General features: G+C 34.1%; 7 protein-coding genes, 1 non-coding gene and 1 pseudogene across 8 annotated transcripts; 5 read left to right on the top strand and 4 right to left on the bottom strand.

Moving 5' to 3' along the window:
- The first annotated feature begins 2548 nt into the window (after positions 1-2548).
- Positions 2549-3493, top strand: LOC104880706 (vegetative cell wall protein gp1-like). Its single transcript, XM_010658308.3, has one exon. The coding sequence runs from the start codon at positions 2549-2551 to the stop codon at positions 3491-3493; it is 945 nt and encodes a 314-aa protein (XP_010656610.2).
- Positions 3494-7527: 4034 nt separating this feature from the next.
- Positions 7528-8097, top strand: LOC100256255 (putative calcium-binding protein CML23). The gene has a single exon (XM_002264290.5). The coding sequence runs from the start codon at positions 7596-7598 to the stop codon at positions 8016-8018; it is 423 nt and encodes a 140-aa protein (XP_002264326.1). The 5' UTR covers positions 7528-7595; the 3' UTR covers positions 8019-8097.
- A 4296-nt stretch (positions 8098-12393) lies between these two features.
- LOC100254597 (uncharacterized) lies at positions 12394-14545 on the top strand. Its single transcript, XR_009464450.1, has 3 exons — positions 12394-12473; positions 12590-12714; positions 14492-14545. It is a non-coding gene; the product is annotated as an uncharacterized LOC100254597 (transcript).
- Positions 14546-28061: 13516 nt separating this feature from the next.
- On the top strand, positions 28062-31355 carry LOC100254483 (uncharacterized protein At3g27210). Its single transcript, XM_002263103.4, has 3 exons — positions 28062-28536; positions 30328-30405; positions 30549-31355. The coding sequence occupies exons 1-3, from the start codon at positions 28368-28370 to the stop codon at positions 30974-30976; spliced, it is 675 nt and encodes a 224-aa protein (XP_002263139.1). The 5' UTR covers positions 28062-28367; the 3' UTR covers positions 30977-31355.
- Positions 31356-31585: 230 nt separating this feature from the next.
- LOC100259600 (receptor-like protein EIX2) lies at positions 31586-35551 on the bottom strand. Its single transcript, XM_019221955.2, has 3 exons — positions 34237-35551; positions 34062-34130; positions 31586-31767 (listed from the first exon to the last, which is right to left on the bottom strand). Exon 1 carries the CDS (start codon positions 35132-35134, stop codon positions 34241-34243), a length of 894 nt encoding a protein of 297 aa, XP_019077500.2. The 5' UTR covers positions 35135-35551; the 3' UTR covers positions 31586-31767; positions 34062-34130; positions 34237-34240.
- Positions 35552-35790: 239 nt separating this feature from the next.
- LOC132252538 (receptor-like protein EIX1) lies at positions 35791-37494 on the bottom strand. Its single transcript, XM_059737015.1, has one exon. The coding sequence runs from the start codon at positions 37492-37494 to the stop codon at positions 35791-35793; it is 1704 nt and encodes a 567-aa protein (XP_059592998.1).
- Positions 37495-44865: 7371 nt separating this feature from the next.
- LOC100264782 (receptor like protein 21-like) lies at positions 44866-47810 on the bottom strand (annotated as a pseudogene).
- A 3314-nt stretch (positions 47811-51124) lies between these two features.
- On the top strand, positions 51125-51992 carry LOC132253708 (uncharacterized). Its single transcript, XM_059736623.1, has 2 exons — positions 51125-51555; positions 51620-51992. Exons 1-2 carry the CDS (start codon positions 51429-51431, stop codon positions 51775-51777), a joined length of 285 nt encoding a protein of 94 aa, XP_059592606.1. The 5' UTR covers positions 51125-51428; the 3' UTR covers positions 51778-51992.
- Positions 51993-53510: 1518 nt separating this feature from the next.
- LOC100242491 (receptor-like protein 46) lies at positions 53511-55844 on the bottom strand. Its single transcript, XM_002264001.4, has one exon. It carries the CDS (start codon positions 55842-55844, stop codon positions 53511-53513), a length of 2334 nt encoding a protein of 777 aa, XP_002264037.2.
- Between the last annotated feature and the right edge of the window lie 16245 nt (positions 55845-72089).

Consider the following 72089-nt stretch of genomic DNA (forward strand, 5'->3'; position numbering starts at 1 on the left):
TCCCATGTAGTCATATTCTAGCAGCATGTCATTTTCGTTCAGTTGATTTTAGACCACTTGTTCAACACTACTACAGTACACAATCGTACTATAATACTTGGGCACCCTTGTTCCATCCCATTTTCAATGTATATGAGTGGCCTCCTTATGATGGCCCGATTATCATGCCTTCTGAGTCGATGAAACGTGCATCGAGTGGACGACCTAAATCAAGTCGTTTGCATAATGAAATGGATGTCAGAGAGGGCAAGACTTCTATTACGTGTGGGTTATGCAAACAAAGTGGCCACAATCGTCGTTCTTGTCAAAACAGTAATAGAGTTGATTAGACCTTGTGATGTGTGCATGTAATTTTCTTGGATATTGTGATGTAAGCTACTATGATACTACCTTTATTCAATTATGGGCTTTGGTTTGATTATAAATATTGATGTTATTTGTCTAATCAGGTTATTTGTATTTGGAATAATGTCCATATTATAGGGGAAACTCTGTCAAAATTTTTAAATTTTCTATTAAAAATGTTAACAAAATGCTTCATTGTATTTGTATTTCTAATTTTATTTTAAACTAGTATGACTTGTTTATTGGTCATAAATGAATTGATCTACTTAAATTTATCAAATTGATATATACTTAATATATGGAAAACTCCATAAATTTTTAAAACTTTTCCATTAAAAATATTTTTATTTAAAAACAATAAGTATTGTTTATTTATCTTCACAATTTTGTTACAGATATGGAGTATAGAGGACATAGTTCTGATCCAGATCCATTAGATACGTCTATTTTGGTTCTACAGGATAGACATAGGTCTCATTTAGTTGACTCTGGTCAGGTATGTATATGAAAACACATAATATCTCTTTAAAGAATGAAAAAAATTGCAGTTTATTATCTAAATGATTTATTTGTATTTTTACAGCTTGCTTCAGTCTTGACTTGTCGACAACATATATCTAGGTTTATGCGGGAGTGGGAGATGGATCCTCGTCTTCAACCTTATATTATTCGATCTGGATTTTATGGTGTATATCGTATTGGACACATTACACTAGATTGGGGATTGATCACTAGTCTAGTTGAGAGATGGCGTCCTGAGACACACACATTTCACTTACCTGTTGGGGAGATGACCATTACTTTACAGGATGTTGCTGTCATATTAGGTCTTCGTATTCATGGGCTTCCCATCACTGGCACATGTGATATAGATTGGTCATTGCTATGTTATGAACTTTTAGGGGTGACTCCCCCTACATCTGAGATTAGAGGATCAGCGATATCGACACGATGGCTATGTCACCAGTTCTCTCATCCACCAGTTGATTTAGATGATGCCACATTAGAGCAGTATGCACGGGCTTTCATATTAGGACTCATAGGTTCAGCGCTATTTACAGACAAGAAGGGTACTCACATACATATGTGTTATCTCCCACTTCTTAGAGACTTGACTCAGACATCTATGTATAGTTGGGGTAGTGCAGTATTAGCATACCTATATAGGGAGTTGTGTCGAGCGAGTTTGGATGGTGCCACCGATATTGCTGGATGTGTGACATTATTACAGGTATAATTAATTATTCACATTAGATTGAAATTTCTAGTTGTTTGAAGTTTATAATTTAAGTAAAATTTTAATGTTACATTTTTTTTGCAGTTATGGTCTTGGGAGAGACTCCACCTGGGTCGACCCGATTTTGGTCGACCACCAGCCCCTCCAGCAGCCCAACATTTAGAGCATGATGCAGTCGATGATTTACCAGCTGAGCATTTAGAGCAGGGATTACAGGATGAGGCATTGTTACATGAGGGTTTACCGGCTGATCCGTTAGGATGTAGGTGGAGAGTACCTTTATCATGGGCTCAAAACCCATCACGTGTGTTGACATTTTATCGAGACCAATTAGATGCACAGACCCATGACCAGGTACATATAAGATCTAATGTGCTATTGTTAACCATATAAACGTTAACTTTATTAATTTCAAATGTTGATTTTAACAGGTTTTATGGGAGCCTTACATGGGAGACTTAGTTGCCCATCTTCCGGCGATATCTCTAGCAGACCAGGAGATTTGGAGGACGATGTCACCTCTTATCTGCTTTGACATTGTCGAGTGGCATCGACCGGAGCGAGTGTTGCGACAGTTTGGCCTCCAACAAGGGATACCTCCATCTTGTTCCATAGAGCAACACCTCCATTCCGTGGATAGGCGAGGACGACATAAGTATGATTGGGAGGCATTTCATGCACAGTATATTACCTTATGGGCTAGTCGTGCGGAGCGTATTGTGACGGCACCACCTATGGTGGGTGCTATGCAGTTTCATGATCCATATATGGAGTGGTACCGACGTATTACATGACGTTTGATCACACCCCCTCTCCATAGAGATCAGATGAGGTATCATAGTACAGCAGCAGCTACTCAGTTGTTGGTAAGATTTTTTTAAATTTATAAATGGTTTATTAAATTTTAATTAATTAAAAATCATCTTCGTCTGTTTAACTTTTTTTTTTTTTTAATAGATCACTGGTATGGTTGAGATTGCTAGTCGATCTGCTGGGCCTACTTCAGGTGCGTTAGGCGACATTCATCGGATTGCTATTGATATTTTGCATGTTATTGGAGAGGACCATCGCATACATTTTGCCCGTCAGTCGCCTACATCATCATACCCATCTATGAGACCACCTATGTCAGCCACTACAGTTAGGATGCAGCCTATTCGAGGCCGAGGGAGAGATAGTAGGAGAGATGGTGGGCGAGTTGGTCGACAGCCTCGACGATCTATGCATCCACCCGAGACCATGTTAGCACCATCCACATCATCTACCCCATTTGCACCTGAGGTTTCCACACTTCCCCCTTCACCCCTACCATCACCTTCACCTAGACCTTCTCCCTTAGAGCATGTCGTATCAGATACCACTCTACCATCACCTGTATTTCCTCCCACAGACGCCACTATACCTGATGTCACTACACCAGAGACTACCCCACTATCTACTAATCTACCATCACCTCTACCTTGTCTCGAGGAGACCACTACACCACATGTCACCTCACCATCATCACTTATATTTCCTCTCCTCGAGCCCACTATATCAGATGTTATTGCACCAGCTACCACTACAGTAGATGTCATTCTTCCATCTCCTATATCACCTCTCCTAGATGCTACCATATCAGATATCACTGTACCTGAGGTCGCCCCACCATCTACCACTTTACCATCACCTACACCTCTTCCCATAGAGACTACCATGCATCATACCCTTACACATGTTACACAGTTTGATGTATGTCCACCTAGGAGACGTCGTGGTCCACGTAGACGTCGAGTCTTGCCTCCATCAGCTCCATCTCAACCTATACATACCGAGACATGGCAGATTGCACAGATAAATTCCACAGAGATGTCTCTTTATCATAGGCGTCCGCAGAGAAAGAGGAAGACCCCATCATGTGGCACTCATTGAGGACTGGTTTTTAGTTTTTGTGTTTATTTTCATTTGCATTATGTTGTTAACTTATTTATTTATTTATTATTATGAACAAATTATTATATATTTAAATGAAAATATGATCAATTTTAAACTTAAATTGAACTTATATATATATAGCAATTCGACAATTTAAAAATGTGTAACTAATTAGTTACAACAACACTATATCAATATAGAAAAAATAATGCATTAAAACTAATTTACAATCTTAACCTCCAATCAAAATAATTCTTAAAAAATTGAACATTCGCATGATTTAAAATTTGAACTTAAAAAAATTGGTTTTATGTTTAAATTTAAAGCTATGATCACCAACTACTATTTTGACTATTTAAAAAAAAAAATTAATTTGATGATGTAAATACTATCAAAAATCATAATTACCAATTACAGTTTTATGATGTAAATACCCTCATGAATAAGACACACATCACATTGAAAATTATTTTGAGAATAAAATTAATTTATGAATTTTTTGTTTTAAAGAAATCATTTTTGTCCAAAACTCCCGTTAAAACCCAATAAGGAACATTTTTCTTATTCTCAATGAATTTACAAAAATGTTCTAAAAGCATTTTCATTTATTTACCAAAACAGTTAAACTAAATGGTGAATTGATTGGAAAAACATAGGTATTTTCTTTCTACAATTCTATATTTTAAGAAGTGGAAAAACAAATTCTATTAGGTTGACATTTTAGGTTTAAAATTTTAAGCCTTTCCATTCCATTCCATTTTGATCCCATTTTGAAAGGAAAAAATTGGAGAAAATAAAATTATTTTTGTTGTATTTAAGTAATTTTCCAATTATTTACCCACTTGAAGTCATATTATGTTTTGTACAAATGCATAATTGGCTTTAATTTTTGTACAAAGTTACAAAATAATATAATATTCTTCATTATGAGGGCATAAAATATTATATTTTTAACTAATTATATTTATATTGAGTATAATGTCAAATATTTTAATAAAACTAAACCAAAATATTTTTATATCAAATTAAAGACATCAATTATTTAATTTCATATATTATTATTCTTTAAATAATGAGATCAATTAAAGTTAAATATTTTTATTAAACCACTCACATATTTTTAGTCAATCTAAAATCAAAATAATATAATATTTTTATTTAAATAAATTAAAGTTAAATAATTTTATTAAATCACTCACATATTTTTAGTCTATCTAAAATCAAAATAATATAATATTTTTATTTAAATATTTTTATATCAAATTAAAGACATCAATTATTTAATTTCATATATTATTATTCTTTAAATAATGAGATCAATTAAAGTTAAATATTTTTGTTAAACCACTCACATATTTTTAGTCAATCTAAAATCAAAATAATATAATATTTTTATTTAAATATTTTTATATCAAATTAAAGACATCAATTATTTAATTTCATATATTATTATTCTTTAAATAATGAGATCAATTAAAGTTAAATATTTTTATTAAACCACTCACATATTTTTAGTCAATCTAAAATCAAAATAATATAATATTTTTATTTAAATAAATTAAAGTTAAATAATTTTATTAAATCACTCACATATTTTTAGTCTATCTAAAATCAAAATAATATAATATTTTTATTTAAATATTTTTATATCAAATTAAAGACATCAATTATTTAATTTCATATATTATTATTCTTTAAATAATGAGATTAAAGTTAAATATTTTTATTAAACCACTCACATATTTTTAGTCAATCTAAAATCAAAATAATACAATATTTTTATTTAAATAAATTAAAGTTAAATATTTTTATTAAATCACTCACATATTTTTAGTCAATCTAAAATCAAAATAATATAATATTTTTATTTAAATAAATTAAAGTTAAATAATTTTATTAAATCACTCACATATTTTTAGTCTATCTAAAATCAAAATAATATAATATTTTTATTTAAATATTTTTATATCAAATTAAAGACATCAATTATTTAATTTCATATATTATTATTCTTTAAATAATGAGATCAATTAAAGTTAAATATTTTTGTTAAACCACTCACATATTTTTAGTCAATCTAAAATCAAAATAATATAATATTTTTATTTAAATATTTTTATATCAAATTAAAGGCATCAATTATTTAATTTCATATATTATTATTCTTTAAATAATGAGATCAATTAAAGTTAAATATTTTTGTTAAACCACTCACATATTTTTAGTCAATCTAAAATCAAAATAATATAATATTTTTATTTAAATAAATTAAAGTTAAATATTTTTATTAAATCACTCACATATTTTTAGTCTATCTAAAATCAAAATAATATAATATTTTTATTTAAATATTTTTATATCAAATTAAAGACATCAATTATTTAATTTCATATATTATTATTCTTTAAATAATGAGATCAATTAAAGTTAAATATTTTTGTTAAACCACTCACATATTTTTAGTCAATCTAAAATCAAAATAATATAATATTTTTATTTAAATATTTTTATATCAAATTAAAGACATCAATTATTTAATTTCATATATTATTATTCTTTAAATGATGAGATCAATTAAAGTTAAATATTTTTGTTAAACCACTCACATATTTTTAGTCAATCTAAAATCAAAATAATATAATATTTTTATTTAAATAAATTAAAGTTAAATATTTTTATTAAATCACTTACATATTTTTAGTCTATCTAAAATCAAAATAATATAATATTTTTATTTAAATATTTTTATATCAAATTAAAGACATCAATTATTTAATTTCATATATTATTATTCTTTAAATAATGAGATCAATTAAAGTTAAATATTTTTATTAAACCACTCACATATTTTTAGTCAATCTAAAATCAAAATAATATAATATTTTTATTTAAATAAATTAAAGTTTAATATTTTTATTAAATCACGCACATATTTTTCGTCTATCTAAAATAAAAATAATATAATATTTTTATTTAAATAAATTAAAGTTAAATATTTTAAATCAAGTAATATAATTATTTATATATATAAATTTAAAGTTGAAGCCGTAGTTGGTGACTACGGCTTTGACTTTTTTTATAACAGTCAAAGCCGTAGTCACCAACCACGGTTTTAACTTTAAAAAAGTTAAAACCGTGGTTGGTGACTACGGTTTTGAATGTTTTAAAAAATTAAAACCGTAGTTACCAACTACGGTTTTATGATGTGGCATCCTATGTGGCACAAACGCACTAGATTGGGCATTATTTTCACATTAGGTTTACTTTATGGATTTTTTTTTTAAAGTGTAGCATTTTGGGTCAAAGCTCGAGAAGTTGGATACGGTGGTGGCGTTTTGAAACCTTCGCAATTTGAAATAAGTTCTTATTTCTTAAAATATAATATTTTTCAAAAAGAATTATAATATAAATTTATAAATTATTCTCTTATTGTGGCTATACTACTTTACCATAATAATAATAATAAAAGAATCAGACATTAAAATAAGTTCTTTTTGGCATAACTAATTTCTAATGTGTTAATTATGATAAAGAAATTATTTTTTCATCTTATGTAAAAAAATATTTGATAATATATTAAAAATAAATGTAATTGGGAAAAAGTTTAGAAGTTGTGTCATTCATCCATGCTGAGGAGTAAGTGGCAGTGTGTAGAAGTAGATAGGTTGTTTGAACTTTGAAACTTGTTTTGACGTTAGCTTGTTGTTCTACAGAAGACCACTATTTTTTATTTTATTTTATTTTTTATGTTTTAATTTTGTAATTTCTCGTTTGTCGCATCATTCCCACGTCATGTCCAAGTGGTTTGAAAAAGCAAAGAAGCGGTTTTGACCGTTGTACAGTCAATAATCTAGAACATACGCATTCCGTGACGTCTCCAGCACTCGCTTCGCTTCATTCTCCAGAACTTCCTAGTAAAGTCTCGATTCTTCACTCTCAAAATCTCTATACCCGACAGCTCCATCTACTCCTTTTACGCGTCCCCACAACAGCTATATATATGCACACACAAAGTGTTCATCCTCACATCTTCAAATCTTACTACAAATTAAGTGTTATTTACATTAATTTTCATTAACATCCTTGTGTTGCCACATCCATGATTAACTGCGATGTGTATGAACGCATTTTCAAGCGCTTCGATGAAGATGGTGATGGGAAACTCTCTCCTTCGGAGCTCCGACGCTGCTTGGGGAAGATAGGGGAGGAGCTGCTGATGGAGGAGGCGCAGGAGGTGGTGGAGTCGATGGACTCGGACGGAGATGGGTTGCTGGGATTGGAAGAATTTGTGGGGTGGATGGAGAGAGAGGGTGAAGAGAGAAAGATGGAGGATTTGAGAGAGGCCTTTAGGATGTATGAGATGGAAGGGAGTGGGTGTATTACTCCAAAGAGCTTGAAGAGGATGCTGAGTAGATTGGGAGAGTCAAGAAGTGTGGAAGAGTGCAGTGTTATTATCGGACAATTTGATGTAAATGGGGATGGGGTTCTGAGCTTTGATGAGTTCAAGCTCATGTTGATTTAATCTTGTTTGATACCTTCCATGTGAAATTTGTATCCTTTTTAGGTTTATAAAGAGTGATTTGTACTAAAGATTCTTTCTACATATAAGAGGAATATGATTTTTTTCTTCTTTTTGGTCTATGACATAAAAATTTGAGTGAATTAAATTACCACTAATTTAGTTTTTAAAAATTGATAAATAAATGGATAAGCAAAAAATAAATAAATATCCTGTTATGGATAATTTTCGTAAAAAATAAAAATAAATTAATCTCTGACTATAAAAGGATAATAATAAATTTATTATTATTATTATCTTGTTGGTAAAATGAGGAGGAGAAGTTGCTAAAATTAAAAAATTAAATAATTTGAATTAAGAAATTAAAATAGGAGAATTCAAAATTCTAATTCTCAATTTTCATGTAAAAATAGAGGTGACTTATTTCAAGAAAAAGAGGGAAAAATTTTAAAAAGAAAATTTTAGGGAGAAAATCCAAAGACAACTTTGTACAAGAAAAGAGGTTTCACATCAAAAGAAAAACTTTTATCAAATCTCCTTACAAGTTCAATAAATGACAAAAGAATTGTTGTATGCATTTTTCCTCATTCAACAAGTTCATTTGGTAATAAACCACTTGTGACTCTCGATTGATCTTTAAAATTAAGAAAACATCATCGTCATTCTTCAAGTTGTGATCAAAGAGAAAAAATCGAATGGAAAAATATTATTTTATAAAGAATATTATACTTGAAATTGTACCCATAATATTTTTAATTTCAATAAATATTTTGTTTGCATTATTTTTCATTTGCTTAACTAATTTTGTAGGACATTTTGTGTATAATAACATTCATATTTATGTTTTGTACATGATTGTTGGGGACAAACTTTAAAGGATGTTTGGACCTACAATAATTTTGTTATATACGACGATGATGACAAGTTTTATTGATTAATTAAAAGATTGGGATTCTAAGAAAGAACTCAACTAACTTTGAATGGAAGTTGGTGCTTTAACGCGTAGCATTGATATGCTTAATAACTTAAATTAAGTTATTAAATTATATATTAAATTAATTTATTAAACAATTCTATATCTTTCTAATATGCCAACCAAGGGAATTAAAGCATCTTTCTCATTGATGCTAAGGAGTTAATGAAAGCGTGTAGAAGTAGTTATGGAGTTAGCATGTTATTTTGTTCATTAGTTTCCATCTGAGACCTATGATTCAATGAATCGCTTCATCTATAAAGAAAAGAAAAGACAAGGCGGCTAAGTTGAGCGCCTACAATTTCTCTTCCTGTGGGTGTTTTCTGAATGTATTATTGAATAGTCATAGAAGTGCCTTTTAACTGTAAATAAAATTACATTTGATCTCATTGCACACGCAGCAGTGACTTAACGACCTCATGTCCACGTGGATTGAAAAAGTAAAAGTCAAACGCTGTACATTTAGGGGGTTTTGACCGTTACAGACTGAAATTCCACCAAACCTTTCAAACACGCACTCCCTGACTTTCCCAACACTCGCGTTTCCTAGTCTAAGTCTTCGTTCTTCACTCTAAAAAATGACCATATCCAACAGCTCTAGTCGTTTTACGCGTCCCCACAAAAGCTATGTACGTATTATATGCTCACTCACAAAGAGTGAATCTTCACATCTTCACTTCCTATTGCGAAGAGTTATCCACATTAATTTGCACTAACATTCTTGTGTTGCGCAAGCCATGGTTAACTGCAGTGTCTTTGGATGCATTTTCAAGAAGATGGTGATGGAAAACTCTCTCATTTGGGGGTATGGCGCTGCGTGGGGACGATAGGGGGAGGAGCAGCTGCTAATGTAGGAGGCGTGATATTTGGTGGAGTTGATGGACTCGGCGCGATAGTTGGAGTCGATGGACTCGAACGGAGATGGGCTGTTGGGGTTGGACGAATTATGGATGGGGTGGATGGAGAGTGAGTGTGAATAGGGAATCACGGAGGAGTTGAAAGAGGGTTTTGGGATGTATGAGATGGAATCAAGGAAGCGTAATCCTATTACGGGTAAAGCTTTTAAGAAAATTATCTATGTGGTTCAACTCATAAACCCATAAAATCCACATGGGAGGGGGAAGGGAGGAGGGAGGGTGAAGGGTGCGAGCGAGGAAGGAGGGTGAAGAGTGTTGAATATATTGTGGAGGTAAATGTTATAAATTTAAACTTTTAAAAAAATTGATTATTAAATTCTCTCAAAGATATGAAGAGAATGCTAACAAGATTTTTAGAAGCATATGAAAGTTGAGCAACAAATTAACACTCCACCACTAGAGATTGTTGAAAGCAAATGCAAGTTGAACAACAACTCCACCAAGTGGGGATGACCATGGAGGAAATCGTGTATATCGTGTGGTCAACGCGGGTCAGACCTGCTACAGTGCCTCCATTTTCTTGGAGCTGAGGGGATTTGAACCCCAAACCAAAAGGTTTGGGGTTCAAATCCGCTTACCACCTGGGCTAAGTTGCCATTTGATACATAATATGCAACAACTATATATATACTTAAATTCATTATATAAAGAAAATATAATAATATTTTAAATAGCAAATTAATTATAATTATTTTATAATTAAATGCAAAGTCTTTTAATTAATTACCAAAAATATAAAAATTATATAATTTTCTTCATAATGTTTTTAATATCATTAATAATTAATTAAATATTAAAAAATTATATATATATCATTATTTATTTTATATTGTTTAATTAGTATGTTTGCAATATGGATGATTTAATGTTATTTTTACATTTAATTGTAATTAATTTTTATATTTTTATTGAATTAACTTAGGTTAATTTGATTATTTAATTATAAATTGATATGTTTATTTTAGATGATTATTTGTGATTTATTTTCACATTTAGAATTAAATTAAACTAGTTAACTTAGCTAAATTATTTAATTAATTTAATTAACATAAAATAGTATATTTTGAATATGAAATATGTTTATTTAATGAATTTAATGTGTACAAATTATTGATATTTAATGAAATGAAATATTTTATGTGACTGAGAACAATTACAAAATTAACATTTCTTATAGATCGACATGATGTAATTACATCTATTATCGCAAATTATATCATATATATATATCAAATTTTTCAATAAAACAACTTTAAAATGTCAATTATACTTCTAATTATATTATTATGAGGTTTTTCTTGCATTTCCATGAGTTTTTAACAATTTTAAGTCTACCGATATTTTTTTCCAGAATATCCGCCGATATATCTCTGATATATCCGATATATCCGTAAAATCGAAGTACCGATATATCCGTGATTACCGATATTTTCTTCCATGGGGATGACTAATCAACTAAGAAGGAATATAACTAATAATTTTGAAAATAGTTAGCGGCCATCATGCATTTACAATTCCTTCGATATAACAATAATTTAATAAAAAATAACAATAATTTACTAATATCTAAGTAAAATGACATTAAATGTAATATAGAAAAACAATTCAAGAAGTGACAAAAAACCATTGAAAAAATTATTCCAATTTAATAAAAATGAAAATACAACCATGTACTAGTTTTTTAATTCTGAAAACTAATGACAACATATATAAATACTTAAAATGAATTTTAGAATAAAGAACACGAAGAGATTGGAGAAATCATATTATAAGAGCTTTCCCAAAAGGTTGATGAAGGAACCTAACAAAACAACCCTTGATTTTTTTCCTTTATTTTTCCTCTTCCATAATTTTAACACCTTAAAAAAAAAAAAAATCTTAAATAAATGTTGCCTCTATTTGGGCTTGGAGACAGAAAAAGATAACAAAAAAAAGGTAAATATATTAGTTTAAGAAACTCTTCATGGACCAGTAGAACCTAGCCCAACATAGATTGGTAGATTTAAGAAGCTTGGATGAGTAAATTGATATGATTAAATGGTTTGATGTAATAGAGATGGTCTCTAAAAATAAAAATATTGATTTTTATATGGATATATCAGTAATTAAATTTTATGGATATATCAATAAATATAAATAAAAATTTTAATAAAAAAACATTGATAAAATGAAAATTGATCAAAATTTATAATTGTTAAAAAAATTAAAAGAAAATTATAAAAAATATAATAATATATATATTGAAATTATTTTAATGAAGCAATTAATATATGTATAATAAATTTATAACCTTAGGTTGACAAACTCAAGAAATGATTATATATTGAATTTGAAACACATTAATATTAAATATAATAATATATTTAATTTGGATATACAAAAGAAAGTAATAGAAATGATAATATATGTATATAAGTATATTTTTATTTAAAGTATTTATAATTTCATTTATAAATTTATTGTAAGAGGAGACTTAAAATGTATATTTCTCACGTGCTTAAAGTTGTATAAAAGGAAAGTTGGTGTAGTGGCTTCTCTCTCAAGCACCCCGGATTCAAAACTTCTTGTGTGGGCTTTTAAAATTATTTTTTTACTTTTGATTTCCCCTTTTTTTTTTTTTTTTTCATATTATTGATTTTATTTTCATTTTTGTTGTTCTCCTTTTCCATGGTCATGTGTTTTAGTCGGGAGATCACTTTGTGACGTGGCACATAACAATTGGGTGACTGTCGACCTGCATCGGGACCCGATTTCTACGATCTCTGCAAGCCCTTCGAGCCTTCGTTTCGGTTCTGCTCTTGAGTTTCGGGTATGTCTCGGTTTCCATCTCTTGTTGTTTGGTAGCAAAGAAATTCATCGGAAAATTATTCTTCAGCAGAAGCTGTGAATTGAGATTAGGGTTTTGCTTTTTTCGTGGAGGTTTTGGAATTGAGTTTTCTCGTCAAATCATAGTGGGCAACCACTGTTACTTTCAAGTTTTTGTCTTTCAGGTTTGGATGAAAGAAATGGTTTTGCTTAATTGCCCTAATGCTATTTTCACTTCCACTGAAAAATAGACACTGAAATTGTAGTGTTTGTGTGATGTGGTTTTGGCACTTACAATTCAACTTGACAGATCCTCGTTGCAATTGTTTAGGGTTTGGTTAAATATATCCTCTTTTCCCAATCTACCACATTTTGTCAAAAATAGTTGTCTTTTTCTCACTTCATCAGCTCTTGTTTTGGTTTGCGATATTAAGGCCTGTTCGGTTCTATGGCGGAAAAGGGAAACTTGAGCAGTCTTAAGCATTTTCCTTTTCTCTTCCTGAGAAAGAAACGTAAAGCTAGAGTGATTAACAATCATTTTGAACAAATAAGGAAGAAAAAAACGGAAAATGAAATGCTTGGATCTAGTTTTTCATCTTTTATGATCTAGGTTGTGTTTCCAAGGACGTTCAATTAATTCACTGAAGAATTCAAATGTAGTATATTTTGTAAGATTGAAGTCTTAATCACTGAATTTGCAGTTCCTGTTATTCTTGGTTGGGTTTGTTCAATGAAGGGGCATGCCTAGATTTGTTCAATTTAATGTGCTTGAGTTGGGAATACAGTGATTAATGATGACAATGTTCTATGAAAATAAATAAATATATGAATAGACAAATAATGGTTCTGAATCCAAAGCAAGAATTTCATGACTGTTTGTCATTTGTGGTTGTGTTTTTTGTTTTGATAAATTAAGGTTAGCCTTTTGTGAAACCTAGTATTTGTCTTTGAAAGCTTTTAAATGTAAAGAGTGGAAGTTGTTCATTTTTGGGAAATCAATCCTGTTGGATGTGGGGTTTTCCTTCGATATTAAGTAAAAGCCTGTCTTATTTTTAATGATCTTCCTTTTCTTCACCATCTCCTTCTGTTCTTTTTCCTGTTCTGGAAAGCTCTTAAAAATAAACAGTGGCTATTATTAATAAACGGTGGCTATTATTCATGGTTTGGAATTGGGTTAGTTATTTTTAATGTGGGTTTTCCTTCAATATGTATGCAAATTTCATGTTATATTTTTATTGATCTTTCTCTTCCTATGGCAACCTCTCTCTTTTCCTTTTCCTACTTTAATCTTTGTGAAGTTTTATGTTTGATCCATGCAGTGCACATTTCTTCTTAGTCATGTTTTGGGTCCATGGAAACTGAATATTATGTTATCCATGTGAACATTATATTATATATATATATATCTGCCTTACTATGTGTCTTATTTCCTCTACTATGCATGTATGGATTTAGGATGTTGGGTTATCTGCAAATACTGGGTAGTAATTGGAGTTTTGCCTTTAATTTTTTTAAAATGCAACCTGGATAGCGTGTATGAAGGTTATGTAAATTTTGTATTTTATTGATGCTTTGTCTTTTATTATATCATTTTTAATCTCACTCTGGAGATTCTGGAATCTAATAATGTGTTTGGTTTGTGAGATTCTTCTCCATCAATGGATGTAGATCAAAAATAGATAAAAAAAATTCCCATTATTTGTATCTTATTTTTTGTGAGATGATAGGTATATGGATTTGGGTGCACAGGGTGGAGCTGATAATGCTTGTTGTGTTTGTAGGATTGAAGGAAGGCAAAAACCAATAATTTTAAAGAGAACCGAGATATGGTAAAGCAAATATTAGCATTTTGAAATTTGAAGAATTTCTATTGGTTTAATTTTATATTAATAATCTCTATGGTAAATATTATTGAATTTTCAGTCGGCGCTCTTCAATTTCCATTCATTTCTAACAGTAGTGTTGTTGGGGATCTGTACCTGCACTTATTTGAAGATGCAATTTCCAGCAATCCTTGAACATAGAACTGGGTATGATCTCTCTATTAGATTAATCTGTTTCTTCGTTTTTATGTGTGTGTATGTGGTTTAAACATTGGTGGATGATTGATAAATAGTTTCAACTACGAATGTTCCCCCCCTCCCCCCCTTCTGAATATCTTGTACCTTTGACATTAAAATCTCATTGCCATCTCATTGATGTAATTAATGAAATTTAATCTATTAGTTTGGTTAAAATAGCTTGAAAAATTAGTACTTATGAACTGATTTAATACTCCATAGAAAATTACTTATAAATGCTGATGGATTGCATATTACTTGGTAATTGTACAAAAGGTGAAACCTAATTAGCTATTGTTTTTTTGGTTCCATGTTTTTATAAATGTGCACCTGGGGCTAGAGTTGTAGTGCTTGAAATCCTACTCAGTTCTGTTGTTAGGCACCCAAGTGATTCCAAACTAATGAGATTAGTTAATTAATCAATAAATTTGTTCATGATTCTACCACAGGATGAATGTTGACTTATGGACACCCTCTTTTTCTTTAGATTTAGGTCTCTTGACTGAGATAGTGTCTTCTACTTTGGACTATCCTTCATGAGTTTTCATACATTTCGAAGGATGGTGTTAATATTTAGCAAAGGTTTTAGCTGGGTGGAATACCCAAGGGTTAGTGTCTTCTACTTTTGCAGGTGGTCTAATGGCAGGTTGCTATACTCTCAAAGCTATTCCATTCTGGATATTAAGATAATCTGCAAATATTTAATTTTACTTCAACTTGTTTGAAATCAATTGTTCTTGGTCTTTTTAAGGTCATCTTTATTGATTCTTTTTTCAAGCTCACATGTGGGTGATTTTAGTCATTTCAGTTGCTGGTTAGCTTTCTTACAAGATTATTTGTTGTGGTGGTATTTCATTTTGTTGATGAGTGTATTTGATTGTGTGAATGAGCATATCATTATAAATTTTGTAGAAAGTGCAATGGGGACTAATGGCTGTATCATGTGGCAGGTTTCGGGGTTTCTTCTGGAAGGCAGCTAGAATAGGTAGGTTTTCCTTTATCATTATACTCTTAATGCCTGTGTTGTAGTGTTTTATGCATTTTCACTCTTCAGATGTAATGCTGGAAGCAACTCTTATAAGGGTGCACATAGCCCATTTGATCATGCTCATCTTGAAGATATTGAACTAGCTTAGCTTAATGATTGAGGCCTATGCCCACTAGAAGCATTCAAGTTGCTTTGTTAGACTTATTCTGGTGTTTCAAAACATTGTTTTCTGTTTGGAAAGTCTGCTCCCTGATGGTTGAATGTAAATAACTGTGGGCAATAAAAACTTACTGGGTCCATGCTCTTGGTTTCAAGCTGTGAAATTGCACCAGTGTAATGCATTTATTTCTTAATCAGTAAATTGGTCTTCTTGAAAGGGTGTGAGATATCAGGTTGCCCACTGACCTAGCATCTACACTGTATGACAGCAAAACTGTAAAAATATTTAGAAAACATCTTAATTCCTCTTGCCTGTACTGCTGGAATGTATTATAATTTGTCAGGCTGATGCTTCGTATTGTGGTTGCTGGAACAGGTGAGCGATTGAGCCCTTGGGTAGCTGTGGGATGCTTCACAATGGGTGTGTCTGTAATCTTTTTCTGAGCAAAAAACATGTTTGTGTACTCTAATGTAAGGTCTGGTCTGTCAGCAAATATCTCCCTTATTAACATTTGATGTTACTGAATGGTTTGTGTGTTGAGAGGGTGATGTTGGACTCTGTTAAAGAGTCATTACAAACTGATTTCAGAAGCTGAGCCTGCATTATCAGGCAAATTTGTTTACTGATGACACCATCTTTTATACGAGTCAATTGGTTTTTACTTTTTAGTTTCCGAAGATGTTTTATTTCAGGTGCAGACTTGTTTTACTTGTTGCATAATCTAATCAAGTTTTTCCTTTTTTTGCTAAGTGTGCCTGACCAATATGCGGGAGCCCCTTGTGAGCCACACGTTAAAACTGTCTCCAATTTTCATTTGAGGTGGTTGCACTGATACATTTGAGTCCAAGTAAAGATTCAGATGAACCCTCATCCCAGAGTATGACTTTCCTAGTCAATCTACGCATTCAGGATCCATAAAAGGTCCATCACAGATTTTGAAAATCTTACCTTAACTCTCGAGTTCATAGATGTAGATGGAAAAAGTTTTCTTAAAGTATCAGAGCAGCCTCATTTTAGCTGTTCTATGATCAAGTTTCTTTAGACATTTGGTGCCTTTAGGGTGTCTTTTCCACATTCTAAATGGAGCATCACCATAGAGAAATTGGAGAATTGATACACTATATGAGCTCCCTCATTATGCATATACTTGATATATACTTGACATCAAACAGTAGAAACTGTCAGGAGAAGGAGAAAGATATGAAATTGAAATTCGGGCATTGGGGGCCTCAAAGCAGATGGAAAGAATTTTGGGATTTAGTGGGAAAGAAGTTTCTTGAATGATCAGAGTGGCATTATTTTAGCTTTTCTGTCATAAGGTTTCTTTACCAGTTTGGTGCTAGTATGCCTGTTTTCTACTCTAATTGGACCATCACCACAGAGAATTTACAGAGTTTGCACGCAGAGTACACTTATTATACATATACCTGATATATACTTGAAAGAAGACAGTAAAACTTCAGGGAGAAGGGAAAAGACATTAAGCTGAAATTAAGGCAGTGGGGGCCTTAAAGCTGACAGGGAGACAAGCAACTACATAAATCGCAATCTTATGCTTAAATCTCCTTAATATCAAAATCTTCCCTCCACCCCATTGCAGCACGGCTAGGATTTTCTTCCTTACAGGCTTCTTCGCATCACATTCCTTGGTGACTCTCTCTGTCTTACCCTTATCTTTGTTCTCTTCATCTGTCTTACCCTTATCTTTGTTCTCTTCATCATTTTCTCCCCAGTCAAGAGGATAGCTCCTCAGGAACACCCTTCTGTTATTGTAGTCTTCATTGCGAAAACTTCTAGCTCTCATTCCATTGTCCTCCATGCTTCTGCAATCTACACTGCTACAAGAAGCTAAGAATTGCAGAACAAGGCTCTGATTTCTATAGTGTAGGAGAGTGAGAGAGGGCTTAGGTGGAGGATATTATACTAAGAGAAGGCACAAGAGTTAGAATAGACAATTTGAATATTCAAAACAATGTTATCCCTAGTATTTGTCTTTTTAGAAGTTCTGCATAAATATTCTTTTCCCCAATATGTAGGTATTGTTTAAGGAATAGTTTGAGTAATACTTTGTCATAGTGTCGTTTCTGTACTCTAAGAGGCTAGATATTTCACAGTACTGGTTGATGATTAGTGGGTTGTATTTGTTGATGATCAATACATCCTCTATGGCTTCAGGATTTTCATGTACTCTATCGATCACACAGGAATATGCCATCTAAACTTATAAGAGGAATCATCATATTCTTAACCATATACCTCTCTATACCAGTAAAAGGAGCCTTATGGAATATACGCCTCAGTTTCTCCTACAAGTACTTAGTGGAAAGTGTTGCCCTTGTGAGACCCAACAAGAAATTCTTGTGGGTGGCATGTGAATCCTGGAGTAAAAATAAGCAGATGAAAACACTCTTTACTCTTCTTTATTCTAGGTTTAGAATTTAGTAAGAGTTATTTTTCTATTCCTTAGAGCTGCTGAGGCATAGCGTTGGGGATCAACCACGTAGCCAGGTATTAGGTAGATCTGGAGGTATCAAAACTGGGTTACTGTTAAGGAAGAAAAACCATGATATAGGTCAATTCCAGCACCTTAGGACACGGAAAACAGCCAAAAATAATAACAGGAATAGAAGACAATTAATTAGAAACAGTTTGCCGTAGAGGGAGAATAGAATCATATTATCCATCAGGTTCTGTCAGTTTTGATTCTCCCGCAGAGGGACGACACCGCAAGCCACATCGAAAACGATGGCAAACACGATGAACCCAAAGAAAATTACGCCAAGTAATGCTGATTCATCAGGGTTTAGCAGTCTGATATAGCATAGGTACAAAAATTATGTCAAACTGGTGACGTTGTGTCAGGTGTTGTGCTTATGCTGCAGGATGAAGACATTTCATTATCACCTATATTCAAATTTCTAGGCAATAGGAATAACACAGAATATCAATTGGCAAGAAAGTTTTAGGTAAAAATTTGGATGCCCAGATTAATTATTGCTTGCAATCATATTACCGGGGTCCATTAATTGGAGTGTTTATACTCCTAAGCCTTTAATTGCACTTCTTCTGATTTTCATGTCCCCTCCTTTTTTCCTTCCTTATCTTTCTCACCTTTTGTTTGTCTTTGACTGCTATCTGGAGCCTCGGTGTTCACTCTTCACAAAGAGATGGGTTGACAAATTACCCAATGGTTTTAAAATTTTTGATTTTTGTAATTCAAAAGAGAGAAATTCTCAAATACAAGGCTTAAGTAGCTTGCATAGAGCTGTGACAGCTGGGTTTCACACTTATATTTATTCATATGTTTTGTAACAATCAAGTTATTCCTTTATTTATTTATTTTATTTTAATTTCAACAAAAATATTTTTTAAAAGTTGCCAGTAAATGTATATAGAGAAAGAACTTTAGATTGTATGACAATCCAGTCAAATTGTGGCCAGCTCAGTTGGATGTAAGCCATGGTTCAAAGTCGCAGTATCGGTCATTGACTCGGAGGGTCCCGAGGCGTATCGGTCTCGGTGTATCGGTTTGGTATCGGACGATACGTAAAATAAGCTAATTAGAAAATTCAAAAAATTATAAAAATATTATATAAATCATAAAAAAAATATATATAATTAAATAAACTCAAAAAATTAATAAAATAAAATTGTATTATATTTAACATTATTTAAATAGTTATAAAAGTATTTACTCAAAGTTATTTATAATAATGCTAATAAAAATAAATATATCGGTCTCGAAATCAACTATAATCAATATGATCTTTAGAGGTAAGATCTATAGACGGGGTGCATAAATAAATTTTTTTTTATCAATTTAGACTAATACATCAACATAATTATTATTTTAAGCAATTACTTAAATTATTAACCTCCTTCCGAGGTAATATTAATACATTATTCTTATATGATTCTTTAAACAAATTTTAATTTAATTTTTTTATATATAATTAATTTTAATTATATTTGATTTTTTTTATATATATTTTTATAAAAAATTATGCATGAAAATTTTATTTTTCTTAATATATTTTTGAAGAAATCATTTTTTTTTCATAAGCTTAAAACACCAAATTTTTATTTATTTATTTTTTTATACAGAAATACATGGACCAAGGCTTTTATGAATTGAACTTGGGTTGGGCCTAATCTGGTGGGCTGAACCCGTAAAAATATGTCATGGTGCTGAGCCACATAGGATCAAAGACCTATCTTCTCCTATCTTTCCTCCACTGAAAACAGAGAGTGCAATCTGCAGAGAGTGAAACCGCCATGGCCATCTCTCTCTTCTCCTATCTTGCCCTCCACCGTGGACGCTCACGACGTTGGTTCTGCCGGTGGTGCCATCAAATCCTATTTTCTTCACTGTACAAAGCTCTTCTCTGCTCCCAAACTCGGAATGAGGGTTGTTTAGCCGGCGTTCAGTCACCGTTGCGGCACCAGCAGCGCACCAAAGATGAAAAATCTTCACTCCTGATTTCTCTAAAAATGTTGATTCTTGTTGTGATGGGTTTCAGAATCTGTTGATTTTTTTTTTTTTTTTTCCGAGTCGACCGAGTTAACTCGGAATATCTGTCGAGTCATCCGAGTCCAACCGATTCAAAGCCGAGTTGAGGTATAAAATGTATCTGGTATCGGATTCGTCGCGGTCGGCGTCGAGGCGGATACGACTCGGCCGAGTCGTACCGGACTCGGCCGATATTTTGAACCCGTGTAAGCTACTCCAAGCAAAGGGCATTCCGAGTACAAAGAAAGTGGCCCTCGGTGAAAAGGTGAGAGCTCAGTCTCGAGTCAGGAGTCAGGACTGAGCCTTCATCTTCAACACTTTTCATTTGCAAAAGCCTTCTGATTACTTTTCCTTTTTCTCCTTTTACTCTTAAAATGGTCCAGAGATTGTCTAATTGTAATTGACATACCTAAAGATCAGAGTGAGATTGAGGCTTGAGACAAATAGAACAGCATATTTAGAGGGCAGCAAATAAAAGAGGAAGGAAATTATTTAGTTAAAAAAGATATTTATAATATATAGTGATTATTTAGTAATCAATTTTTTTAATTATATTATAAAGTTTGATTTTGAAGATTATTGTAACTTATCTTTTAATTGAATTTGTCGGTATTTTACTATATAATCTACTTTCATTAAAAAAAACTCATATTTTTACTAGAAATTATGAAAATCTTTTTACATCAAAGAAAAAAAATTCTCTCTTTTTTTCTATTTTTAAAAACAGAAAATAAAAACAATTTATATATATATATATATAAAATACAAAAAAATTTTGAGACTTATTTTAAAAAAATAATGAATTTTAAAAATTGTTTAAAAAATTTAGGGTCTTCAAAATACCTTATCAATATTAATAATTAATTTAAATAATAATTTAATCTTTTCATTTAGTCAACATTTTAATTACTTAACATAAAGGAAACCATTTCTAAAATTGTCAGACCTAAAAAGTAAATTGATTAAATAAAAAGATTAATTTTTTCATTTATTTTTAGGTTTTAGGAATGATTTCCATTATTTCAAGTAATTAAAATCTTTATTAAATGAAAACATTAAATTTCCATTTAAATTGATTATAAGTTGGATTGAAATTTCTACTCATAGGTTGACTTAAAATAGTCACTTAAGATCATATGCACAGCTATATACATCAGTTTGCTTGCAGAAGAAAAGAAAGTTCAGAAAAAGAAAAGGAAGAAAAAAAGGAGAGGAGATCACTGCAACAAGCAAGCTTAGTGTCACAGGCTGACCCAAATGAGCCTCCCCATGGCCTTATATAGGGCCAGGAAGCTTCTGGAGACTCCTAGAATGGGAAGAGTGTGGAAGGTTCTAGAGAAGTCTGGAGGAGTCCACACAATTCTACACTATGGTGGAAGGCACAAGAGGAGTCCGGGGCTTTCTAGAGAAGTCTAGAAGACTCTTGTATATACTTGTATATAGGCTTGTAAACTAGAATGATGTAGGACATTCTAGAATAGTCTTGAGATGTAAGGAACCCTCCAAGGTTCCAGAGAGTTCCATTGGTGCCTATAAATAGGTGAGGGCCTCATTTGGCCAAGGCACCAAGCAAGTGAGCATCCAAGCACTTGTAAAGGCTTCTTTGAGTAATAGAAAGCTTCCATTCTTTAAGGAGTTGCCTACCAAGCTTCTTAAGCTTTTGAGTCGCGAGTGTCTTAGCCGGGTGAGCTAAGTATTGGGAGCAAGGCTGACTTAGCAAGATCAAGCGTCTTGGCTTGTCTAAGTGCCGCACGAGCTTAGTGAACGACTAAGTCCGTGACAAGTGGTATCAGAGCACGGTTACGAGGTGGGCATACCAAAGGAAGCATGTCGGGCTCTAACGTGGAGGAGACTAGCGAGCAAACCCGTGGACGGGAGATAGAACGTGCTGCACGAGGCCGAGGTAGGAAGGATAAGTCTCATGACGCCTTAGCCAACATGGAGGCAAGGCTAGCCAAGGTGGAGCTAGCCATGGCGGACACCCGGGAAGGGGTGGACTTGATCGAGCAAGGCATGGAGAAGGGATTAGAGGATCTAAGGGAACAGATCCAAGACCTTCGCGAGGGAGTGCTAGGCTCACAAGTTCAGCCGGTGTCACATGAGGAGTTCATGTCCTTCCAAGACAAGGTCATGACCATGTTCGCTAGTGTGGAGTCAAGGATGGAGGCCTTGGCTGCACGCATGGATGCCCGAGACCAAGAGATCCGACAAGAGCTGGCCATCTACAAGACTGCGGTGTCAGCACGAGTCATGGCCACTCATGAGGCACCAAGGGTGGAGGTGCCCAAGCCACACACGTTCAGTGGCAAGAGGGATGCCAAGGAGCTGGATAACTTCTTGTGTCACATGGAGCGTTACTTTGAGGCAATTACACTAACGGATGAAGCCACTAAGGTACGCACCGCGACCCTCTACCTCACCGATAATGCTACTCTATGGTGGCGTCGACGGTTTGCCGACATAGAGAGAGGGACATGCACCATAGACACATGGGATGCCTTCAAGAGAGAAATCAAGAGGCAATTCTATCCCGAAGATGTGGCTTATCTAGCAAGGAAGAGTTTGAAGCGTCTCAAGCACACGGGCTCGATCCGTGAGTATGTCAAAGAATTCTCTACTCTTATGCTTGAGATACCTAACATGGCTGAGGAGGAGCTGCTGTTCAACTTCATGGACAACTTGCAAAGCTGGGCCGAGCAAGAGTTGAGGAGACGTGGTGTCCAAGACCTAGCCACGGCCATGGCAGTAGCCGAGTCCTTAGTGGATTATAGAAGGGGAGACTCCTCCAAGCCCAAGCCACCATCCAAGGGTAACCCGGCCAAAGGTGGGGGAGACAAGAGGTCGCAGGGCCACACTCCTAAGGAAGGATCGAGCAAGGGCCCTAGTGGCAAGGATGGCAAAGGCAAGGACAAGCGGAAGGAGTTCAAGCCCAGGACCAATTGCTTCTTGTGCGATGGTCCGCACTGGGCACGGGACTGCCCTAAGAGGAAGGCTTTAAATGCTATGATCGAGGAGAAGGAGCAGGAAGACGATGCTAAGATGGGATCGTTGCAGCTCCTAAATGCCCTTAAGGCCAAGCCGATGCCTAAGACGCCTCAAAGCAAAGGGCTGATGTACGTGGAGGCCCTTGTGAATGGTAAGGCCACCAAGGCCCTGGTGGACACAGGTGCCACTCACAACTTTGTCTCGGAGGATGAGGCAAAAAGGTTGGAGCTCCAAGCATCCAAAGAAGGAGGATGGCTCAAGGCAGTCAATTCAGCCGCCAAGCCATCGCAGGGAGTAGCTCGCGGGGTGACTATGCACATTGGCTCGTGGGAAGGAAGGGTCAACTTCACAGTGGCACCCATGGACGACTTCAAGATGGTGCTAGGAATGGATTTCCTACAGAAGGTCAAGGCCGTGCCACTACCTTTCCTACGCTCAATGGCCATCCTAGAGGAGGAGAAGCCGTGCATGGTCCCTACGGTCACTGAAGGTACGCTCAAGACCCCTATGCTATCTGCTATGCAAGTAAAGAAGGGGTTAAAGAGGGAAGAGGTGACCTACCTCGCCACCTTAAAGGAAGAGAAGAATGATGGGTCGGGAGAACCCATTCCTAAGGAAATCGAGGGGGTCCTTGATGAGTTCAAGGACGTGATGCCGCCCGAGTTGCCTAAGAGACTTCCTCCTAGGAGAGAGGAAGATCACAAGATTGAGTTGGAGCCAGGAGCCAAGCCCCCTGCTATGGGGCCATATAGGATGGCACCACCTGAGTTGGAGGAGCTAAGGAGACAACTCAAGGAGTTGCTAGATGCGGGGTTCATCCAACCATCCAAGGCTCCCTATGGCGCGCCGGTTCTATTTCAAAAGAAGCATGATGGGTCCCTACGAATGTGCATAGATTACCGGGCACTCAATAAGGTGACAGTGAAGAACAAGTATCCCATCCCGCTCATTGCTGACTTGTTCGATCAACTTGGAAGGGCTAGGTACTTCACGAAGCTGGACTTAAGGTCGGGCTATTACCAAGTCAGGATTGCGGAGGGAGATGAGCCGAAGACTACGTGTGTGACCAGGTATGGCTCATATGAGTTCTTAGTGATGCCTTTTGGACTCACCAATGCCCCAGCAACGTTCTGCACCCTCATGAACAAGATCTTCCACCCATACTTGGACAAGTTCGTGGTGGTGTACTTGGATGACATAGTCATCTACAGTAACACTCTAAAGGAGCACAAAGAGCACTTGAGGAAGGTCTTTAAGATCTTAAGGCAGAACGAGCTATACGTGAAGAAGGAGAAGTGTTCGTTTGCTAAGGAGGAAGTGAGCTTCCTTGGGCATCGCATCAGAGATGGCAAGCTGATGATGGATAATAGCAAGGTGAAGGCCATCCAAGAATGGGATCCACCAACCAAGGTACCTCAACTCAGATCTTTCCTTGGTCTAGTTAATTATTACCGGCGGTTCATAAAGGGTTATTCGGCAAGGGCTGCCCCACTCACTGATCTTCTCAAGAAGAATAAGGCATGGGAATGGGATGGAAGGTGCCAACAAGCCTTTGAGGACTTGAAGAAGGCTGTGACTGAGGAGCCAGTGTTGGCACTACCCGACCACACCAAGGTCTTTGAGGTACACACAGATGCCTCAGACTTCGCTATTGGGGGAGTCCTTATGCAAGAGAGGCACCCAATTGCATTTGAGAGTCGCAAGCTAAACGACGCAGAGAGGCGTTACACGGTGCAAGAAAAGGAGATGACCGCTATCGTCCACTGCTTGCGCACCTGGAGGCACTATCTGCTAGGGTCTCACTTCATAGTGAAGACCGACAATGTGGCCACTAGCTACTTCCAGACACAGAAAAAGTTGAGTCCTAAACAAGCTAGGTGGCAAGACTTCCTGGCCGAGTTCGACTATACGCTGGAGTATAAGCCAGGAAGTGCTAACCATGTGGCCGACGCCCTAAGTCGCAAAGCCGAACTAGCGTCCATGACGAGTCAGCCCCAAGGAGATATAGTGGATCTTCTAAGGGAGGGATTGCAACATGATCCAGTGGCTAAAAGCCTTATCGCCCTGGCTCATGAAGGAAAGACTAAGCGATTTTGGGTGGAGGACGGCCTACTCTATACCAAAGGGAGACGACTCTACGTGCCTAAGTGGGGGAACATAAGGAGGAACCTGATTAAGGAGTGCCATGACACCAAGTGGGCTGGGCACCCTGGGCAACGACGCACTAGGGCACTACTTGAGTCGGCGTATTATTGGCCTCAGATACGGGACGAGGTTGAGGCCTATGTGAGGACTTGTCTTGTGTGCCAACAAGACAAGGTGGAGCAGCGACAACCTAGAGGCCTGTTAGAGCCACTACCTATAGCAGAACGCCCATGGGACAGCGTCACCATGGACTTCATCATCGGGCTACCCAAGTCAGAGGACAATGGGTCTATCATAGTGGTGGTGGATAGGTTCTCTAAGTATGCAACCTTCATAGCAGCCCCGACTGACTGCACGGCGGAAGAGACGGCAAGGCTATTCCTAAAGCACGTAGTCAAGTATTGGGGGTTGCCTAAGTTCATTATCAGTGATCGCGACCCACGCTTCACTGGGAAGTTTTGGACGGAACTCTTCAAGCTTATGGGTTCGGAGCTTCATTTCTCCACAAGCTTTCACCCACAGACAGATGGACAGACTGAGAGGGTAAACGCTTTATTGGAGCTCTACCTAAGGCACTTCGTGAGTGCCAACCAGAAAGATTGGGCTAAGTTGCTAGATGTAGCCCAGTTCTCATACAACCTACAAAGGAGTGAGGCGACCAACAAGAGTCCGTTCGAGCTAGCTACGGGACAACAACCGTTAACTCCTCACACCCTAACAATTGGCTACACGGGGAGAAGTCCAGCGGCTTTCAAGTTCGCAAAAGGGTGGCACGAGCAAGCTGATATAGCACGCTCATACTTGGACAAGGCCGCTAAGAAAATGAAGAAGTGGGCTGACAAGAAGCGACGACACACGGAGTATAAGGTCGGAGACATGGTGCTTGTCAAGCTCCTTCCTCAACAATTCAAGTCCCTAAGGCCGGTGCACAAGGGCCTTGTGAGGAGGTATGAAGGACCCTTCCCCATACTTGGGAAGGTCGGCAAGGTGTCCTATAGAGTCGAGCTACCCCCGAGGTTGAAGATTCATCCTGTCTTCCATGCCAGCTACTTGAAGCCCTATCATGAAGACAAGGATAATCCAAGCCGAGGGCTGTCCAAGAGGGCACCTACAGCGGTCGTGACCTCCTATGATAAGGAGGTAGAACTCATCCTCGCAGACCGGGTCATCAGGAGACGAGGGGTACCTCCTGCTACGGAATACTTAGTGAAATGGAAAGGGCTACCAGAAAGTGAGGCTAGCTAGGAGCCAGCAGAGGCACTATGGCAGTTCCAGGAACAGATCGAGCGGTTCCGGGCAGAAGGCGCGACGAGGACGCCTGCGGCATAGGTGGGGGAGAGTGTCACAGGCTGACCCAAATGAGCCTCCCCATGGCCTTATATAGGGCCAGGAAGCTTCTGGAGACTCCTAGAATGGGAAGAGTGTGGAAGGTTCTAGAGAAGTCTGGAGGAGTCCACACAATTCTACACTATGGTGGAAGGCACAAGAGGAGTCCGGGGCTTTCTAGAGAAGTCTAGAAGACTCTTGTATATACTTGTATATAGGCTTGTAAACTAGAATGATGTAGGACATTCTAGAATAGTCTTGAGATGTAAGGAACCCTCCAAGGTTCCAGAGAGTTCCATTGGTGCCTATAAATAGGTGAGGGCCTCATTTGGCCAAGGCACCAAGCAAGTGAGCATCCAAGCACTTGTAAAGGCTTCTTTGAGTAATAGAAAGCTTCCATTCTTTAAGGAGTTGCCTACCAAGCTTCTTAAGCTTTTGAGTCGCGAGTGTCTTAGCCGGGTGAGCTAAGTATTGGGAGCAAGGCTGACTTAGCAAGATCAAGCGTCTTGGCTTGTCTAAGTGCCGCACGAGCTTAGTGAACGACTAAGTCCGTGACATTAGGCCCTCCACATAAAGTTGCAACATTATTTCACCCAAAAAAATAAAAATAAAATTCAAGTTCAAATATTTTCAAATCAGAATAAAAATAAGTAGTTGAGCAGGATCATGGTTGGATCTAGGGTTTTGATATAGACAATGTGGGTCCCATTCTTTTAGGAAAATTTGTTGACGGAATCATAATTACAGTTGATTTATTTCCCTAGGTGAAGGAGGACGTACACAAGATATGGTTGTAGGCTTTTAGCCTATTCTATATTTTAAAGCCATATCCTAAAAGGCTGAATTCTTTTTTAAGAAAGTGGGTCACTCAACAAGTTCTTGACAAAAATTGCTCATCAAAGGGGAAAAAAAACCAGAAAAAGAATACAGAATACAACCACCATCGAGCTTCCTTCAATCATATTTACCAACATTCTCATATTCAATAATCCACAGGGAAAATTTTAATACAAATGAATGAATAATTGAATCCTGAATCCTTAAACTATAAACCCATCTGCAATAGGTATGAAATATTTAAATGTATATAATTTAATGTTCACATTTTTGTCAATATGGATTTGTCTGTCATCCCCAAATATAATAATGATGTTCTCTTCTGCGTAGAGAACAATGGTGCCAGAGCTACCCAAAAGACAACTTTTCTTTCTTCCCCTGTTTGGTGGCAGAGAAAATACTCGTACAATTACAATCTGGTAATGGAAAATGGAGTATGGACCCACGCCTGCAAATGTCATTACTTCACTTTCAAGACCAATCTACTCTTTTCCCAGATTTTAGTTGAGTACACTTTATCTCCTTTTGCATAAAGCCAATTATTCCCCTGTTCCCCTTCCTGTTTGCCCATTACTTTACTTTCTCTCTACCATTGCAGAAGCTGCAAGTTGAAGCTGTAAATGAATGATTCTCCACTGTTGTAGACATGGGTTCTTGTGTTTCAGTCCATAAAAGCTCCGAGTCTACCATGAAACTTCAATGGTCCACTGCTTCTAAGACCACAGACAGTGTCTTGAATGAATCACCCGTCAAGGAAAACACTGTCAGTACCCAACAATTCAAGCCTCAATTGACTCCCAGCTTCCGGGAATTGGGTATGATATTCTCTTCTGGACTGCATATTTACATTCTTGGTTCAGTTTTGGCTTTGATTATCAGGGTTTGTGATAGTTTTGGTCATCAGATAACATGGGTTACTGCCAAGATATGTGTTTGTTGTGTTTAAATGTATGTGTTTGTGTAGACATCTCCCATGGTTATGGCCAGTGGCAGCAGGGGGCATCAATTTAGAAAGCCTTATTATTTTTGTTTTGGTAATTCCATATACTGCAATAAGAAAAAAATTTGAACATTTCAGTAATTTTTATCCAATTCTTCATGGAAACAGATATATGGTTTGTTTATAATTTTTTTTTACCATTCACAAACCCTTCTTTGGTTGTTTGAAATGAGGACAGAGAAGAAAATTTTGAAGGCTTAGATTCTTTATTGCTGGTGTTTCCAAATGGTTGAGTTAGGGTTGGTGAATGGGGTTTTGTTTTCCCAGGTCCTATCAGAAAGTTTATAATTCTAAAATTTGTTGTTCTTTTTTCCTTCTCTGCATTTTTCCCGCAACCAAAGGCAGCATAATTGATTCAAATACTTACTTCATCATATATATATATATATATATATATATATATATAGAGAGAGAGAGAGAGAGAGAGAGAGAGAGAGAGAGAGTGCTAGACTCCTCTTCTCCCCCTCTTTTTAGCCGGTCTTTTCTATATTGAACTGTGGCCTGCCATTTCCCCCCACCTTGTTTAGGTCACAGGCATTGGAACATTATTTGAATGTGTAATCTTCTGCAGATGAAGGTAGAAATTAGAATACCTTAGCTTGGATGTGAAGGGATGAAATCTCAAGCCTGTAGAGAATTAAGTAATTATTGCATTGGTAGGTACTGGGAGAAATACATGCCAATGAGGTGGATTGAAAAATAAGTTAAATGGGGTTGAGTAGTCAGGAAATCTTATTAACTTGGTGGGCACATGAAAGGGTATAGAGAGAAATGCCAGAAAACCCGGAGTGCTCCAGAAGTTTTTGCTGGTGTCTTTAACATTTGCTGGGTGTCTTCAAACCACTGAAGTGGATGCAATTTTTGGCTTCTCAAGGAAGAGTATGGAACACGAAATCTTAATTTTGTATTTCTTTCCAAGCAAAGGTTGAATCTGTTGGATGAAAATGACTTTTGACTGGCAATTGTCCAGTGGCGTGTCTAGTTGTTCCATTGTGCTAATAAAAGGGGGCATAGCTGCATGAGGACATTAGCGGGTGAGAAAGTGTTTCGATTTGAGCTCTGCTAGATGGATGGAGAAACATGGCTATCTCAGGAGCAGAGAACTGATATTTGTTGTTTTTGTTTTCAGCTGCTTACTCAATTCTGAAAATGAATTTGAATGACTCCCTTGTATTTTAGGTAGCATTTGACAGTTCAAATCATCTAAGTTCAATGGCTCCATTACACTGTTGTTATAGAAATAGAATGGTGCAATTCAATTCTAAGACATGAAAACACCATAAGGTATTGGAAACCGATTTCAAGGTTCCCTTGGTACATCCCAGGCACTATAGATCCTGTTTTTGTGTTGGGACATTAACAGCCTGCTATGATTCTTTGATTATGCAATTCACGGCAGTTGTTACTAGCTTCCCACATAAAAATGGTTTCTCAAGTAGGTATAATAATTAACCAGACAATCTAATGGTCTTTCCCACTGTTGTATAGCTCCATAGCATTCAATATATTGCTTTGCTTACTCTTCTGGTCATGTTATTTGAAATTTCATGGCATTTTCTTTTATTGAAGTGCACCTGTTTTTATTTTATTTTTAATTTTTGTGTAGGTAGCAAAGAGGAGGTATTTTTTGATTCGCAACCCTGGTTAGAATCTGATTGTGAAGATTTCTTCAGCATCAATGGTGGTAAGATTAACTTAAATTTGTCTTGGAAAGAAATTCATTTTTTTCCTGGTTGTCTTCAGAGGAATTATGATATACTTTTCTGAGGGCCACAACTAAAACAGGCATTGCAGTATGAGAAAATTTCTAGGCTGTTTTTCATGCAGATTCGACACCCCATCACGGCAATACTCCAATGAACCAAAGCAGCTTCAGAGAAACTCCTCGACTTGATAGATCTCATCACATGGACAAGTCACCCAATTCCTTGATAGAGCCCTCCCCATCTGATAAGAAGAAACTGATTGAGCTCTTCCGAGAGAGCTTTGGCGATGACCCATTTGTTGGTAATCAAGACCTACAAGGAATAGAAAGTAATATGGCAAATGGAAGGCTGAAAGCCAAGGCTACCATTTTTGACTTTCTAACAAATAGAGGCTGCAGTAGTGAAAGATCTCCAAATAAAGGTTACAAACCTGAGAAAGAGAAATCCGCTCACTCTGCACAGTGTTGCCTTCCAGGTTTGGTTCGGAGCCTGAGCTTTAGTGATAGGAAGAGGAGGCCCAGCCCTGCCCACAATATCCGTAGAAGGTAAGCCAAGCTTTGCTCTGTCTATACTTTCAGGTGAAGTTTTGCTTCTAAATCAGCATTACTGAAATAATTTGGGGTCTCTAACTCCCTTGTTCAACTTTATTGGCCCTTCTATGGGCAGAGTCGTAAAGTGATCCATGAACCAGATGCCTTGTTTCACTGTTTTATAGGAACGAAAGGATTGAATTTGTATTCATTAGTCTGCTTCCATGATGTTACAGTCCTGTTCAATCTATGGGTTTTGTTGTAAGTTGATGGGTGCTGCCTCTTAAGAAATTCTTCAAAGGTCCTTGTATAAAGAGTCTTGGTTGGTGCTTCCATGTCTCATATAAAAATCAATTGGCATATGGGATCACAATACATACTAGAGACAACTTGACTTCCGTTTTTGCCTATATAGCTTCTGACCTTTCTCTTTCCTTCCTTTCTGGCCTGAGACATGCCTCCTATCGTGCTTTCCTCCCTCCCCCTACCTAATGAAATATTTTTCAATAATCTACAACTAGCCTTTATATATATATATATATATTTGAATCATAGTGGGCCAATTTTCTAAATGGCACTGGAGAAACATGAATGATAGAAGTTGAAGGGACAGTTTTTTTTATTTACCATATGACATCAAAAGTAGGTGAGCATCAAACTTATCAATACAACTTCTCCCTCAGTATAATTACAGTCTTTATAAGGAACAAAACATCTAAAAGACATATATTTACTAACTAATATTTCAAACATACAATTCTTTAACACTAAACCTTCATTCACCAAATTGATTCCTCCATTGTATTTGATCTGAAACATGTAAATACACATAATTAGCTCCTAATTTAAGTAATATTAAGATTTATGTTATGCATAATAAAACAGGTTCAATGTCATATATTTTCGTATGGTCAACCTAATAGCCGATCAGAAGTTTCTCTGTCCGTGACTTCAATTAACAACAAAAATATTTAGAAGTTTGATTCTAGATATTTCAGATTTTTTTAGTTTTCATATCTAATGGTATAAGCCTTACTGATGATGAGAGTGTATCTCTCCAAAAATTTAAAGACTTTTAACCAAGCAAATTGTAGTCCTAGCTACTTGCTTGTATTTTGGCATTCAATCTCGGAGATAATCACCTTGTATACCCTTAGAACTCCATTGAGACACTCACTTTCTATAACTTTAGAGAATTGAATCAATTATAGATTTATAGATTCCTTGGTACTCTTTGTTTAAGGGCTCAAACTCAAAAATTGATTACCTTGTACATATATTATGATATATCATTCTCTTTATTGATAACATTCAATGGTGAAAAAAACTAAGGACTAAAAGTTAAAAAAAAAAAAAAAATCTAGTTGTTAAAAGGGAAAAACTTATATTTACATACATATAACTTCTAGTGTCTAAAAATATTTGCCTTTAACAACATCCTACAAAGATCAATTTCATTAAAAGAATTCAAGTTCCTTTTTGACTTATCTTCGGTTTATAATATAATTTGGGTGTTTAAAACACTATGATTTAATAAATATTGAGAGATGTTAAGAGATAATAATAATTATCAGAATAACTACCCTAACAAACTTAATAACAATCAAAATATATCTTTAGAAGAGTTATGGAAAAATAATAATTGGTTATAGATATAATCACCCATAATTACCAAGATAACCAACTTAATTAACAATCTCAATAACAAATTAACCAATCAATCAAGGTTATCAATATCATCAATCTAAATATAAGCAGTAATAAAAGGATATATAATGAGAATGCAAAATTTTTACGTGGAATCCCCACAAATTATGGAGATAAAAAACCATGAGATCGAACCAATCTAAATCCATTATTTGAAGTCAAGTTATATAAATGTACTTCGTTTTACTCTAAAGACTTGCTCTCTAGCACTTACAATTTCATCCACATTTAGCTTACAACTTCATTCACATTTGGGACATAACAACTCTATGTTACTCCCTAGTAGATCCTTTGACCACTCACATTTGGAACATAACAACTATATGTTATTTCCTAGTAAATCCTTTGACCATTTTGAAGGGATTACTCCCTAATAGATCCTTTGATCATTCTGAAGGGATTAAGGTCTTCAACCCATGATTCAAATATTCAAATATTTGAATGAGAGATTAAGAATGGTGTGACAATTAAGATTTCTCTCAAGGAGTCCCTCTCTTAAGAATGAGAGGTCTGTCAAACGATATATCTCCTATCTCCCAAATTCTCTCACCCTTTAAGGGTTATAAGAGGTATTTATTGACAATCTATCACCCTTAAAGGGGTTATAAAGAGGTATTTATAGGCAAATACTAAAAAAATCTCAGTATTTTAAGTTTCCAAAATGAATGAGAGGTCTCTCAAATGATATATCTCCAATCTCCCAAAATCTCTCACCCTTAAGGGGTTATAAATAGGTATTTATAGGCAAATACCAAAAGAGTCTCAATATCTTAAGTTTTTAAAATAGAGTTTGAGTGAAATTCATTCAAAATGTTTACTGCTTGAGCAGGTTGACTACTTATACAAAATTAACCACTTGAGCGGCCCCTACTTTTGAAAAATCATTTAAAACATTTTAAGTGCAAAAATGATACCAATCAAGTTTTTAAAATAGAGTTTGAGTGAAATTCATTCAAAATGTTTACTGCTTAAGTGGGTTGACCGCTTATGCAGAATTAACCACTTGAGCGGCTCCTATTTCTTTTGAAAAATCATTTAAAACATTTTAAGTGCAAAAATGATACCGATCCTTTTATACCTCAAAGAAGCCTTATATGTCACAAATCAAACCTTTTTAGACTTGCATGTAACTTTTTGGTTAGATAAACAATAACCTTTGATATTTGGAAAATAAGTTACTATCTAAAAAGACTTGTATAGTTAAATATTAAAATGAACAAAATTGCTAACATATAAACAAGATTCAATGTCCAAACAATCACCATTCATTTTTTCTTTTTGAATTTAAATCATTGTTTCCAATTAAAGAATTATTTAAGAAATCATTTAACAAAATTTGAGTGTATATAACAAGATTAATAGCCCTCTAATGTGTAATAGAGATTGGTTTGCATTACCTTATGCATTGGAATTCATCTTCCCTTCATTTTTTTCATGATTTTTTTGCTTTGAAACCTCATCACCTTCTGCAAAATAGATAAATTCATTGTGAGGATAATTTACACAAAATAATAATAATAATAATAATAATAAACAAGGAAAAAGAAAGAGAAAATATGTAAGATAGCTCACCTCTTCAACCATGAGCTCCACCATTTCTATTCATCTTCCTTTTGAAATGAGTCACACTCACTGCAATAAAGACATACATCCTATCTTTCCCTTCACCAACAAACCGAAAATAAGCATGCCTCGAAGGCTTCTTTAGAGCCAGAGTGCCACATACAGCCCAAAATCCCACCGGGAAGCCCAATCCCATGCTTGTGAAGAACCATGACATTTCCCACCCATCTTCATCACCTTCCTTTTCATCTTCCTCATCTTTTTGATCTTCATTAGGAGTGGAGCACTGGGTTGACAATGGAAGCCCACAAAGTCCTAGGTTACCCTCGTACATGGATGGATCATTGAATGTCTGGAACTGGTTAGTTGTTGGAATGGGTCCAGATAGGAGGTTATGCGACAGGTTCAAATGGCTCAGTAAGGTTATAGAAGCCATGCTCGGAGGAATTGGGCCTGAGAGGCGGTTACGCGAGAGGTCCAGAGTTTCTAACCCTTGCATGGCTCCGATATTCTCAGGTATCGTTCCATTCAATTGGTTCCGGGACAAATTCAAGGTACCCAAGGTTGAGAGATTTGTAAACCCATGTGGGATCTCTCCCCATAAGTTATTACTAGAAAGGTCTATCAACTTCACAATTGAAAGTATCCTCTGGAATTCCATTTCTTTTCCTTTAACAACTAGGTTCATTTCCTCCCAGTAATAACCATAATACAGGTCATCTGGAAAAGTATCCAACAAGGTCGCAGAATTTAAAGCACTCAAATGGCCTAAGCATGGAGGGATGGATGCTGATAGATTATTAAGTGCAAGGTCCAAAATGCAGAGACCAGAAAGCCAACATAGCTGTCGAGGAATATTTCCTGTCAACATGTTGCCTCGTAGGCGTAGCTGCTTCAGTGATGACATTCTTTCTCCGATCCATTTGGGTATCTCACCCGAAAACTTGTTATTTCCAAGATCAAGGGAGTACAAGTTTGTGCAGTTTTGTAAGCTTGGAGAGAGTTCCCCGGAAAGATTGTTGTCGCCCAGTTTCAACAAGTAAATTACTTGAATGGAACATATGGAACTTGGAATCTCTCCAAACAGTCTGTTCTTGGATAGATCGACGATGCTGAGCAGTTTTATATCATTCCAGTGACTTGGAATCTTTCCTGATAAATCGTTATTTGAAAGATCAATAACACGTGAATATTTCAGTTTAGTTAATGATGATGGAACGCTCCCATTTAACAAGTTCCCCGAAACAGCTAGGACTCTCAAACTTGATAATTCCCCGCCAATATCGGAGGGAATTGGACCTGAAAATAGATTGTTTCGCAAAAGAGATATGTCAAATTATACCAAAGTGGGAGTGGACCCTCTAAGCGGTTGAAACTTAAATCTGCCATACTCCATCCCTGCGATGTGCTGAAGGATAGTGGGCTGGGAGGCTTTCCCCTCAATTGGTTCCTGGAAAGATCTAACCACCCAAGTGTTGGTACATTTGTATCTCGGTGCCTAGGTTGAAGAGCCAATGCGGCGCTAGTAGCCCAAATGGGACCAGGAGGGCAACCAAAAAGACCTTAGTCTTGAGTTCGAATCCTGGGGAGGCCACTATGGGTCGCTTTGGCACCAGAGCCAAAAATCTCGGTCCCGACATTACGGAGGATTATATGGGAAAGTTCCTTCTGAGTTCCGAGCCAGGCAGGGAATGTTTGAGACAGTATGCAGTTGCCGATTCTGATAAGCTTGAGACTGAAAGGAGGAATCCAGTCACTTGTAATATCGAAAACCAGAGAGTTGTTTGTAGCAGGTGATAAGTACGAGGAGAAATATTCCAGTTTCATAAGACCCATGAAGTGAATTTCAGATACCGTCCCTTTCCAAGAATTCCAATCAAGTGTTAAGGCAAGGAGCTCTTTAAGTTGTCCTATACTTTCTGGGATGGTCCCATTCATTCCGTTGTGAGAGAGGTCCAATTCCTCCAAGAACAACAGCTTTCCAATGGATGGTGGAATTGAACCCGAGATTGCATTGTCACTAAGAAGAAGAGATCTTAAGTTGCCAAGGTTTCCTATTGAATCAGGAATCGGTCCACTCAATTCATTTTTCGACAAATTTATCGATCTTATATTTTTAAGATGTCCTAATGAATTGGGAATCTGGCCACTTAATCGATTATCAAACACATCTATCAATCTTAAATTCTTAAGATATCCAAAGGAATCAGGAAAATGGCCATTGAATTGATTTTGCCCCAAAAACAATTCCTTCAAGCTACTGTTACTGCATGTAGATAAACTGTCTACAAATTCAATTCCCGCATCACTAATATCATTTCCTGAAAGATCCAAAACTTCCAAGCTGCAGAGATTTCCCCAAGCATCATAAGGAATTGGGCCTTTAATTTGAGCACTTCCGAGCCTCAGTTCCACAAGGGTACTGGCATTAAAAAGACAGCCAGGAATGGAAGCCTCGAAATTGTTGTCATCAAGGTTGAGGACCGAAAGAGAAGTAAAATTAACAAATGAAAGAGATTGAGGAAAGTTATTGAGTTCACAACCAGGCAAATGCAGTTCTAACAGAGATGGAAACATGTTAACAGCTTCCAGCCAATTAGTCTGTGCCTTGTTAAGGTTCACAAGCCCCAAATTAAGATATTTTAAGGAAGAGAGACCAGAAAGCCAATTTAAATCAGAAACCCAACTACTTTCATCAAATGGGGATGCAGAGATATCAAGCTGACGCAAGTTTGACAAATTCCCGAGATGAGGGGGAATCATTCCACTAAATGCTGCTTGAGACAGATTGAGATAACTCAACCTCTCAAATGAGCCAAAGAAATTTGGAATTGGATTTCCTTGGAAATCATTGGAACTCAAGTCCAGGTAATTCAAATATTTCAGGTCAAGTAAGGAATGACTTATCTGGCCAACTAAACTTGACAAGTGAAAAGCTGCTTCATCTGCTTCATAATCAAGTGTTGAATTGGATTGATAAGGGTTTCTGAGGTCTAGCTTTATAACATGTCCTGTCCCATTACTGCAATCCACGCCTTGCCATTTACAACAATCTCCACCAACCCAAGAAGAAAGCCTACCTGAAGGATCCTCCAGACCACCTGTAAATTTAAGAAGAGCTTTCCGCTCCATCTCAGTGCAAACCGCACGCGTGTTAATATCACCATCAGAAGAATTGATCACAAGGGCTTCAAGTAAGAAACATTCGAGAATTAAAGGAAGCAAAAGAAGGCTAAGAAATAGGAGGAAGGTTTTCCTGCTCGCCATTGTTAATGCTCTACAAAGATACATCACAGCAAAGACATAGTAACAGCTGATTGATTCTTTAACCGTATTAAGTCTTCATACCAGTCAGCAATAACGTACTTTTTAAAGTCAAAAATATTATTTCCCAAGTCTTTAAAGTTAAGTCATTGTCCACGAGAAGGAAGAAAAAGAAAGATGAGGAAAAGCCTTCTTATTTTGTCTTTTGCCCACACAGCAATAAGCAAGGAATTTGTTTAAGTCAAGAGTCAAGATGCCACCAAGCTTTTAGGTCACTGGCCAAAGAAAAGGTCACTGGAAGAAAAGATAAGTGAAGATGCCACCAAGCTTTTAGGCCACTGGCCAAAGACAAGGTCACTGGAAGAAAGAAATTTTAAAAAATTCAACCCCCCTTCCTGACTTTACTTCGATAAAACTTGTTGCGTGAATCAACGTTTTCATATTATTTTTTAAGTTAGCATAAGTTTTAATATCATATATTCGTGGAATAATATAATAAAAAATATGCCTAAGATTTTAACTTAGTTTGACTAATATATTTATGTCCATGGACTAACATATCTAAAAATTTAGAGGGAAAAAAGAAAACACAAAAAAGAGGCCTTAAAATATCTTATATTTTTCCTATATAATGCACCACGAGCTCTATTATATTAGATGTCTTACACTACTCCACGTATTTCTATCTATCATATATAATTTTTATAAATTTATCTTAATCTCATAGATTATATTTGGTTCACGGAAAGTATTAAGAAAAGAAAAAAAAATATTTAAAAAAAATAATTTTCTCATGATTGGTTGTTTTATGAAAAATATAAAAGAAAATCAATATAATTAAAACTAATTAGAAATTTATATATTTTGTAATTATTTAACATTTATATCAAGAAGTTAAAATAAGTGAATTGAATTTAAAGTAACAAATAAAAAGAATTTCTTAATTTTAAATCTATTTTCTATTTTCATTCACTTATTTTTTTAAAATTTTTTTTCAATTTTATTTCCCTTACATTTTCCCTCAATTTTTCTAAGAACCAAACATAGTCATAATTTTATTCTCCAACTGATATTTTTAGTACCTTTTCTTATCCTATCAAATAAAATATTTGTATAACCAAATACCAAATGTTTTAAACAATGATCTTACTAAAATAGTATATGCCATAAAAAAGAATTTGACCCACTTTTCAATGTTCAATTTTATAAAAGTTACATGATATTTTTCACTTATGCAAAATATCATAGTTCATCGTCAATTAAATATAGTGCACAGAGTAAGGTTATATTTGGTTTCCAAAAAATGTTAAGGAAAAAAAAATATCAAGAAAAATGGTTTTCTTATATTTGATTTCGTTATGAAAAATACAAAAAAAAAAAAAAAAAGTCAAATATAATTAAAATTAATTAAAAATTTATGTATTTTAAAATTATTTAATCTTTAAATAATAAAGGAAAATAAGTGAAATGATTTTGAAGGAACATATGAAAATAATTTATTGATTTTAAATCTTTTTATATTTTCCTTCATTTTTTTCTTTTCTTTAACTTTTCTTCTTTATTTTCTTTCCCTCACATTTTTCCTCAAATTTTTTGAAAATCAAACATAACCTAAAGGCTTATTTGGTAATGTTTTCAAAAACGGTTCTCAAAATTAGTTTTTTAAGAATAGTTTACCAAAGTAGTTCTCTTCTATTTTTTAGAATAACATTTATTTAGGAACTTCAAATTTTCTCAACTTGTTTTATATATTTTCAAATATTTTTTTAAAAACAACTTTTATCAATAATACTTTATTTTTAATTATTCTCCATCTTTGTAAAATAGTTTCCAAAAAATAAGTGAAAATAACTAAAAATAGTTAATATATGTTATCTATAAACACCATATCTTCATAATAAGCCATCAGAAAACTGCTTTTTATATATATAAAAAAAAAATACCAAATATGTAGAAAAATGTTTCGAAAAACAATTTCCAAACAACTATTAATTTTTTGGTGGTCATCCAGCATAGTTCCCTGGTAAAATACAAGTATGGCAATATGAGTGTGAGAATAAGATAGAAGTTAAAAGTGTTTAGTTGTTAATTACTTTCAAAAACAGTTTTATTTTTATTCTTATTTTTTTTTTGTTTTTGAGAATTAGAAAATATATAGGAAAACATATTTCACAAGGAAAAAATAGAAAACGGTTCTTTGTTCTTAAAAGGGAAAACGAGATATTTTATGAAAACATATTTTACTTGTTTTAAGTTATTTTTTAGGAATATTTTAAAAAATAATTAGATAAATATGAAAAATAATTGAAAATAAAGCTCTATCCATAATATTTATTTTTTAGAAAATATTTAAAAATATAAAAATAAATTAAAAATATTTTAAATTCTCAAATGAAATTTAATTTGTTATAGAAATATCATTTAACTATTTTTTAAAACTGGTTTTTATTCTCTCCACTAGAGGCAGGCAGGCCCTTTATAGCTTGCCAGCTAATCATGTTATGTTAGGTAGGTGGTAACTATGTTATGAGATTTTGGGCTAGCATTGACTAGTCCTCACTTGCATGTACTTATTTTTGTTTTTAAAAGTAGAAATTGACAGTAACTTTTATAGAAAATATGAGAACTTTAGAGAATTTTATTACTTCAAATTTCAAAATTTTTATACACGCACACATGCACAAATAATTTGTTTTTTCAAAATATATATTCTAAAACATGTCAATAACAATGTAAAAACATTGCTATTTTTTTTGTTACTAATCATTGTCGTCACAAAAAAATAAATACTTTGATGACAACGTAATTTGTCATAAAAGCGTAAATTTTCTAATTTAAAATTCATTGTTTCCATAATGCAATAATATTACCATAAAATAATAATTATAAACAGTAAATGTATTTTCTTAAAAAGATGGTTGATGTTTTGGTGATGAAAAAACTCATTACTAAACATTGAAAATTAATGACAAATAATTTTATTACAAATATGTGTATTTTATTATTGGTAATGAAAATTAATCATTGAAAATTTAAAAGTGGTGATAAATAATTGGGAGAATTACCCTTAAGGGTAGGCTGGGGGGAAAAATAACTGAAAAGGGTGGGTAAGTTTGATAATTCTTTTGAAGGCCTTATATTTTTATTAGACTAATTTACCCTCAATTGATTGCTAGTTCTGCCAGTCCTAGAATTCCAATTCCTTGGCCCCTTATCACCACCTCCTTGGCCCCAACTGACAGCACCATTATGACCTTTCCACCCTTCCCCATTATTGTTTGACTCTTTGTTCCATTCAAAGGACTTATTATTCTCACCAGAATTATTTCTGTTATTCCAACCACCACTTTGATCCCTCCTTCCACGGCCCCTACCTCCAAAACCACCCCTGTCAGAACCCTTGTCTTTGAACCTTTGGTGACACATTATAATATAAAATTGCATTTACAGTAAATTGAAAAGTATGATTTGATTTTCTTTTTTTTGGGTTGGCTTTTTTTCTCTTTTTTTGGGTTGACTTGGTTGGTGGAAGCAGTATGGTCAATTGAAAAGGTTGATTTGATTTTGCTTGTGTGAGGGGTGATATATTTTTGGAGACAAATTGAAATGGAAGATTTTTATTCCACTAATTTGATACCCAATTGGCTAATTTGATACCCTATGGAAAGCAAATCAGGTTATAAATTTACTAATTTGATACCCAATTGACTTATAATTTCCTTAATTACTATTTGCAGAACGGATTGTGGCATATTTGTAATGAAGTTTATGCAATTATGGAGTAACCGTGGAATTTCTCGTGCAATTGCAAATGTATTATATTGTGGTGAATAAAATATATATATATTTTTTTTATGATCATGAATTTTTCTTAATATTATATTATATACTCTTTTGTACAGGACAAGGTCATAAAGTACAAGTTAGGGATATGCCAAAGAACCCATAATTGCCCAGTTTCATAAGAAATTTGACATTTTTAAAATTTTACCTTATCGTAATGTATCGTAATGTTATTGTATTTGTATTGTAATTGTACTGTATTTTTATTATACCTCTATATTTTTATATAAAAAAAATTAATTTTATAGATTTTTTTTTTATCCATCATTGGATTATCATCAACAACTATTTCACAATATTACAATCAATGAAAATTGAACAACGAATACAAAATAAACAAATGAAAATTATAATCAATTGAGAGACATATTTTATATAATAAATAACAATATTTGTTGTATATTATACATGTTAGGGATATGCCAAAGAACCCATAATTGCCCAGTTTCATAAGAAATTTGACATTTTCAAAATTTTACCTTATCGTAATGTATCGTAATGTTATTGTATTTGTATTGTAATTGTACTGTATTTTTATTATACCTCTATATTTTTATATAAAAAAAATTAATTTTATAGATTTTTTTTATCCATCATTGGATTATCATCAACAACTTCATGTATTGAAATTACAATAGTGTATTTTTGTTGTTGTTTTTTTTTATTTATAATTTTGGCTTGCAAGGATGCTTTATGATAGGAATACAACATGATAGCCTAGAAATGCCAAATCAGTAAAAAATAATTCAATATTTTGTCATTTTGGTATATTGTAGTGTATCATAATGTTAATATTTTTTCATTGTAACTATATTGCATTTGTATTGTACTTATACTTTATAACTGAAATAATGGTTCTTTTACACAACCTTCAAACTACTAGGCATTCGACTCATCATACCAAAATAATACTTATACAAAAAGGTAACAAATTTATAACAAAAATATAGTGATCTTAATTCTTTAACAAATTCATAATAAAAGACAAAGTGGTCTCGTACAAAGGGGATTTCGGTTTTCAATGACAATCCAAATATGTTTATAAATACACAAACAAAATGGTCCCAAACAAGCATGAAACAACTGAGAACATTTTTTCTTCAATCATGTCAAAAAGTCTTAACAACAAAACTAAAGTGCAAACCTTTTCAATGGAAATCAATAATAATCATATCAAACAACCCACCCAGCAAATAAATTAAAAATAAAAACACATCTTCAATATGACCTAAATAATATAAAAAAATTCAAAATAATAAATTTAAATAACATTTAAAAAAAATGTAATTTCTTTCTGAAAACCTCATTCAATATTTCAGATCTAATATCTTACAGCTACATTGTTAAAATTATTAACTTTTCCTTCATTCAATCCGATTTTTAAATTATTTATTTATTTTTCCATAAACTGACGTTTTTTTTTTGTATTAAAAAAAAAAAAACTGACCTTTAATGGATTTCTTGCTAGATTCACAAAAAAAAAAAAACAAGTTTTGTGTATCGGTTGCAGAGAATGACCTGAAGTGCGCACCTTTTTCCTTTCCCTTTTTTCTTCTGCAACTCGGCTCCAGATAGGTTAAAGAAAGGAAGAATAAACTCTTTTCCAGATAGGTTAAAGAAAGGGAGAATAAACACTTTTTCACTTTCCGTTGCTTTTCACTTTCCTTGCTTTTCACTTATTAAGGGTAGTATTGGCATTTAAATAAAATAAGTCCTTTGGAGGAATTATCAACATTTTACCTTACCCTTTACAAGACTTATCAAAGTTACCTACCCTCATTGGTCATTTATTCCCTCAGCCTACCCTTAAGGGTAATTCCCCCTAAATAATTTCCTTACAAATATATGTATTCTATCATACAAAAATTTCTCGCCATATGACGGGAGCAATATGCCAATTCTTTAGTGGCAAATTGTAGTGACAATAGTAGTTTGTAAAGAAAACTTAATAATAAAATTATTTTATAACAAAATATCCCTTTCATAAACATAAAATTCATAATTAATGACAAAATTTTAATCATAGACAAAAAGATTTATCATTAAATCTCACATTTGTTGTAGTGACATAGGATAACCACAAAGCATTTATTATAAAAGATCAGTCATGAGTGCAGAATCGTGAGTTTAAAGTATACTCTCATTTAATGTGGGAAAATGAGGTGAAAAAAAATTTGAAATAAAAAATAAGTTAACTATTTTGATTTAGTACTTAAAATTATTTTTGACTTTAAGTTATGATATTAAGTTATTTTACCAAATATTTGTATGATGACTTAAAATCATTAAGTTGTATTAAGTTATTAAATTGATTTATAAAACACCTTCTAAATCTATCAAAAAATTAAAAAATAAATAACTAAATAAAAAAACTCTTTTTTCCTTTTCTAACCCAAAAAATAATGTCATATTGTAAAATGATGTATATATACATACATTCATACATACCGTAAAACATATGACCATGCTTAGGTATGAGATGATCTACTTGAGAGATTGAAATAGTGAATGCCAATGTATAACCCACGTTTCAAATAAAAATGCTGTATTTTGTTTATAGAAATGAAGGGAGCACACATTATTTGGAAGCAGATCATGAAATCAAGCCTCGGGTTAATTAGTAACTATTAATTGGTAATGATTGGCTCAACTCGAGTTCAAACCATATTGAATTACTTCCCTTCCATCTTAGTTTTCCATAAATGCAATCAAATATGGAAATAAGTAATATCAGTTCAAAATCAATAAACCATTTGCTTTACTGGATATAGAATGTCACCCTGAATATCTGTGTGGACTTCAACCAACTGATGGATGACTCCCTCAAGAAAATCACCTGCCACTTCTTTGAAAACTTGAACCAACAGATGGATGACTCCAACACTCTGTTTAAGGACTTAAATTCATAGATTGATTGCATGCCTTGTGTGTTACATTTGAGGGACAAGACACCAGTCTGTTTTTCTTGTCATTTCTGCCCATAATTAATTTTATCCTTTTCTTTTTTCATAGCATACGATCGCCATAGGAATAAATGAATCTATATGGTAAGAAAAGCGTAATTTATGCCAATTTGGGCAGACCACATAACGGAGTCCTATCATAATTCTTAAGTATTCGACTAGAACTTGAGCTTAATAAGTAATACAGTAAAACGCGAACATAAATATGAAATGTAGAGAGGTTACATTACTTCATTTATTTGAATCCATGTTCCCTTCTCTTCCCATGATCTGTCACTCTCAACCTCATCACAATTTGAAAATTAGCTAGATTCACTGCAATGACCACAGAGCAAAAGTTCTACATAAGAAACAAGAAATAAAAAAAAAAGGAACTAAAGATATAGCATAATCATACAAAGAAGCCAGAAGGAAGATACGCCACCTCTTTAAGCATGATGTCTATTTCTTTCCATCCTCCTTTGCAAACGAGTCACATTCACCGCAATGAACACATATAGCTTATCGTTGGTCTCTTCAACGAACCGAAAATAAGCATGCCTCCAAGACTTCTTTAAAGCCAAACTGCCACAGATAGCCCAAAATCCCACTGGGAAGCCCAATCCCATGCTCATTAAGAACCATAACTTTTCCAACCCATCTTCATCTTGCCCTTCCTCTTTCCCTTCTCCTTTCCTTCTATCTTCCTCATCTTTGAAATCATCATCTGGAGTGGAGCACTCGGTTGACAATGGAAGACCGCAAAGTCCAGGGTTACCCTCATAAATGGATGGATCATTGAATGTCTGGAACTGGTTGGTTGTGGGAATTGGTCCCGACAAGAGGTTATGAGACAGGTTCAAATAATGCAATAAGGTTATAGAAGACATGCTTGGAGGAATTGGGCCTGAAAGGTGGTTGCAGGAGAGGTCGAGAGTTTCTAACGCTTGCATGGCTCCAATCTTCTCAGGAATCTTTCCAGTCAATTGGTTCCGGGACAAATTCAAGGTACCCAGGGTTGACAGATTTGCCATTTGTGGTGGGATCTCTCCCTGAAACTTATTGCTAGAAAGGTCTATCAATTTCACAATTGGGAGTATCTTCGCAAATTCCCTCATTTGTCCCTTCACAATGAGCTCCATGTGATCCCCATCGAGAACTAACATGTGGTTATTTGAATTAGTATCTAATCAGGTCACAGAATTTAAAGCAATCAAATCACCCAAGCACTGTGGGATGGATCCTGACAAATTATTTCGTGCGAGATCCATTATGTGGAGATGAGAAAGCCCACATAGTTGCTCAGGAATATTTCCAGTCAGCATGTTGCCTCGTAGGCGTAGCCGCCGCCAAAATAACATGTTTTCTCCGATCCAGTAGGGTATCTCGCCCGAAAATCTGTTGTTTCCAAGATCAAGATATAAGAGCCCTGTGCGCTTCTGTAAGCTTGCAGAGAGTTGCCCAGAAAGATTGTTGTCGCCCAGTACCAACCTGAAAAGTGAAGGCATTGAACATATCAAACTCGGAATCCCGCCAGACAATTTGTTCATGGATAGATCTATGACCTCTAGTAGTTGCAAATCATTCCAGTGCATTGGAATTTTTCCAGATAAATGATTGTCCGAGAGATCAACAATCTCCAAATTCTTTAGTTTACTTATTGATGATGGGATGCTTCCATTTAACAAGTTACCAGAAACAGCTAGCACTTTCAAGCTTGATAATTCCCCAATATTCAAGGGAATTGGACCTGATAATAAGTAGTTTCTCAAAAAGAGATATGCCAGATTATACCAAAGTGGGATTCCACAATCGAAGCGGTTGGAACTTAAATCCACCATACTGCATACTGATGAGCTGCTAAAGGATAGTGAGTTGGGAAGCTTCCCGCTCAACTGGTTCCTAGAAAGATCAAAATGCTCAATCTGTGGAGATATTTTCCAAAGCCATTCCGGTACTATGCCTGATATACCAACATTTTTTAGGGTTATATGGGTTAGTTCCTTCTGAGTTCTGAGCCAAGCAGGGAATGCAGTGGATAGGTTGCAGTTTCCGATGACAACGGACTTGAGACCGAAGGGAGGATTCCAGTCAGGCCTCACATGGAAAGTCAGAGGCTGCTTTGTTTTTGTTGGTGATAAGAACAATTGGAATTGTCGCAGCCTCATGAGATTCATGAAATGATTTTCAGATATGGTTCTTCCCCATGAATTCAAATTAAGATTCAAGTAGGACAACCCTTCAAGTTGGCCTATACTTTCTGGGATGGTCCCATTCATTGTATTGTTAAAGAGAATCAATTTCTCCAACAAAGACAACCGTCCAATAGGTGGTGGAAGTGAACCCGAGATTAAGTTGCTACTAAGATCAAGAGATCTTAACCTCTCAAGGTTTCCTAAAGAATCAGGTAACTGGCCACTCAATTCATTATCAGACAAATCTATCGATATTAAATTCTTAAAATGGCCTAATGATTCGGGAAACTTGCCACGAAAGCGATTTAGCCTCAAAAGTAATTCCTTCAGGGTACTGTTGCTGCATGTAGACAAACCGTGTACGAATTCAATTCCCTCATCAGAACTAATACCATTTTCTGAAAGATCCAAGATCTCAAAGTTGCAAAGATTTCTCCAGGCATCATGAGGAATAGGGCCTTTAATTCCAGCATGACTAAGCTGAAGGATAGCGAGGTTACTGAGATTAAACAACCAGCTAGGTATGATAGTACTGAAAGTCTGAAATGGTTGTGACTAAGGTCAAGGACCGACAGAGAAGTCAGATTAACAAATGGGAGAGACTGAGGAAATGTACTAAGTTGACATCCAAGCAAAGACAATTCAACCAGAGAAGGAATCGTGTTCACAGCTTGCATCCAATCAGTAGTTGCCTTTCCAAGGTTACACATCTCAAATTAAGGTATTCCAAGGAAGAGAGGCCAGAAAGCCAATTTATATTAGAAACCCAACTGTCTTGACAACTTTGTCTGGCATATGACCATGCAAAGAGATCAAGATGTCTCAAGTTGGACAAATTTCCAAGATGAGGAGGAACCATTCCACTGAATGCTGCTCCACGGGGATTGAGGTATGTCAATTTTTCAAGCGAGCCTATGAAACTTGGGATTGAAATATTTTGGAAATTGTTCATACTCAAGTCCAAGTAATTCAAATATTTCAAGTCAACTAAGGAATCACTTATCTGACCACCCAAGTATGTCGAGCTTAGAGCCACTACGTCTGCTTCATAGTCCCCTGTTGAATCGACATTAATGTTTCTAAGGTCTAAGTTCATGACATTTCCTGTCTGATTGTTGCAACCCACACCTTGCCATGTGCAACAATCCGTGCCAACCCAAGAAGAAAGCCGACCCGAAGGATCCTTCAGACCATCTCTGAATTTAAGAAGTGCATTCCGCGCAGCCTCAATGCAAACCACATTCGTTTCACCACGACTGGAATTGATAATAACGGCTTCGAGCAAGAGAAATTCTGAAAATACAGCAAGCAAAAAAAGAAGAGTTTTTCTGCTGGCCATGTTTGCAGTGAAAACTAGAAAGCTGTACACTGCCAAGTTATTGATTGATGCCGTATATACCAATGGGCCTTATTGGAGTCAATTTATTTAATTATTTTGAGACAAGCTCCAAAAACATTAAGTCAATAATTAATAACTTGTCATGTTTTAAAAAAAGTAACACCCTTTTAAACCTACATTCAAAAAATAAAAAATAAAAAATTAATTGGCAGGTTCGGCCCATTGACACGTCTGTGTGAGATGCTGGAGTCATTTGGCACATTTCTTGTCATTGGGTTGAATTCAAATCCTTCTCAAGGCCAGTAGCTTCTTACTTTTCAAAGGTAATGGTAATGCGACCAAATATGAATTGCTCTTCTACATGAGAGACACCTCATGCAAATAAATTAAGATGCTGTCGCAGGTCATTTATTAACTAGGAAAATAAAAGAGGGTCAAGATGCCATATTAAAAAAAAAAAAAAGGTTCATCTTTTGCTCCATTTACATTTGGTAGACTAGAGACATGGTTAAGTCAAATTAAAGCCAAGATGCTGCCAGTCTTTAAAGACATTCATTATTCATAAACAATAATTAAAAAAACAAAAGGAGTTAACCCACCTAACATTGTGGAGACGAGAGATTTGGTCGAGCAGAAGGGTCAAAGATGCCAAAAAGAAAGTTTATCTTTTGCCCCACTTATATGGTATGCCAAAGACATTCGTTATCTAAGGAAAAAAAAATGACGAAGAGATTTAAAAAAAAATATGTTAAAAATAAAATAAAATAAAAGCAGCTTTATCTTTTAGAATAACAAACTAAAAAGAATTTTAGTTTTTAGCCCAGGTAAGGGGAAGATTAGAGACCTAATTGGGTTAAGAGATGCCTCTAGTTCTTTAAAGTGATCGTGGAAAAGAAAAAACAATGATATGGTATTTTATAAAACTGAAAATTAAATATTAAAATAACCCTAGGGTTGAATTAATAGAAACAAAAAGTATATAGTATATTATCTTATGTTTAAGTATGAAATGTAATTTGACTATTCGATAATGAAAACTAATGAAGTCTCAAAATGGTTCATTTTTACAAATTTAATTTTATGCTTATCATATAACATCTTCAAAAATTTGAATATTGTACACAATGTCTCCTGAAAATAAAAATCTACTATGTAAATGAAGTGATTAAATTTTTATTTAATAGCACAATTTCCCATACTTAGGTTGATTTTTTATTTTTTATTTTGAAAAAGTCATTTTTTATTCACAACTATTTTTTAACCATCATTTATATCAAAAGAAAATATAAATATTTAAAATTTTTCTTGGTAGTTACCTTCCATAAAAAATAAAAAAATAAAAAAGAAAAAAAAAGAAAAAAAAGAAAAAAAATGATATCAAACCTTCATTCTCCTCAAGGAAAATGAAATAGAAAAGTAAGAATTAAACATTAAGTAGAATTTCAAAATATTTTCCTAAAAAAAAAAAATGGAAAGTTTGAGAAAGTATATTTGTTAATAATTTGAAACTTAAAAACTAATTTAATTAATACTAGAAAGTTATAGAACTCAATAACATTAGAAAGTCATAGACCAAAATTTATTTAAAATGACTTTGTTAATTTCTTCTATATATCATATTTTTATAAATTTTTTTACTAGATAAATAAACTCCAAATCAAATAAGATTTAATGTGTTAGATTTATTAATGGTATTATTGAATTTGTTAGATGAAAATGAATTTTGACTAGCAATTGTCTAGTGGTGTGTAGGGATGGCAATGGGGCGGGTCATTTCGGGTACCCGCCCCGCCCCGCCCCTAATGGGGTGGGATATTATTTTTCTAAACGGGTATGGGACGGGTTTGGGATTTTTTTTGAAACCCGGGGCGGGTTCGGGGCGGGTTCGGGTATTGCCCCACCCCGCCCCGCCCCGCCCCGATTATATATAAAATTAAAATTAAAATTAAATTTAATTTAAAATTTAAAATTAATTTAATTTAAATTTTATTTTATTATTTTTAATATATAGATAATAATAAATTATTTTTAATAAAATAAGTTATAAAAAATATAATTATTTAATTATTTATAAAATATATTTATTTTAATATAATTAAAAAAATTTAAAAGTAATTTTTAAAAAAAATTAAAATTAAAATTAAATAAAAAGCTAAACGGGGCGGGTATGGGAATGTAGCATACCCGCCCGCCCCGCCCCGCCCCGTTTAATTTTTTAAATGGGACGGGGATGGGAATTGATTTAAATAAACGGGGCGGGGTTGGGAGGGGGGCGCCCCGCCCCGAACCCGCCCCGTTGCCATCCCTAGTGGTGTGTCTCGTTGTTCCATATATAGCAGCATGAGGACATTAGTGGTTGCCATAGACTGGTTGCTTTTTTGCAGAAGAGAGAGTTTCAATTTGAGCACCCCTAGATGAATGGGGAAACATGGCCATCTTCAGGAGCATAGAACTGTTATTTGTACGATGTTTTTATTTTTAGCTGCCTACTCAATTCCGAAACTGAATTTGAATGACTCCCTTGTAGGTAGCATTTGACAGATCAAATCAGTTATGTTTAATGGCTTCATTATAGTATTATTGTCATATAAATAGAATGTGACGTTTGTTTTTTTGGCTTTTTATAGAAAGTAATTTGCTTTCAGAATTTAAGTTATTTGTTTTTTTAGTTTTTGATGACTTATTACTGAATTTTTAAAATTTTTGGTTAAATAGAAAAAACCAAAATATTTGACTTTTTCTAATTAAGAGAAAAAGCCAGTTTTTTAAACATCCCCAAATACGATTGCAAGCCGACGCCCAACCCTAGCCCACCCATCCCTTGTAGCTCTGTACAACCGGTGATCCTTTGTCAAGAATCGGGATCGCCTCAAGAAACCCAGAAAAAGGCGTTCTTGTGTCTCCGATCCAGTCCCGCAGCAACCTATAGAGCCTCAACGGTGTTCTGAGTCCAAATGGTGCAATTCAATTCTTATAAGACATGAAAACACGGCCATAAGATATTGGAAATTGATTTGAAGGTTCCCTTGGTACATCCCAGGCACTATAAATCGGCCTGTTTTTGTGTTGGGACATTAAGCCTGCTACGATTCTTTGATTATGCAATTCACAGCATTTGTTACTAGCTTCCTACATAAAAATGGTTTATCAAGTATTCAATATCTTGACTAGACAATCTAATGGTCTTTCTCACTGTTATATAACTCCATAGAATTCAATATGTTGATTTGCTCACTCTTCTGGTCATGTTATTTGGAATTTCATGGCATTTTCTTTTATTGAAGTGCACCTTTTTTTTTTTTTTTTTTTTGTAGGTAGCAAAGAGGAGGTATTTTTTGATTCGCAACCCTGGTTAGAATCTGATTGTGAAGATTTCTTCACCATCAGTGCTGGTAAGATTAACTTGAATTTTTCATGGAAAGAAATTCATTTTTTTCCTGGTTATCTTCAGAGTATGGTGTGTTTTGCTGAGGGCCACAACTAAAATAGGCATTGCAGTATGGGAAAATTTCTTGGTTCTATTTCATGCAGATTCAACACTACCCTATCATGGCAATATATACTCCAATGAACCAAAGCAGTTTCAGAGAAACTCCTTGACTTGATAGATCTCTTTCTATGAACAAAACACCCAATTCCATGACTGAACCTTCCCCATCTGATAAGAAGAAACTGATTGAGCTCTTCCAAGAGAGCTTTGACGATGATCCATTTGAAGGCGATCAAGGCCTACAAGGAATAGAAAGTACTATGGAAAATGGAAGGCTGAAAGCCAAGGCTACCATTTTTTTACTTTCTTCCAAATAGAGGTTGCAGTAGTGAAAGAACTCCAAATAGAGGTTACAAACCTGAGAAAGAGAAATCCGCTCACTCTGCACAGCGTTGCCTTCCCGGTTTGGTTCGGAGTCTGAGCTTTAGTGATAGGAAGAGGAGGCTCAGCCCTGCCCACAGTAGCTGTAGAAGGTAAGCCAAGCTTTGCTCTGTATGTGCTTTCAGGTGAAGTTTTGCTTCAAAATCAGCATTACTGAAAGAATTTGGGGTCTCTAATTCCCTTGTTCAACTTTATTTATCCTTCTTTGGGCAGAGTTGTAAAGTGATCCATGAACCAGATGCCTCGTTTCACTGTTTTATAGGAACGAAAAATGATTGAATTTGTATTCATTAGTCTGCCTCCATGATGTTACAGTCCTGATCAATCTATAAGTTTTGTTGTAACTTGTAAGTTGATGGGTGCTGCCTCTGAAGAAATTCTTCAAAGCCCCTTGTATAAAGAGTCTTGGTTGGTGCTTCCCTGTCTCATAAAAAAATCAATTGGCATGGGATCACAATATAGACTGAAGACGATTTGACCTCAGTCTTTAGCCTATATCGCTTCTGGCCTCTCTCTTTCCTTCCTTTCTGGCCTGAGACATGCCTCCTATCGTGCTTTTCCTCCCCGCCTCCTACTTTATGAAATATTTTTCATTAGTCTACAATTAACTCATATCTCTATCTATATTTCAATAGAGCTTCTTCCTCGCTATAATTACAGTCTTTATAAGTAACAGAACATCTAAAAGAAAAATAATTACAAACTAATATTTCAAACATACAATTCTTTAACACTAGTACCAAATCAAACCTTCATTCACCATATAGATTCCTCCATTGTATTCAATCTGAAACAAGTAAATACACGTAATAAGCTTCAAATTTCACAAGCTTATGTTCAATATCATATATTTTTGTATGATCAACCTAATAGCATATCAAAAGTTTCTCTGTCCATGACTTCAATTAACAACAAAAATATTCACAAGCTTGATTCCAAATATTTTAGATTTCTTTAGTGTTTATATCTAATGGTATAAGTCATAGTAATCATGAGAGTATATCTCTCCATAAATTTAGAGACTTCTAACCAAGCAAATTGTAGTCCTAGCTACTTGCTTGTATTTTGGCATTTAATCTCGGAGATATGTATCCTTACAACTCCATTGAAAAAATCACTTTCTACAACTTTAGAGAATTGAATCAATTATAGATTTATAGATTCCCTAGGACGCTTTGTTTAAGGGTTTAAACTCAGAAATTGATTACCTTATACATATATCATTCTTTGATCCTAATATATCATTCTCTTTATTGATAACATTGAATGGTCACAAAAATAAGGACTCAGTTAAAAAAAATGAATCTAGTTGTTAGAAAGGAAAAACTTATGTTTACATGCATATAAGTTATAAGCATCTAATTAGTCGGCCTTTAACACCATCCAACAAAGATTAATTTCATCAAAAGAATTCAAGTTCACTTCTAACTTATCTTCAGTTCATAATATGATTTGAATGCTTAAAGCACTACAATTTTCGTAAACTCTAAATTCAACAAGACGATAATTCATTTTTTTATTTTTTTTTATTTTTTTGAATTTAAACCATTTTTTTCCAATTAAAGAATTGATTAAGAAATCATTTAATAAAATTTGAGTATATATAACAAGATTAATAGAATGTGTGATGGAGATAGGTTTGCATTACCTTATGCATTGGAATTCATCTTCCCTTTGTTTTTTATTTTATTTATGATTTTGTTATTTTGAAATCACGTCACCCTCTGCAAAATAGATGAATTCATTCTGATGATAATTCACACAAAAAATTAAAATAAATAAATAAACAAGGAAAAAGAAAGGGAAAATATGCAAGATAACTCACCTCTTCAACCATGAGCTCCACCATTTCTTTTCATCTTCCTTTGGAAACGAGCCACATTCACTGCAATAAAGACATACATCCTATCTTTCGCTTCACCAACAAACCGAAAATAAGCATGCCTCCAAGACTTTTTTAGAGCCAAAGTGCCACATACAGCCCAAAATCCCACCGGGAAGCCCAGTCCCATGCTTGTGAAGAACCATAATGTTTCCCACCCATCGTCATGATCTTCCTTCTCATCTTTGTGATCTTCATTAGGAGTGGAGCACTGGGTTGACAATGGAAGCCCACAAAGTCCCAGGTTACCCTCATACATGGATGGATCATCGAATGTAGGGAACTGGTTGGTTGTTGGAATGGGTCCTGACAGGAGGTTATGCGACAAGTTCAAATGGCTCAATGAGGTTATAGAAGCCATGCTCAGAGGAATTGGGCCTGAAAGGCGGTTGCTCGAGAAGTCCAGAGTTTCTAACCCTTGCATGGCTCCAATGTCCTCGGGTATCTTTCCAGTCAATTGGTTCCAGGACAAATTCAAGGTACCCAAGGTTGAGAGATTTGCAATCCCATGTGGAATCACTCCCGATAAGTTATTCCTAGAAAGGTCTATCAACTTCACAATTGAAAGTATCCTCTCAAATTCCATTTCTTTTCCCTTCACAACTAGCTCCATTCCCTCCCTGTAGTAATAATAATCAGTATATAGGTAATCTGGAGAAGGACCTAATAAGGTCACATGATTCATAGCACTCAAATGGCCTAAGCATGGAGGGATGGATCCTGATAGATTATTAAGTGCAAGGTCCAAAATGCGGAGATCAGAAAGCCCACATAGTTGTTCAGGAATATTTCCGGTCAGCATGTTGCCTCGTAGGCGTAGCTGCTTCAGTGATGACATTCTTTCTCCGATCCATTTGGGTATCTCACCTGAAAACCTGTTATTTCCAAGATCAAGGGAGTACAGACTGCAGTTTTGTAAGCTTGGAGAGAGTTCCCCAGAAAGATTGTTGTCGCCCAGTTTCAAAAAGTAAATTACATGGATTGAACATATGGAACTTGGAATCTCGCCATACAGTCTGTTCTTGGATAGATCAATGATGCCAAGCATTTCCATATCATTCCAATGATTGGGAATCTTTCCAGATAAATGGTTATTTGAGAGATCAATAATCCTCAAATTCTTCAGGTTAGTTAATGATGATGGGATGGTCCCATTCAACAAGTTCCCCGAAACAACCAGGACTCTCAAACTTGATAATTCCCCAATATTGGAGGGAACTGGACCTGAAAATAAATTGTTCCCCAAAACAAGATACGTCAAATTATACCAAAGTGGGAGTGGACCCTCTAAGCGGTTGAAACTTAAATCTGCCATACTCCATCCATGCGATGTGTTGAAGGATAAGGGACTGGGAGGTTTTCCCCTCAATTGGTTCCTGGAAAGATCTAACCACCCAAGCTGTCGAGACAACTTCCAAAGCCATTCTGGTATAGTGTCTGAAATCCCAACATTACGGAGGATTATTCGGTAAAGTTCCTTCTGAGTTCCGAGCCAGGAAGGGAATGTTTGAGACAGTATGCAGTTGCCGATTCTGATAACCTTGAGACTGAAAGGAGGAATCCAGTCACTTGTAATATCGAAAACCAGAGAGTTGTTTGTAGCCGGTGATAAGTATGAGGAGAAATATTCCAGTTTTATAAGACCCATGAAGTGAATTTCGGATACCCTCCCCTTCCAAGGATTCCAATCAAGTGTTAAGCTAAGGAGCTCTTTCAGTTGTCCTATACTTTCTGGGATGGTCCCATTCATTCCGTTGTGAGAGAGGTCCAATTCCTCCAACAACAACAGCCTTCCAATGGATGCTGGAATTGAACCCGAGATTGAGTTGTCCCTAAGATCAAGATATCTTAAGTGGTCAAGGTTTCCTATTGAATCAGGGATCAGGCCGCTCAATTCATTGTTAGACAAATCCAGGTAATTCAAATATTTCAAGTCAAGCAAGGAATCACTTATCTGGCCAATTAAACGCAAGGGAAATGCTGCTTCATCGGATTGATAAGGGTTTTTGAGGTCTAGCTTTATAACATGTCCTGTCTCATTATTGCAATCCACGCCTCGCCATTTGCAACAATCTCCACCAACCCAAGAAGAAAGCCGACCTGAAGGATCTTCCAGACCACCTTTGAATTTAAGAAGGGCTTTCCGCTCCATCTCAATGCAAACCACGTCCCTATCACCATCAGTGGAATTGATCACAAGGGCTTCAAGTAAGAAAAATTCGAGAAATAAAGGAAGCAAAAGAAGGACAAGAAATGGGATGAAGGTTTTCCTGGTCGCCATTGTTAATGCTCTACAAAGATAGATCACAGCAAAGACAGTATTTCTTTATAGGTAGATACCATTAGAGTCTTTTGTTGGATTTATTTAATAGTAAGTCTTCATATAAACCAGCTCAAAAAATTAAGGAGCAAAGACCTTTCGGCCATATATGGGCCAACCTCGTCTACCGCATTCAACTAACATTGCAAGAAAAATAATAATGAAAACACTAGGAAAATGTGATTGCTTGTTTGACTCAAAAGCAGATAGTAAAGTATCTTGTGTTTCATCAAGTTAGCAGACAAGACTTTAGATTTATCAAAGTTTTTGAATGGATAGACATGCTGCAAGTTAAAATCATAGCTGGCCCGATTCATAATTAATTATATTAATTACCAAAGCCTTCCAAGTTAAGTTCTTGTCAAAATAAAATAAAATTGTGTAAGAGACTTTTTACTGTAACATATGTCAACTACCAAATCTTTAAAGTTTTAAGTCATTGTCCAAGGGAGAAAAAAATCTAAGGAAAAAGTCTTCATCTTTTGTCTTGTCCACATGTATATCATTATTTTATTTTAATTTGAGAGATACTTGAGGCAAGTGTATTAAGATACTTTCAAACTCAAATCTTTCCATGTGTGTGATTTTACACTTGGGTTCGGTGGTCCAAACAATACTAATAGACCAACTTCTTCTTTTGTTATATCATTGATTTACAATATTAACAAGAAGATGGATATTTAAAATAAATATACATTCATGCATAAGATAATAAATATGAAAATAATATAGGTAAAAAATACACTAAGATAGTAAATCGATCAATATAATAAATAGCCATTGGAAGTAGATAAAATCAACCAATAAAATTTTATTTTTTCATATGTAACATATTTTTTAATAATCAAATAATATAATATAATTATTTAATAAAATTAGAAATATTAAAATCTATATAAATATATTATGATTTTCTAATTTTATTTATACAGATATCACAAGTTGATTATAATTGAACCATTGTATTGACTAGACAGACTAGTGAACCACACCTAGGTAATATTTCATATTTATTCAATTGTTTATTTTAAAAATATTAATATAATATATATTTGACTTTTGTAACCTAATCGAAATATTTAACAGTAATTTGACTTTTGTGGAGTAATCAAATTTATTTTGTTAAAAGAAAATTGATTAAATCTGGAATTTATTTACTTTATGGTCTAAAGTTAATTAACCCTTTGAATTTTTATTTTTTCTTGTTAAGACAAGTGAAATGTTTATTTCCTAGAAAATCAAAAGAAAATGTAAAAAAAAAAAAGAAAAGGAAAAAGTAAAAAAAAAATACTTCAATATAAAAATTAAATAATTTTAAAATACTTCATTTTTCACTACCTAAATTTTAGCTATATCTTATTTTATTTCATTTTTTCCATGATAAAATTATGGACTAAAGGCCCATAATTCATCTCAATGGCTCAACTAAAACATTTATGAGCAAGGTGAAGCTATGGGCCTCTCCACAAGACATTAAATCATGTCCATCCCATCATGGCCCAAAACAATACCATGTACAACCAATATAGTTTACCATATATATTCCATAAACAGGTGAATTTAGTTGATTATGCTAGTCCAGTAGAACATATAATTCTAGCATATGGTTACATTTTATTCTCTCTTTAAAGTTAACTGACCAATCATGAAATAGTAAAAAGTTTTCTTTGAAAATTTATATATTTTCAAACTCTTGATTCCTCTTTATTAATGTAAAAAAAAATTATTAAAATTTGCGGAGGTTGATCTTTTTTAGTTCCTTTATTTTAATTTTTTTTTACTTTATTTTCCTTCAATGTTATCTTTCCTAGTAATATAAATGTGGATTTGGGAAGTACATATGCCTATATATGACCCAAAAATTATTGGTTATAGAATAATAGAAATTCCGTGAGAACATAATTCACATATATTTTATCTTAAGAGTTAAAATAGTCTTAGCAACTGTTATATACCTATTGGTGTAGAAGATTTTGAGCTTATCTAAAAAGCTCTCGCCTATTGATGCCTTCACGAACTACTTCGCAAACCAATTTGCCAAACTTGCGACACAAGATGGTTGGGTGGTCATCCAACACATCTCCTATGGTCAAGTCAATGGATAACAAAAAAGGGAAATGCTAAGAGTAGATGCAAAAACGAATAAGGGAATATGGGCAAGAGAATATGATTGATGAAGCTTAGTCTCTCTATTCGAGTCAGTTGGACTTTTATAGTTCATTACCCAATTATGTTAGGCTAACCGTAATGAGGTAAGTGGTCACTATGTTAAAAGATTGGAAAATATTAAGGTATTGAATTGGTAACTATTGACTTCCCATCTTGATTGTTGATTTTGGTGAAATTAATTTAGATTATTAGATAAAGATACAAAAGAATAAGATCAGTTATAAAGGTATGAATAAAAAAGATATGAGATTACCAAGTGGTCGCCATGACACGGATTGGTAACCTCTTTTCAATGTCTGCTCGGTATTATGGTAAGATCCTAAGAGATTTTGGGCTCTCAAAGTCATAAAACCCTTCTGTTTATCTAGTGATTGTTCCTTTTAGTCAAAAAGAATTGTTTCTCCAACTACATTACTGCCATCATTGACATCCTCATCACTGACGAGGCCTAGATCAACAACCAGCTCTGATTCTCTCTTTTGTTCTCTGAAATACTCTTGTGTATTTCAAATTCGGGGCCAAAATCTGGTCAAAGAGAAACAATGACCCGAAATTCAACCCAGTTGGCCAACCATTGATGAAAGGTCTCTAAAGATTGTTGTCTTCTTTGCTTCACAATAATGAAATGCATAGTCGGGGACCGAATCACCAGTTATCTGGTTCGACTTTCAGATCTCAAGTTTCGATTCTCATGCTAGCCATGTTCGCCACCATGGCATCGATTTATGTTGCCAGCCGGTGAGTTCTTGCACTGTTTTGTATTGTGAATTGATTTTAGTTTCTTAGCTGTAATAGTGCTTATGGTTTGGTTAATTTAGGTTTTTGTTTTGTGATGCTTTGATTTTGATTATAATTAGTCTATGTTTTTTTAAAAAAAAAAAAAAAAATGTTTTTATGGAAATCTGTTATTGTTAGGCTATGGCTGGATTCTGAGGATAGGGTTTATTTGATTAAAGAGCTATCCTAGAGTTGGCAGAGGAACACCTTCTTGGGAAGTCGGGCTTACATTGGTTGAAGATACATTTAGCAAATTTATATGCTGGTGGAGTAGACAAGTTATCGTATGAGGGTTGTGTAGCATTTACTGAGAATCATTTGGAAGATATCTTTGATTCTGCAGACAGACCTCTAGAAGGAAGACGTTGGTGCTTGTTTGCCTAGGATCCTTTCCAATGCTCATGTATTAATCTCTCAGAAGCATTAAGAAGCTGCCCTTCAAAGACTACTATTTCACACATGCTTGTCTACCAGGTATATCATTCTTAGCATGGTCACATTCAAACTGAGAAATGTTTACCGAGTGAAATCAAATTAATCCCACCTCCTCCCTACTCCACCCAACCCCACAATAAAAAAGAAATCTCAAAACTAGCTTTTATTGGAATTATGTTCTATGCATAGGCAAATCATTTGTTGCCCTATGTATTCTGTATAAACTCTTCTAGCTAACTATATAGCTCTTCTTCATTTACACATGGAAAATGACAGTCACATGATCGTACATACCCTTTAGAGTACCCCATTTGTTGCCCCATCATTAGGAATAGAAATAATGGATCTACCACTTCTTTCACAGCCTTATCTTATGTTTGCGCTATCCTACTGTAGTACGCTTGAGAGGATAACAAACATTTTGCTAAATTTACTTTTGTTTTCATATTAAATGCTTTGATTCAGTTCATTTGTCTATCCAAAACTTAATCTAAGATTGTATTGTTCTATCTTTTTCAAGGATGACTCATGCAATGGCTTACAACACCATGCAGCCCTTGGAAGGGACAAGGTAGTGGAATTTTCTGCTTTTGGTTGATTGTTGTGGAGTTCTAACTATGTGAAATGGAAACATGGCTTTTGATTAATTAGGCATAGTTTTTCACTCTTTTATGCTTTGAGGCTAAATTTGTCTCAACTTTGATCTTCTCTCTTTTTGATAGAAACAAGGAACTTTGTTAAGAAAAGATGGTAAAAGGATAAGGACTTGGAAATTGAAACCCAAGAAAGAAACCAAACTTTGTTTGAGTTTAATGCAATTTATCATTGGTATTTAGCGAGTTCAAAGGCTAAGGCAGCAAATCAGTCTTTGAAGATTGAATTTTAGTTAGAACTTAGTATTGGAGGAGATTTCTTTTTTTTTTCCTTGATCTTTGGCAGCTGAGGTTTGTATTAGGGATTATTAATATTGGATTATGCAGTATATATATATATATATTTGGATTATGCAATATTGGAAACTAAAATTCTGTTGCTTCAACAGAAGTTTTATATATGTAATAGAAAATATATACCAATGTTATATTTACAATAAAACATTCCTTATATTTACAGTAAGTTTATTTTAGAGCGATGTTTTTATATTATACCAATGTTGTTAAGCCATATTTGGCTAAACAAAATGAAGAGAAAAAACATTATTTGGCTAATATTTTACAACTAGAGGTGATGAATACTAATGTTAGTAATTAGGTTTGCCATATTTTTCAATAGTGTACAATTAGCTCAATCACTTGAAGCTTATACCAAAAATATATTTAAATCAATAATGGACAAAATTTCTGAATGGTACTTAGTGATAATCAACTATCAAATTAACATAAATATAAAAGTTGGAAGGACAATTTTAAGGCATAGATGATTCTAAAATATCAAAAGTAGGCCGAATATCCAACTTAATATTACAACTTTTCTCACTTAAATGATAATTTACAAATAACAAACCTACCTAAAAAAAAATAATTGTTTGCCAACATTTCAAAGATAGAGTTCTCAAACACTAACACCAAAAGAAATCTTTACTACCACTGAGAATTCATCATTGTATTCAATCTGAAACAAGTAAAAACACATAATTAGCTCCAATTTAAGCAACATTTAGATTTTCATCAAGGAATATAAACATGTTCAATATTATTATTTCAATTATTATTATTATTATTATTATTATTATTATTATATATAATTAATTAATTAACAAACATGGTTATAGAGGCTATTTAAATTTCTATAGTTTTCATACTTGTGGTATTAACCATACTCAAGTGAGTATATTTGTCAATAAATTTAGAGTGTCAACTAACAACCTATAACAATTTATAATCTTAGATGCTTGCTTGTATAGTTTTTTGGGATTCAACCTTGGAAAAAATTACATGCATGTTAACCTTCCCTATGAAAATCAGATTCTGCAACTTCAAAAAGTTGGACCCAATTATAAACTCCCTCAATCCTCTTTCTAATGACTCAACCTAAGAAATTGATTACCCTATGCATTGAATTTAGGAACTTAATTGTAGTAAGGGAAGAGAAACAACTTATATTCATATGCATAGTTGAAGGGTCTAAAAATATGCCTCTATAACATGATTTGAACATTTAAAGCAATATACTTATAGTAAAATCTAAGTCCAACAAGACAACAATTCAATTTTTTTTTTTGTAAATTTAAATCATTATTTTCAAATCAAGAAGTTAAGAAATCATATAATAAAATATAAGCATAAAAAGATTAATAGCTAACAAATATGTACGTAAACAGGGATGGCCTTACATTACATTGCAATGAAATTCATCTTACCTTCTTTTTGCATGATGTTTGTTATTTTGAAACCACATCACCCTCTGCAAAATAGCTAAATTCATTGTGATGATAATCATAACACACCAAAAATACAATGAAATAAATAAATAAACAAGGAAGAAAATAAAGGAAAAGGAATCGGAAGTGATGTAAGATATGTCACCTTTTCAGCCATGAACTCCATCTGTTTCCATCTTCCTTTTCAGACGAGCCACATTCACTGCAGTGAAGACATATAGCCTATCTCTGGTTTCATCAATGAACCGGAAATAAGCCTGCCTCCAAGACTGCTTTAGAGCCAAACTGCCACATACAACCCAAAATCCCACCGGAAAGCCCAATCCCATGCTTATGAAGAACCATGACAGGTCCCATTCATCTTCATCTTCATCTTTCTCCTCATCTTTGTGATCTTGATCATTTAAAGTGGAGCAGTTGGTTGACAATGGAGGCCCACAAAGTCCCAGGTTCGCCTCATAAATGGACGGATCGTTGAATGTCCAGAACTGGTTGGTTGTTGGAATTGGTCCTGATAGGAGGTTATGCGATAGGTTCAAATGGTTCAATAAGGTTAGAGAAGACATGCTCGGAGGAATTGAGCCTGAAAGGCGGTTGCATGAGAGGTCAAGAGTTTCTAGCCCTTGCATAGCTCCGATCCTCTCAGGTATCTTTCCAATCAATTGGTTTTGGGACAAATTCAAGGTACCCAGGGTCGGGAGATTTGTGATCTCTTCTGGGATCTCTCCCCAAATGTTATTGCTAGAAAGATCAATCAAATTCACAATTGGCAGTATGCTATCAAATTCCATATATTGTCCCTTCACAACTAGCTCCATGCGCCCTGAATAAGAGCCACGCCCCCCGATGTTGTCATCAGATTCTATGTTTAATAAGGTCACAGAATGTAAAGCAGTCAAATTGCCTAAGCATTGTGGGATGGATCCTGATAAATTGTTAAGCGCAAGATCCAAAATGTGGAGATAAGAAAGCCCACACAGTTGTTCAGGAATATCTCCTGTCAACATGTTGCCTCGTAAACGAAGTTGCCTCAATGATGACATTTTTTCTCCAATCCATTTGGGTATCTCGCCCGAAAACCTGTTATTTCCAAGATCAAGGGAGTGCAGCTCTGTGTAGTTTTGTAAGCTTTGAGAGAGTTTCCCAGAAAGATTGTTGTCGCCCAATATCAAGTTAAATAAAGATATTGAACACATCGAACTTGGAATCCCACCTGACAGTTTGTTCTTAGATAGATCTATGGTGTCAAGATGGTGCAAATCATTCCAATTCTTTGGAATCTTTCCAGATAAATGATTGTTTGAGAGATCAATTTCGTTCAAATCCTTTAGTTTACTAATTGATGAAGGGATGCTGCCATTTAACAAGTTACCAGAAATATCAAGGATTTCCAAACTCGATAATTCCCCGATGTTCAAGGGAATTGGACCAGAAAATAAATTGTTTCCCAGAAAGAGCTCTATCACATTAAACCAAAGTGGGAATCGGCCCACCAAGCGGTTGAAGCTTAAATCCACCACGACTGCTCCTGGGCTAAAGGATAATGAGTTGGGAAGCTTTCCATACAATTGGTTTTTAGAAAGATCTAACCATGAAAAATCTAGTTTCCAAAGCCATTCTGGTATTGTATCTGAAATCCCCACATTTTTAAGAACTATTGTGTTAAGTCTTTTTTGAGTTCTAAGCCAGTTGGGGAACTTGGGAGATACATAGCAGTTGGAAATACGGATATACAAGAGGCTGAAAGGAGGAATCCATTCAGGTCTCACTTCTGACCATAATTTTATCCTTCTCTTTCTTCATAACATCTTATGGCTATTGAAACATGTATTATTAAAGAATCTAGACGGCAATAAAAGCATAATTTATGCCCAAAAATACCCACAAAGTAATGGCATATTATATGATTCAAGTGTCTAAAGCTCTATGCTATGTAAGTGGAGTATTATCTTTTAAAAATATTTCTTGAATGAGCCACCATCATCACAAATTTTTTAAAATATGATCACCTTAAAACTTGAAAGTGATATGTTTTCACTGTTTTTTTTTTCTCTTTCAAAAATGTGATTTTTTTTTTTTTTGAGAAATCGTTTCATTTTTTCTATCATGCTAATCCTTAAATTATATTAATCAATGAGCATTTGGCACGCTAATTCTATTTACATTGGATTCAGTTTCAATCCTTCTCAATGTTAATACATTTTTAATTTTGAAAAATATATGATGCACGATAATCTAAACAAAGAATAAATTTTTCTCTATTTTATTGATCTAATAGATTGATTTAGAAAATATGTTAGGCCAATACTAGTGTTTTATTGATCTATTTTATTAAATAAAACATTTTTTGACTCTTGCCAAAATTTTCTCATACGAACTATTTACTAAGTCTAATATGGATCATGTTGAAGATAAGGACATGAAACTTCCTACTCCATGTTAAGCATTATATATGGTGAAAATAAAATAGAATTTTAAATAATGCTTTAACATATGATGTATGCATGTATGAAAAAGAAAAAAAACATCTTTTGACTCTTGCCAAAATTTTCTCTTGTGGACCGTTAACTAAGTCTAATATGGATAGTGTAGGAAGAATAATTAATTGAAGGAAGGTACATGAAACTTTCTACTCCATGTTAAGTATTATATATGGTGAAAATAAAATAGAAATTTAAATAATATTTAATGTATGATGCATGTATTAAAAATAGAAAAACAAAAACATTTTTTGACTTTTGCCAAAATTTCTCACTTTTGCCAAAATTTCTCATGTCGTTTACTAAGTCTAATATGGATCATGTAGGAAGAATAATTAATTGAAGGAAGGTACATGAAACTTCCTATTTTAAGTATTATATATGGTGAAAATAAAATAAAATTTTAAATAATATTTTAATGTATGATGTATGTATTAAAAAAAAAACATTTTTTGACTTTTGCCAAAATTTTCTCATGTGGACCATTTACATGGTTTAATATGGATCGTGTAGTAAGAAAAATCAATATTTTCAAAATCGGATCGATCATTGAACTGGAAAAGTTATCGATGCATGGTTCACTAGTCAAACCGACGGTCGAACCGATGATGTCATAAATATATAATTTATAAATTATTAAAATTTAAAATAATTATAAAAATAAAAATAAAAATTTATATATTATTTTAAAATTAAAATTTTATTTGAAAATCAAAAAATTAGTTTCAAATTAGAAATTTAAATTAAAATCATAATTTTAATTTTAATTTTGAAAATTTGAAATTAATTTTTAAATCAAAACTTATTTTAAAATCATAATTTATTTAAAATTGTGATGTTTTGATTAATTTAAATTAAAATCATAAGTTTTAAAAATCATAAAGTAAAAAAATAATAAATATAAAAGAAAATAAATAATAATTAGATGAGGTAAAAATAAAAATAAATAAATCTAGAAAGGAAGGGAAGAAATGGTAGCCCAAAATGGGAAGAAGGAAGGATTGGGAGGAGATGGTTTTCATATGGGGGTGGGACTTCTAGTGGGGAAGGGTTTCTGCCGCGAGAGGATAGGGGGTTTTGCCACTGAGGGAGCAACGTCTAACTGACCAGTGGCCGATGACAGCAACTCGATGTCGATGATAATAGGAAGTAGTAGCTAGGGCAGCCGTGCGGGAGGGGTTGTTAGGGAGAAAAAAAATGATTGAACCGGATGATTTAGAGGGAATCGTTTGGTTTGTCCAGTTCGTCAGTCAAACTGTCAGTTCAATCGATCCAATTCTGATTCGACTACCTTCCAACCTAATAGACCAAATCGAACCAAAATCGTTATTGACTGGCAATCGAACTGATTAGACCAACCAGTCCGGATCGATTTTTAAAAACATGAGAATAATTAATTGAAGAAAGCTACATGAAACTTCTTACTCCATGTTAAGTGTTATGGTGAAAATAAAAATAAATTTAAATAATATTTTAAGTATGATGCATGTATTTTATCTTTAAAAAAAAAAAATAGAGTCTTGCAAAAAATTTCTCATGTGGATCATTTATTAAGTCTAACATGGATTGTGTACGAAGTATAATTACTTGAAGGAAGCAAAATGAAACTTCCTACTCCACCTTAAGTATTGTTAGGAATTTGAGGTTAATCCAAACTATAGTAATCACCCTAGAGGGGGGTGGGGGGGTAAATAGGGTGATGGTCTCTTTTTCACAAATTTAAATTATACAAAAATAAGAGACAATTATATGCAAATATATAATAAACAAAATAAACACAATTGCATATAATTTAAAAGATTTAGGGAAGAAAGAGTGCAAACACGAGAGTTTATAGTGGTTCAGCACTTCCTTGCCTACGTCCACTCTCCTCAACCTCCTAACCGAGTGAGGGTTCCACTATCTTGAAGCTTCAACCAAGCTTCCAATCTCTTTACAATTGGATTATGGTTCCAATTCACCCTCTTGGACTTTTGGCTCCAAACACCCTTTACACTTCTTCAAGAGATATCCCTCTCTTGAATAACCTCTCAAGTGATACCCCTCACTTGAGAAAATTCCTCACAAAAATATACAAATAATGATCTCACAAAAATCCTAGTAATAGAACTTTAGGCTCAAAGATACAAGAAAAACTAGGATTGAATGGTGCACTAAAGATATGCAAGTTATGAAACAATGGTGCACTAAAAAACACTCTTCCAAGGCTCAAATATAATCAAGAATGATTTGGGAAGATTAAGCTCTTGAAACAATGAAGATTGAAGCCTTTTTATAGAAGAGAAAATCCAAACTAACCATTTGGGGGTTCGTCCGGTCGAGCTATGGGTCGACCGGTTGACTAGCCGTTAGCATTAAATGCTTGGTAGGTGACCGTTGGGCCTCAGCCGGACCTTGACCAGGAAGAGAGTTACCTCGACCGGGAAGAGAAGGCCACTGGGAGAGAGAGAAACTTTTGGCTTCCCTCGACCGGTACTCGACCGGACGAGCATAACCGATTGACCGATTCCTCGACTGGTTGAACCGGTTGAGCCATTTTTTGGCTCAACACCCAACCTTTTTCAACTTAAAACCTTTTAACACAAGTTTGAAAATTATTTAACACAAGATTTTTAGTTGAAAACATGAAATCATCTAATTTTAAAGATATTTAAAACAATATTACTCTTGGATGATTTTGGTGCATAAATAAAGAATGAAATGCATGAAAGTCCTAGTGCACCAACAACCTTACAAAGAGATCTTAAGAAGCTTTGGTCTTGAAAAACTCTTCTCTTTGAGGTGGTCTTCTTCTTCATGATTTCTCATTGACTTGATTTGTCTTTGTGATTGCCACTTTGGAAATCATCTTGCCTAATCACACTTGAAATATGATCATTAGTTCTAAACCTTGTTTTGTTATCATCAAAATCAAGATTAACCAAACCTTGGTTTCACAATCTCCCCCTTTTTTATGATGACAAAACCAAGGTTGCTAAAAAGCTCCCCCTCAATGTATGCTCCTTTGAATTTAGAAAATTTTCAAGTTTAAAAACTTCAAGGAATATATTAAAGATGCTCAAAATGATATAATCAAACATAAATAGCATAAAGAACATTTAGCAATTTGACAAAACATTATTACTAAAAATGATGCATACAAATATAACCAATAAAGCACATAGCATCAATATGAATAGGATTGCTAAAACAATATTGAAATATTTTCCCAAGTTAGCAACACTGCAAGAAAAATGGTCATTGTTGACATATATTATCTTTACTTAAAGTAGTATATGTCAATATTTTTTATTTAAATGGGCAACTATGACATATAAAACTTAGTTAAAAGGAATAATGACATATATGAATTCCAGTGATTATTCCATGACTTATGACGATGCAACCTTGACAGAGAATTTATAAGTCAATATAAAATTAATATATTTGTATGTCAAGGTAGCTAAATAAAGGCAATAATGACATATATGGAATTTGGTAAAATTTTCTTTAATTTATAGTAATACAATCTTGATAGAAAAATTATAAGTCAATATGTATAGTTAAAATATTCTTATGTAAAGGTTGGTAAAAGCTATCTTGACAAATAATTTACAAGTCAATGTAATTTCATTTATAAATCTATCATGGTTATATTAGTAAATATTGAAAATCTCACTTCTCATTTTTTTTTTCTTTTAATTCTTTTGTTTTTCTTTCAATTATATCTAGACCCATTCCCATCCAGAAACAACTTCAAAGAAAATCCTAAGAGGCCACCATTAAAAATTTTGTGAAAAGTAAAAATAGTTTTTATGAAAATTTATTGGATTAGATATTTATTCTCCATGCAAATGTATATCCTTTATAGGGTTTAATTTTTTTTTTGTTTTTGTTTTGTTTTTTTTTTTTTTGAATTTTTTATGACATTTATTAAATGATGTAACATGACTTCCTGTTCAATCATCCAATTATCCCAGAAGGCATTTGTATAATGATCAGAAATAAGATAACTCTGCATTGAATATGGTAACTACAAACTATAGTGGATACAACACAAACGAAAGATAAGAAATCTTTTTACAAAGCTAGAATTTGTCTTTTTCAGGTTACTTCCTTTTCATTGTTTTCTGTAACTAATAACTTTGTAAAATTTGTTTTATGCAGTACATTCCTGGAACAAAGATGGTGTTCCCTGGACTAAAGAAGCCTCAGGAACGAGCCGACTTGATTGCATATTTGAAGCAAGCCACTACTTAATTTGAAACTAAACGTTTGAAGAGAGTCCATTTTGTAGTTGCTAGAGGTACCGGAACCAGATGGCAGTACCATTCTTTTCTAAATAAAATAGACTTATATATGTTGGTAGGTCTAGCATAATGAGAGTTTGTAGTTATTGCTACTTTTTCTAAGAGATTGCCTTCGGAAACATTCAATTGGATTCAGTTACTTGTTTGTGACTATCTGATGAATATTTGGTGAAACATCAATTTACTACTATGAATGCCTGGGCTAGTCTTTATATGATTAGCAATATCAGAAGACTGGTTTATGGTTAAGTTCATTTTTCTTTGTTTCTTTCTTTGGTTCTTTTTTTTTTAACCCAAGCCAATGACATAAGATGTTGCGGTTGATGCTGTTAGCGTGAGGAGAGAGCATCATTGTCTTTTAGCTATGTTGGAAACATTATGAAATAATATTTGCAATGAGTTAGTCATCTCATCTGAAAACCAATTAAGTGTCTGGACATTCATATTCTATTCGTTGTAGGGTTTAACCATTTAGAGGTACACCTTTGTGTTTGATCTATTCCATGCAACATGCTTATCTCCATCTCGAGTATTACTCATAGTGAAGTTTATACCAATGTTCAACCATCATCGGTCTTATCAAGGGGGTTGTTTAGCATGTGTCTTATCAAAGGGTTTCAATTTTGAACTCTCTGTGATTGAGTGTATTTAGTTCAAATATCAAATGAGGCAAGAGAAATTTAAAGAAAAGACACTTTAAATAATGTGTTTTTGAGCAAACCCATATCAAGTTATGATGATAATTGAAATGAAATGAAATGAAAGTTGGTTTAATATTTGTGGGTTTCACTTGATTTTAAAGTAGTTATCAACAAATGTAAGGGGAATTAATAATTTTATTTTATTTTATTTATATAAATATTAATATTAATAATTGTTTATCAAATTTAAATAATATTAAAAATATCAAATCTTTAATAATTATACCTAGTCAATGAAATATAAATATGTTAAATTAAATTCTAAACTCTCTCACTTTTTTTTTTTTGAAAGATGAAGTTGTAATCCCTTCAAAACAAAATTTTAGAATGAGAATAATTTTTTAAAAAAGATAATAATAATTTTATTTAATTATTGGTTTTTGCATTCCTTAGAGTTGGAACATTACTCCCACACATTAAGTAAGCACATCCTTGGATGTCATTTTGTATGAGAAAGGGCATTTGAGATATGTCACTTTTGTAATTATTTTCAAACATATGGACATCACATCGAATAAAAGTTGTCTTCCAAAAATTTAATTTCAGTTTAAATATGAGAAAACTTTCAAATTATCTATTTGGAAGATAATTTTCAATTAAATTTTTTGAAAATACCGTAAATTTAAAAATAGTTTAAAAAATATCAAATTTTAATAACTATTTTTTAAAATTGCTGTATTTTTTTTCAAAATCCCAGTAATCTAGTTGCTTTTTGTGAGTAACAAGGAATGGGCCCTCTCGGCCCAAAAGACGTGCCATAGATATTACTGTGGGCTAGGAGTCTTTGCATCCATGATGTGGGTCTCTAAACATGCAACATAATCAGCTTCATACCATGTCACTGGTAGTCTTCCTCCTACATATATATATATATATGTTGTCAAGTCACACATAATCCTTCGAAATTAGTTCATATGTATTCTACTTTTGATTCCCAATTAAAGAAAGTGAATTAGAAACTTACCAGGATTATACTTCCCAAAAACAACATCTGCAATGGCGTGTCCGCCTTGCTCCCCAGGAAAACCAACCCAGAGGATGGCTGAGATTCTGGGATTATTTTTAGCAAAAGTGATGTCAATATTGCTACCACTGAGGACTACAAGAATCACAGGACCACTGGAGACTTCAGCAACTTGTTTGATCAGCTCTGTTTGGTTGCCTGGGAGTAGGAAATCAACTCTATCTACGAACTCAGCCTCGATCGATAAGTCAGTTCCTACGAAAATGATGGTAACTTCTGCAAATTTTGCAGCTTCTTTTGCTTCAGAGAAATAGGTATCGTTACTGCATGAAGCATCCAAACAGCCCGTCGCATATGTGACGTTTCCAATGGCAGAAAAGGCTTCAAGAGGAGATACATACTTGTAGGGCAGACCTACATATAAAGTGTAAGATTCCCGACCCATTAAAGAAAAAAAAAGGAGAAAAATCTCATACTGCACCTGCATAGTTTCCAATCATAACTTCAGTAGCATTGGCATGGGGCCCAACCAATACTAACTTTTTTCCAGGTTTTAATGGCAAAACTTCATAATCATTCTTCAGAAGAACGATCCCTTGTCTTGCGGCTTCCCTTGCCAACTCAATGTGATCTGCAGCACAGATATCCTTCAGTCCAAGCGACTCATACGCCGGGATACCATCAAAGTATCCAACCCTCATAAGCAGAACATAAATATTCTTCAATGCCCGGTCTAGTTCATACTGACTCACTTTCCCAGTCAGGACTGATTCGTTAAGGGCATCAGTATAGTAATGGCCACATTCCAAATCCAACCCTGAAGAATATAAGGATATACATTCAACTTACTTAGATTACCATGCATGAGTTGCATTGAAAGAAAGAGAAATTGATTAACTTCCCAACCTGCTTGTAGGGTTTTTGCAACAGCATCCACCTTTGACTCATTAAGGTAGTTTTGATTGTCCACAATCACCTCAAGACCATAACAATCAGATACTATGTATCTGTAACAGAAATTGAATCAGTATTGGGAGCAGGCTAAATACTTAGAATATGAATCATTTTAAGTTGTTGGATCCGTACCCGTGAAGATCCCATTCGTCTCTTATCACTCATTTAAAGAGTCTTGGATCAGAACAAGGAGGGATTCCATTGATTTTATTGAAGGAGCACATAACACTGCTTACATCACCCTCTCTGACGCACCTCTCAAATGGAGAGAAAAAAGTCTCCTTCATATCTTGCTCAGAAACCTACCAAAAAAATAGTATGGACATTAAAAAAATATATAAAAAAAATGAACTTTTATCATTGTGAATTTATGGATGAATGTTTAGGCTTGCCCTTGCATCGAAAGTGTGTCGATCGACGTTAAGCCATGAATCAATATCATAAGTAGCATAATGCTTGCAGCATGAGGAGACCTTGAGAGGCCTAGAGTTCAAATCCGTAACATTCTCTGTCCCCTCAACATCCTACAGGCCTCTAACGTAGTTAACTGCAAACTCACCAACAATGAAAGGATCTTCACCGGATGTCTCTTGGGTCCTTCCCCATCTTGTATCACGTACTACATTGATGGAATGTTTTAAATTATATGAAAGCTAAGTATAAATATTTCATAAAATCATACAAGTTGCATATTTGTTTTTTATTTACAAAATTAAATTATTTTATGTTTTGATGTGTGATTTTTAATATCATATACACTTTACTTATGATTCATGATATCTAAAAATAATAATTATTTTGGCATGTTTATTATAAAAAAAAAAACACATTTTGTTTTATATTTTATAAGACATGAATTAGATAACCATAATAAACTCAAATTTTAATTTTGTTTTTGGTTCATAAAGTATTAAAAAGAATTGCTTTGATATATTAATAAACTCAAATCTTTATTTTGATTTAGGATTCCTGTGATGTTAAAAAATAAAATTATTTTATCATAAAATAAAGCTTTGAATATATATTTAATAACCTTAACATATTATTTCTCAATTTA

Source organism: Vitis vinifera, chromosome 1, assembly GCF_030704535.1.
Source record: "Vitis vinifera cultivar Pinot Noir 40024 chromosome 1, ASM3070453v1".
In the NCBI taxonomy this organism is placed as follows: Eukaryota; Viridiplantae; Streptophyta; class Magnoliopsida; order Vitales; family Vitaceae; genus Vitis; species Vitis vinifera.

Bases quoted from the DNA above. Each gene is read 5' to 3' on its own strand.
- LOC132252538 (XM_059737015.1), bottom strand. From the start codon at position 37,494: ATGGCGAGCAGGAAAACCTTCCTCCTATTTCTTAGCCTTCTTTTGCTT.
- LOC100242491 (XM_002264001.4), bottom strand. From the start codon at position 55,844: ATGGCGACCAGGAAAACCTTCATCCCATTTCTTGTCCTTCTTTTGCTT.
- LOC132253708 (XM_059736623.1), top strand. From the start codon at position 51,429: ATGAACAAAACACCCAATTCCATGACTGAACCTTCCCCATCTGATAAG. The intron at 51,556-51,619 runs GTACTATGGAAA...TTCCAAATAGAG, and splicing joins AGGCCTACAAGGAATAGAAA to GTTGCAGTAGTGAAAGAACT.
- LOC100254483 (XM_002263103.4), top strand. From the start codon at position 28,368: ATGGGTTCTTGTGTTTCAGTCCATAAAAGCTCCGAGTCTACCATGAAA. The intron at 28,537-30,327 runs GTATGATATTCT...ATTTTTGTGTAG, and splicing joins TCCCAGCTTCCGGGAATTGG to GTAGCAAAGAGGAGGTATTT. The intron at 30,406-30,548 runs GTAAGATTAACT...TTTTTCATGCAG, and splicing joins TTTCTTCAGCATCAATGGTG to ATTCGACACCCCATCACGGC.
- LOC100256255 (XM_002264290.5), top strand. From the start codon at position 7,596: ATGATTAACTGCGATGTGTATGAACGCATTTTCAAGCGCTTCGATGAA.
- LOC104880706 (XM_010658308.3), top strand. From the start codon at position 2,549: ATGGTTGAGATTGCTAGTCGATCTGCTGGGCCTACTTCAGGTGCGTTA.
- LOC100259600 (XM_019221955.2), bottom strand. From the start codon at position 35,134: ATGTCATCACTGAAGCAGCTACGCCTACGAGGCAACATGTTGACAGGA.